The 72,089-nt window shown below is 31.5% G+C and overlaps 4 protein-coding genes across 6 annotated transcripts in view; 1 reads left to right on the top strand and 3 right to left on the bottom strand.

Moving 5' to 3' along the window:
- Positions 1 to 60, bottom strand: part of LOC125854840 (F-box protein At5g03100-like) — a 5,194-nt gene extending 5,134 nt beyond the window's left edge. The window contains exon 1 of the mRNA XM_049534425.1: positions 1 to 60. This exon is cut by the window's left edge and continues 882 nt beyond it. Within this exon, the coding sequence (XP_049390382.1) occupies positions 1 to 60 (60 nt within the window).
- Positions 61 to 1,511: 1,451 nt separating this feature from the next.
- Positions 1,512 to 4,281, bottom strand: LOC125854885 (F-box/LRR-repeat protein At3g26922-like). The gene is given in 4 exon segments (XM_049534484.1): positions 1,512 to 2,102; positions 2,514 to 2,675; positions 3,296 to 3,549; positions 3,552 to 4,281. Coding segments are annotated over 4 exon segments (1,494 nt in total). The 5' UTR covers positions 4,267 to 4,281; the 3' UTR covers positions 1,512 to 1,739.
- Positions 4,282 to 47,801: 43,520 nt separating this feature from the next.
- On the top strand, positions 47,802 to 59,572 carry LOC125856848 (uncharacterized). 2 transcript variants are annotated; one of them, XM_049536492.1, is made up of 12 exons: positions 47,802 to 47,980; positions 48,338 to 48,485; positions 49,310 to 49,452; positions 50,025 to 50,225; positions 50,454 to 50,576; positions 51,343 to 51,380; positions 51,454 to 51,577; positions 52,108 to 57,342; positions 57,642 to 57,791; positions 57,885 to 57,983; positions 58,068 to 58,207; positions 58,925 to 59,572. In XM_049536492.1, the coding sequence occupies exons 3-12, from the start codon at positions 49,375 to 49,377 to the stop codon at positions 59,205 to 59,207; spliced, it is 6,471 nt and encodes a 2,156-aa protein (XP_049392449.1). In that variant the 5' UTR covers positions 47,802 to 47,980; positions 48,338 to 48,485; positions 49,310 to 49,374; the 3' UTR covers positions 59,208 to 59,572. The 2 variants fall into 2 exon arrangements, with proteins under 2 accessions (XP_049392449.1, XP_049392450.1); XM_049536493.1 differs by lacking the exon at positions 48,338 to 48,485 and having other exon boundaries at positions 47,812 to 47,980.
- Positions 59,573 to 59,828: 256 nt separating this feature from the next.
- LOC125856849 (membrane-anchored ubiquitin-fold protein 3-like) lies at positions 59,829 to 64,612 on the bottom strand. 2 transcript variants are annotated; one of them, XM_049536494.1, is made up of 3 exons: positions 63,940 to 64,612; positions 61,144 to 61,314; positions 59,829 to 60,364 (listed from the first exon to the last, which is right to left on the bottom strand). In XM_049536494.1, exons 1-3 carry the CDS (start codon positions 64,067 to 64,069, stop codon positions 60,309 to 60,311), a joined length of 357 nt encoding a protein of 118 aa, XP_049392451.1. In that variant the 5' UTR covers positions 64,070 to 64,612; the 3' UTR covers positions 59,829 to 60,308. The 2 variants fall into 2 exon arrangements, with proteins under 2 accessions (XP_049392451.1, XP_049392452.1); XM_049536495.1 differs by having other exon boundaries at positions 60,330 to 60,401.
- Positions 64,613 to 72,089: the final 7,477 nt, after the last annotated feature.

Genomic DNA, 72,089 nt, shown 5'->3' with positions numbered 1-72,089 from the left:
CGGCAACTTACTGATACGATCTAGGGTTTTTTCAACTTCACGGGCTCCGTTCGTCGACATTGGATCTCTCACAGTAGAGCCGACATTTTTGCTGGAATGGCGCGAATCCGTGATTTTAAGAGGTGAAGGGTTTTTGGGAATTCCCAAAAAATTGGTGTTTTTTATTTTGGTTTATCTGATCCGACTTTAGTTTTTAGGTGTAAATTTTTATTTTAAAAATGACTACGTTTTAATACATGTTTGTAAATAAAATGGCATTGTTACTATTATAACTTTTCAAAAATAGGAAAGTAATCAGTGAACACTATTTTTGTCATTTTTGCTCATTTTTTATGTCGGTCTTCAATTTATTCCTTTTTAATTAAAAAAAATTACCTCAGAGTATAAGTTCATATTTGTATATCCTAATATCTATAAGTTACGATGCTCCAACATAATTTCAGTCTCTAAGGAACTTCTATTATCACTGGGCAAAAATTAAAGACCAACGACATAAGAGATGAAAACACAAACGGTATAAATATGAGGGTAATGCAACACTAGGAAAATAAGGATCGTATGCCCATTGTCCAACACAAAAATTGTTCTGCAAGACACAAGTTACTATCATTAGGATCACATCATCCACCATCAAACCAAGAGAGTAGCGAGAAAATCTCAATGTGCATGTACAATTCGAAGGTATAATAACATTTGGTGTTGGTTTAATATACCACAAATATAATAAATTATAGTTCAAATAAAATGACAAAAAATGAACAAATAATTATTTAGGTTGAGGCATAGATATCTCATTTTCTTTAAGAAGATTCATGTTGACTGCGGCATAATCCACACCGATCTAATAGTATCACTCTTGATTTGTCTTCTCCAGGATACAACAGCCCAACAATGTGTACAACTCAAGCAACTCCTGAACATATTAGATATCGATAATCCTTTCTTCACCTCATATCACATCTAAATAAACTTTGTTATGTACCACGAGATGTGTTGTAAGCCCTCCACAATCTTTGTTATCCATCAAGAGACTAAAACATCAACAAGCTCGGAGTTTGTTGACTTCCAAGAGCTATTAAGGAAAACAACAAAGAGACACTAGCAGTAACTTCACACAAATGTCATCATCCTAAAGTTTCTCTCACAAGAAAATGAATGACAGCATAAACATGGTACAGTCAATCTCTCAGACAATGTTGCTCGGATTATCTAGGTGGCCATTATTTTGGGGGTTATCTCCTCCAAGTATGCTAGATTTATGGACTTTTGACATCTTTAACCTCCCTAATGATTTACCTGCAATGGCTTACATATCATATCCCCGGGAATTGATGTTATCGAACAATCATATTATGAGCATAACCTCAAGCAATTATATGCAATTGAACAGTCTAATTATGAGCATAACCTCAAGTAAAAGCATTAAACAACACTGTAAGCCTCATATACAACAGCTACAGATTATTTGCTTAAATAAAGTAGTGGGAACCATTTTCTTCCAAGTAAAAAAAACAGAGAGAGAGAGAACCATGTCAGTATCATAGAATCTTGCGACATTCAAAACACATATGCAATGTCTAGAGTGCAACAATCAAAGGATTCTAACAAACCAAACAGCTGCACATCATAACATTTGGAATACCACAAGTTCAAAATTGTATTTGCATTAAATAAAAAGCTAAAATATGAGGTAAACATTTCTAGTATGCCGAAACAACACAACTTCCAGTATGGTCATGCTAAGCTAACTCTTGGTACATAATCACAAAATTTGTTGATAATCTTGGACTGTCTAACAATTTCTTAGCCAACTGTGATAAATGCCGGGACACACAGTTCTCTGAACAAGTGGAGCATTTTCTTCTCTTTGCTACGATAACAAGTTTCTGCAAAGCCACTGCATTCTTTAGTAGAAAGTAAGAAAGTTCAAAAAGCTTACAAAAGCCTTCTTCAGACCACCTTTTCAAACATCTTGTTCCACAGCCGACAATCTTAACATTCTTGAGATTGGGAAACACAATGTTTGGAATCCAACTCGGCAAATTGATGTTATCTACTTCGGCGAAATAGCTTTGCTCAAGCTGGCAGGGGGGATCGCAATACTGGAACAAACAATAAAATCAGGATCCAAGGCAGGTAGGTCTACAGTCATATGGAAATAGTCCATAGAAGACTTAAATGATCTCAAAGTAGAACAATTCTCAAAACACATAAATGCTGAGTAGTTCTCAGCAAATGATCATAATAGCAAATACCTATCAGAAACACATGTATAGTACATAAACCGTGCAAAAAGAGGTTTAATTGTCAATGATCGTTTTCTTTCTTGAGCCCGTTTACTGAATAGAAAGCAACAACCTTGACCATTTTTGTTCTAAAATGACAAAATATTTTTAATGATATTATATTACCATTCTCCTTAAGAAACTCCTTTGGAGGGAACTAAGGGGGTTTAGAACTTCAAAAAGTGAATGAATGTAAAAAGAAGAGCATAAATAGAAAAAAATTGTGACCTCATATGTGATGTTTATGTTGAGTGACTCCAAAAGAGGCGAGGTTTGCAAAAGACTGGCTATTCCATACAGATTATACTTTGATACACGCAACTCTAGAGTTAGACATTTGCATCGCAATTCTGGAAGCATCACTCCTTCAAGTTTCATCATGAACACGACCTGGTGAAATAATCTCAAAGAAATTAGTGAAGCGTAGAAAAAGAACCAACTAGAAAGAAAGAGTAGTCCACAACAAAAAGATAGTGCTATGACAAATCTAACCATCCAAACACTCAAGGGCAAAAACTTAGTTTCTAAAATAATCTATTGCCAGTACAGAAATATTTCCTCCGTTTCAATTTGTTTGTCCGTTTTGACTTGGCACAGAGTTAAAGAAAGTAAATAAGACTTGAATTTTGTGGTCCTAAACGAAAGATACGTAGAATGTACCAAAATATTCTATAATCTTATGGTCTTAAACATGTCACGTGGAAAATTAGAATTAAAAAGTTGTCAAAAACGAAAGAGACATTCTTTTTTATCGGACTAAAAAGAGAAGTAAGATAAACAAATTGAGAAAATAAACATGATGATGATAAAAGTAACAAAAGGTGAGAACAAGATAATTCTATATACATTATAAATTTCCTTCCAATTATTCAGCCAAAAGAAAACACTGAAATTTTCATGTTTGCAAAAATCTATAATTGTATGATATTCTAAAGACTCCACTTTCTTAGGCTTACATCCAGCAATTCTTTGCTAAAAATCAAATAGAGAAGACGCGAATAGAAACAAACCTCTGCAAACCAACATCCAATTATTAGCTCAGTTGCGTAACTCAACTTTTGAAGATAGTCTAGAATAAGGTTTCTGATAACTTGGTGATAATCACGACAACTGTCTTCCTTAATATCCTCTTTGTTCCAGTAGTCAGTGATACAACAAATGCTAAAAGCGAGTCTGGCAATAACCAAAGAGGAGATATTTACTAGCATACACTTGAAATCTCCAAGTTCTCCTGAAATATCCAAATGCTTAAGATGTGGGGCAAAAATTCCAAAGAATCATATTCTCCATTCAGAGGCTCTGAAGGGTATGTCAACGTTAGTCTCTTTAAATTAGAAGAAGTAATTTCTATACGACGACAAACCTTGCAAAACGACAGCTCCAAAGTTTCCAAAGCAGGACAACTTGACAGTAATATCACAATATCATCAGCTTCTAACTCTATTGAGTCCAAAGTTAGGCTCTTTAGAGAGTTCCAATCTATGTTCAATCCTTTATCAAACACCCAATGGCTCAAATACAATGTAATCAATGACGAACAAGTGTACATAGTTAAAGGCAATTCATAAGCGAGATCATCAGCACTTGGATAAAAACATAAACCCGCATCTAACACAACATCTTCTACTTTGTTTTCCACAGCAAAATTGAGCCATTGGCTGATTTCCGAATGAAATTTCCAGTCTCTATGATGAAAATCGAGTTTGAATTTTTTGATTTTGGAACAAGTTGAATGAGTTAAAACGTTGTCCACAAAGGATATGAAGTTTTCGAGTTTGTTGTAATTTCTATTACTAAAAAGGAAAGTATGAATTGAAGTCCAGAGATAACACCACCTCTTTGAGAGAACACATGATGTGACGGCATCTTCGGTCGGCAAAAGAGAGAGAATTTGTATCAGGAGAACGTCCGGCAACTCACTGATACGATCTAGGGTTTCGACTCCATCTCCGGGGACTCTGTTCTTTTGTTTCTTCGACATTGAATCTCTCAAATTGCTGAAGCTACCATTCAAGGGAGAAAGGGTTTTGGGAATTTCGAATGAGTAAAGTAAGAATTAGAAGTTTCAAAATTTAATCCATTGGGGCAAATATGTGGTTGAAGCTACAAAATAAAAGTAATACTTATAAAAAATTATTGAGGTATTTCAAAAAATGACTACAGTTTGAATTTTTTATTATTACTAGTTTCACGGCATACGATGTTATAAAATAAAATTAATAATACTAAATTAAAGTTTTTTAGTAAATAACTATAACTGAAAGAATATTGGACAAGTGCTTTTAAATGATTAATATAGATTTTCATAGAGTTAATTGTTTTTTGAGATAAAAATGGCCAAATATCATTGAAACATTTCAAAATGCATTCAAAAATTTTAATATGGGGCGAAAGTGATATTTCTTGAATAGTATTATTCTTTACTTTACTCAATCTAGTAAAAAAACTTAACCAACAAAAACAGAAAAATAATATGAAGATAAAAAAATTGTCAGCAATATTTTTTCCTCGTGAGGTTATGACTCTAAATGATGGACACCATTTAAGTACAATTATTCTCTTAGATATTAATACTTGAAATTTAATATGTGCATGACACTAAGAATGATTGTCATAAATATTTTAATATTTTATCTTTAAACATGATATATTCTTTACAAAATATTATTATTCAATTAATATTTGAGTAAGGCTATGATATAGATGTAATTTTACAAAAACAAAAATTGTACTTATATAGTGAATGTCAATACTTTTATAAGTAGAATGTTATAGAGAAAAATATATTACGTCAATAATTAGTTCTAATGAAAATTATCCTTTATTTTGCCGCATAGATATCATATAGATGTTATCTTATGAGAGTATCTAGTATATTATAGATGTTCTATCGTGATATCAAACATTAAACATTTTCAATTAAAAAATTAAAAGAAGAATAAAATTTAAAGTATTATTTATTGAATCTTTAATTTGATTTAAGATCATTTTATGATTAATCACTATTTTCTTATCATTTTTATATAGTTAGAAAAAAGTGTATCTTGTGGCATAGCATTTTCTTAGATCAAAATGAACACAAAATAACAGAAAATTCATACTTAAAAAATCATACTCAACATAAATATAAAAAAAGTAAAAATATGTGGATCAATTCATAGCCAATGAAGAAGGAATGCGAAAATATACGTTCATGATAAATTCACCCTAGTGTTCATTTGATTGAAATCTCTTGTCATCAATACTTTACTTTTTTCGTTCATTTTTACTTACATATATATTAAAAATTAATTATTATCATGGTTAGATTATCATATTATAAGTAAAAGTGAAAATCTATTTTTGAAATAGTAGACTTAACATCAAAACTACTAATTCAATGGACTACGTTGATGCCCGATGTTTTAGCAAAATTTGGAAGAAACTCCTTCATTTGATGTTAAAAGAATAAGAAATGGAAATACAAAGAAGAAATATCTTACATCAATCATGTGTCTCTTTTGTATTTGTTTATTATTATTGTCTCTTCCACATCTATATCTATTTATTTTATTAGAAAGAATAATCAACAATGTGTGTATTTAAATTCTCTCTCGAATGAAAACACAAAAGAAATTATTCAAGAAACAAAATAAGAAAAATAAATGAAAATTCCCGCGCAGTATATATAGAAGATTTTTGTGTGAAGCAAAATTCATAGATAATTGCATATTTCCTTGTTCTCTTCTTTTCTTCTTTAATACAAAATCAATACCTAAATTCCAATGTTAAGAACTTCGGCAAAACATATCAATGGATTGGGGATGAATCATTTATGAAAATTTTAAATGATCTCAAATTGTCACAGAAAAGAGATCCCCAAGGATTTATAAGAAGTGAATGGTTGTGATTTATGACCGAAGAAACATGAAGGTAGAAATTGATGTGACTATTTGTAGGAAATTACTCTTTTTTTTAATGAATAAAACATGTAGGTTAATTAAAGAGTATTAATGTTCAAAATGATATAAATAATATTGATGTATGTATGTGATGAGGAAAATATTAGTGTGAATTGATGAATGATTTGCTACAATTTGTTCCCATCTCTTTCTTATGTAGTACCTCAAATTTCGTTGGGTTCCGAACTTAATCAACAATTGCAAATAACAGTTGAGATTTTTCAAGAAGAAGAAGAGTATAAAACCTTTAAAAAATGTAGTTTAAAAGTGAGAGGAAACCCCTATATTTATAGATAACAAATAGTAGTATGAATATGTTATGATTGTGCCTTATTAGATAAGTCACATCCCTTCAAAAAAGTCTCTGATCATCGAAAAAGACATAACCCTTTGACTTAGTAACAATTCATAGGATAAGGCACAATGATATGAGGCTAAAAATACATATTTTTAATCATTATTTTCTCACATTTATTATTTATATTTGTCCTTTTGTGAGCATTAATTTGATGAATTGTTCTAAATTGTGTATTTTATTTGTAGGATTAAATTGATGGAAATTGAAAAGTTTGAAGCTAAAACGAATTAAAGATTGAAGGTTCAAGAAGAAAATCAAGCAGACAGCTTAATGGATTAAAGTGAATAAAATATTATATTTATATAAAAAGGGACATATTGCGAATTGCAAAAGATTTAAGTTGAATGAATAAGCTGCCACGTGGCAGTCTCTCAATGCACTGGTCAATTGATGAATGGCGGTGCAAAATCAACAAATTCATTGAGGCGGCACTACTGTTCACGCGGCGAAAAAGGAAAAGGAATCCAATTCCTTTTGGTTTTGGATTCTTACTTTAATTTGGATTCAATTATTTTATTTAGGATTTCCTATATTTATAAATAGTGCATAGAAATAATTAGAAGAAGCCAAGAACCAAGATACAAGACATAATAAAAAATTTCTTCTAGCTTAGAAATTTTAGAAGAGCCGCCGTGAAGGCCGGAGAATTGTGATTTATTCTTTCTTCTCCTTTATTATTTATTTGTATTCGTGATTAATAAAAGATAGTTTAGCTATTGTTCTTAACTTTTTATTATTAACACAAGCATATTTATTTTAATGAATTTTGATTGTGTTTTTGAGATAATGAGTAGCTAACTTTCATAACTAGGATTGTGGAAACCCTAAGCGATTAACAAAGTATGAATAAAAACTAAGTAATTCATGAATAGTGTTGAAGCATGCATTGATAATTCTTTCGTCTAGAAGTCTTTTTAACGGTGGCCAACGTTAGACCTCGCCTTGTTGCTACTTGCCGGACCAAGGAGGTAATCAACAAGAAAAGAATTATCAACATAGATTTAGTGTGATACTATCTAATAGTCTAGTGTCGATTGGTGCGAAGTAATAACTAAGTCAAACATCGATTATGATGTCTAATATGAGGTAAATGTAAGGGTTAGTAAATTATACACACGTAGCCGGACCAAGGTGCGGGGTGAAATTCTCTAGATGCCGGACCAAGGATTTAGAGATACCTATCACTTTTGCATGTAATACACTATGAGCTTATGGGGAACACATTCCTAGTTACTTTTAATAATTTGAATATAAATAAATACTTAGTTCAAATCTATCTTTTTATTGTTTTTATTTTATTTCAATTTAAATCCCCCCATTTTTATATAACGACTATTGAGTTAAATATTTGCTATTGACAATATTCTTCCACATTCTCTGTGGGATCGACCCCGACTCATAGTTGGGTAAATATATTGCATACGATCGTTTATATTTCTTTTCAAGAAGTATATTTGAACGTTATCACACAACCCTTTGGTAAAGTCACAACCCTTTGAAAAAGTCACAACCCTTTGAAAAAATCACAATCCTTTGAAAAAGTCACAACCCGTCAAAAAAGTCACAACTCATCGCAAAAGTCACAATCCATTAATGCGAAAAGGTATCAACTTTTACTATAACATAATTAACTAAATTGAGTATTTTTAATTGGGGTATTATAGTAATTCAACATTCATATTTGAGAGTTCATGCTTTTAAGGTACTATAGATAGATAGATTAATTAACAATTCATGGTTATAGACTTATAGTTTAGGTATTTATCATTTATAGCAAGATGTTAGGCAAAAAAAAAAAAAAGGTGGCATGTGAGTATAGTCATTGTATTCATATACACATTTAGGATGTGAATATAGATTGTATCGATGAATATTATTCGGTGTATACAAATATAAGCAACAAAAAATACATGATCTTTATTTATTCATGCTATAATTTGTATTCATTTGCTCTAATTTCACTTATATTTCTTGTATTCCTATGTGCATTTAGACTATATTAACTAATACAATTTGGGTGTATATAAAGTACAAAAGATACCATGTACTCATTTGCTCTAAATTCACTTGTACTCATTCGTTTTAATATAAAAATACAATTACAGAGAAAAAGGGGCTAAAATATAGAAATACGGGAGAGGGGGGGGGAGGGCGATAGGGGCAAAAGAGATAAGAGACGGGAGAATAACGATCGAAATAGGGAGAGTAACGATCGAGATAGGGAGAGAGGGGAGAGTAGCGATGGCTTTGTTATGGGCAGCCTATGTACTGTCATTGTCCAATATTATCTACTGATTGGATGTTTGGCTCAAATTCAATTGAAGAAGAGTTCCAAGAAAATATGGACAAATAATTCCTATTCATGTTGGCTACAAATTCAATTTACTTAGGCTCCAAGATTATCAAACTGACATATAATTCCTTTGTTCTATATTAGTTGATCACCTTATTTAAAATAGTTATCTCATATTAGTTGTTCACCTTATTAAATCAAGAAAATATTAATTAATTTTTAAAATAGTTGTCTCATATTAATTGTTCACCTTGTAATTAATTCTTTTTGAAAGTGCTCACGTTTGTTTGTATAATTCCCAAGAAGTTTTTTAAGAGGTGAATTAGTAAAATTATTCTTATATATTTATGATTTCTTAAGCACCCTATATAAAATAGAAAGTGATCAAAACATTCAACAAAAGCAGAATGAGCTTTCGAAATCGGTAATGTAAAGTTGATAAGTACTAAATATTGAATTTTTACCGCAAATTAAATTCTTGTACGATAATTTAAAAATTATGTATTTAATAAAAAGAAATTTTTATAAGATTTCATAATATGTCCAGTATTGCTTTTAGAAAAATCACATATAAAGGTTGTAGATTCTCTCTCTCAAATCCTAACATTATAAATTCATGAGTTTAGATCAATTAAAATGTGTAGTGTTGTAGTCTGTGGGTACATAATAGCTAGTGGTTTACAGTAAATAAAAAGTTGGTGGTGATGACTGATAGTGATAGTTAATGACGATGATAATTGTTGACAGTGATGGACGATATAGAGTACTACTAGTGACTATATATGGTGATAATTGTCAATAGTGATTAATAATGCATTATTATAAATATAATTGATAGTAATGATTGTAAATGATGGCGAGTGATAACTATCAACAAAGATGGTAATGTTAATTACTCGGTTGATAATCGTGGGTGGCAACGAAAACAACAACATTCATTCACCTGTTGCTTTCATAAAAATTGATTCACTTTTTACGTATTCCCCAAGCCTATGAAATTAAAAAAAAAATCCATCTATCTATAGACTATAAATACCCTTTATTATTATTATTATTATTATCATTCGATCCATATATTTCCCATTAACAATACTCTTAAATTCCTCAACGATTTTTTCCCCAAAATTTCAGCATTGTTGAATATAATGTCGAGTGCTAGTGCTTATCTTGCGGAAGGTTATGTCACAAGGAAACAATTCAAGGAAAAGATAATCGAGAAGAAAATGGACAGTGAAGCTGCGAATATTAAGAGGCTGAAAAATACATCGTCTTCTTCGGGTTGTGGTTGCTTTTCTCCCATGAAAATAATATTCAAGAAAGTGCATCTAAACAGTACTACTACCACTACCCCTCATCGGGTTCCGCCGTGATCATGAAACTGGACAGTGGCCAGTTTCCACGTGATCAAAGGCGAAACCCGAGAATGAAGATGACGGGAGCACTACTAGAGACTGATGTTTAGTCAAAGCATTGACACTTCATCGGAAAGGTTTCTATATATCAAACAAGTATAAAATTGAAGGTATTGAAATAAATATAAATTAAACAAAAATACAACATGGTTCTTTGTATATATGATTTATGATCTTGACCCGTGTACAATTTGAGGTTGCTAATTCGAATTTTGCTTCAGTTTTTTATATGCCTTTTTTATATATAATAAAAAAGAAGAAGATGACAATAAGAAAACGCAATAATCAAGAATTGCTTCACGATCAGTGTTGGACCAATGCACCAATTCAGCTTACGTATATATACATAACTTTTTTCTAAGCTAATTAACAAGTGTATGGACACCCCCTACCTCAAACATGGATCCGCCTTTGCACGTGACGTGGTTAAAATAACAAGATTAAATGATATTTGATATATTTACACATTTTTAATTTAAAATTATAATTCAAAAATTTTATTTAAAATTATAATTCAAAAATTTTCTTTTACTTTCTTAAATTTCATTTCAAATTGAAATGGAACAAATAAATTAAAACGAAAAGGGTATATTTCTTCATCTTTTCATCGATTTTATTTTATTATCTAAACATATGAAAGAGAAAATAAACAAGTCTATTTGTTCAAAATAATGTTACGGGAAATACTGAAATTCTTACGTAGTATCGCATTTTAGTTAGTCGATCATTTCACATGAAAAGGTTACAACCACCAAAGTTATTTAGTAGGGTGGCTAAATAATTCAATACTTATCATCGTTATGTAAAGGCTTCGGATTCAAAATTGCACAATAAAATTGTCTTTTGACAAAAAAACTTTTACCATAAATTAAAATTTCCGTACTATAAATATTCAAGGAATTAATTGGTACCCACACAAATTGTATGCAGGGGTTCGAAAATAAAAATATGGTGCCTAAAATTTGAAGTATATTTTACATAAATCACATATGGGTCTGTTTGGAAAGTCACTTGGTAATTGGAATTGGTGTAATTAATAGGGTAGTAATTACTAGCCTAGTAATTACACTGACATGTTTGATTGCCACAGTGTAATTACACATGTCTTATTTGGATGTCACAGTGTAGTTACACATGTTCTGTTTGATGCACAATTGCAATCATAAAATTATAATAAATTTTTAAAATAAAAATTAATTATTTAAAATTTATACTAGACAAATAAGAAACTTTATAAATGACATTAAATTAAATATTTAAGATATATATTCTTTTTTGAAAATATATTAATTAATAAACATATTTTCTGTAACTAATAGTATGAAAAATTAATTGATTTATATTTTTTCAAATTAATATATTTCAATTGAATTGATCGTAACAACTAAAAGTATGAAGTTTCTACGAACATCGTGAAATGCATGTTTGATAAAAAGAATAATATATAAATAAAATGTCATAATTATTAAATGTTTGACAAAAAAATAATCTATCAAGTCTAATTAAAAAAATGACGCGCAATGTAAATTCAATATTACTAAAACAAATGAAACTAAAAATATAACATAGGTTATAAATTCAAAACAAAAAATTTAACATAATACTCTTATAACAAATTTCAACATAGCAATAAATATGATTTATTTTTATTTTTTCTTAATAAAGAAAACGTAAGTCTATAACCTTACTTAACAATAAATTCTATTTTAATTTAAAAATTAGAATATTAATAAAATTATGCTAATGAGAAAATAAACATGGCATAAAGAAATAGATAATACGAGAAAATTACATAGAATCATGTAAAGTAAGGTTGAGAACAAGAAGAAAATGAAATATATAAAATAAAAAATAAAATTTTACAAATTTTAGAATAATAAAAAAAAGAACTTAAAATAATAGAAGTAAAAAAAAATTAAAAAAGAAATTAAAAAGTAATCAAGTGGTAATTACACCATGTAATTACCAGCAATTCACAACCTCTGCCTGTGAATTGTAGAGTGTAATTACACATGCCAATTACACCAATTACCTGCTGACCAAGTAATTACATGTCCTTCCAAACAGGACAAGACAATGTAATTACACCAAATCCAATTACCAGGGTGTCCTTCCAAACAGGCCCATAGTGTTAAGAGCTTATTACATTATTTCCCTACTCTTTTTCAAACTACAAATTAAATCCCTTAAAATTTATGGATTTCGAATTCATCACTGGACATCTGGATATATAGGTGAGGGATGTATCCGAGAGGGGAGGGATGTATCTGAGAGGGGATAGGACATCCGGATACATCACTGGACTTTCAGATACATCACTGAACATCCGGATACATAGGTGAGGATGTATCAGAGAGGAGAGAGATGTATCCGAGAGGAGGATAAGGATGTATCAACGAGAGGAGAGTAATGTATCCGAGAGAGGATTTTTGAACTTTTTTAAAATAATAGGAAATCTTAGAGATTATGGTAAAATAAGATGTGTATTTAGGTAATTTTTCCAAATTGAAACATAGAACATGAATTTTGAAGTCTTCAAATCACTGAATTAACCTATAGTCTTGCAAGCATGAAATCCTTAGTCCACATGCTAACACACGGGTCAACGTACATTTATAACTAACCCCATATAGGTTATACTAGCTCTAATATAGCCAACATTGCCACAAATATTTAGATTGAATCAGTAAAAAGATAATTAGAAAGTTTTCACTATGCATGTGAATTTGTTTTCCCTCATGCATTTTTTTCAATGAGTTATTTTTTTATGAAAAATAATGGAGAAAAAAAATCTTATTCAATATAAATTTATCACTGATTCGTAATTGGAAAAATACTTTTGTTTCTAAATGATGACTAGGAAAGAAAATGGAAATGAGCCTTAATTATAGGTATGTCACAATGGTAGGGCCTAAAGCACAGTCCAATATTGTTCTACTGATACGATGTATGGCTCAAATTAAATAGAAGAGTTCCACGAAAATATGGACAAATAATAATAATTCCTATTCATTGTGTTGGCTACATGAAAGCTAATTAGTCAATTTACTGTGGCTCCAAGGTCGTCAAACATAACATATCAAAAAATTCAACAAAAACAGCCAAACCAAATGAATAATGCATGCAATGCCACGAAATTTCTAAGCTCATTCCCATTTGTGCCTATAAAAATACCATAATAATATTGATGATCCAAATATCAATATCTCTATTTAAATTCCTTATATTTTGCTAAAATCTGAAATATTAATTGTTGCTTCACATAATTTTCTTAGAAATTACATATATATCAAGTATGTCGGGTAGTACTTATCTTGTTGAGACTTATGCCATGAAAATGCTTTACAAGGATGAAGACATTGGAGAAGGAAGAAGCTACAACACATGAAATTATTTGTAAGGATCAGTCGAAAGAATCGTCTTCTTCTTCTTCTGGTGGTTGGTTCACTAAAATGTTCAAGAAAGTGCATCCCGTTACAACTCCCTCCTCGGATTCTGCTACAAAATCAAGAACGTTCTAGCGTCTAGAGAGTCTCACATTGATGGAGAAAACAAATTGTTATCTCGCGTACATCATGGACAATATTCACTTAATTAGTTGTTTGATTTTTTTATAAAAAAAAAAAAAAAAGTCGAATTAGACTCCAAATTAATTCTCCGTGATTTCACTTAATTATTTGTTTTGTTTGTCCTCTCATTTATGTGGAATTTGATTTATTAAATGATCACGTACTTGAATTTGGTTTTGTAATCTTTCGTCCATTTATCGGAAATTTCAGCAGTGATAAGCCTGTTCATGAAAACATTATTTCAAATAATTAGCAGAATACAAAATTTATTGATTTCTACCACTAAATAAAGCACCTACATCAACCTCATTTTTTTAAAAAAAATCGAAAGGCCGAGAGATAATCGAGACTTTGAATTATCCAAACACATACGAATGTAAAACGAATCCTAAGTTCAATATCATGACAAAAAGTGACTGACAGCCTAAAAGTTCTTTCCCTTAAAAGAATGGAAAAGTATTTTTACCTACGTTTGCACCTTCTTTTTTTTTTAAGTCAAACATTAGATCACAATTTCGAATAGTAAATTTTAAAAGGCCAAAAATATAAACATACCCTCAAATTTGATTTTCATTTGTTTTTATTTTGGTACTTTAAGTTTGTTCCGGTGCTACACCATTTAACTAGTATCAAAATGTATTATTTGAGTCATTCTTGAGTAACTAGTAACAGAATAAACTGTTTGGACTTCACTTTGATAAAAGAATTCATTAAAAAAATGACATGTAATTACTACGAATTGATCTAAGATTTTTTTATAAAAAAATAAAATAAAATAAAATAGACTCTTCCATCACTTTCCACCGCCTTGTAATCAAAGGTGAAACAACTAAAGAAAATAAAAAATTCTCCCCATCATTTCAATTTTCATTTATCTGATTTGATCAATTGATTCTCGATTAATAAATTAGAGCAGAAAAAAGGAACTAAAATCACACGAAGATAATACAAGTCAAAGTTTAGGAGTCATTTGACCATAGATAATACAAGTAGTTTTTTGGGTGAGATTTGGTTATAAAATTTGTCAAAGTATTGGCCATTATATTTAGCCAGAATCACAAGATCCCAAAATCTAGGTTCTTTTATAATTTTAAAATCTACTCCAATTTTTTATATTTTATAAAATAAAAGGGCTCATTAATTATGAATCCAACTATAATTCTATATATCCAATTCCTCATTAAATGCATTTTTATTAAAGAGAATGTTAGTAGAATATAGGGAGATTATATTAAAAGATATTTAGTTACTAATGTTATTATTATTTATTATTTGCATTGATGAATTTTTGTAACTAACTGTAATTTGACAATTTGCAATAGCTAGTAAATTATATTATTAGTAGTTTAATTAAAATATTATATTATAATTTTTGAATAATATATTATCTAATGCATTACTAAAATAATAATTTTGTGTCGAACTTATAAATATTTTTAATAGTTCTTCAAACTCACCTCAATAATTGAACACTACCAAACCATTAGACCCCACAAAACATTTCATTAATAGAGTGGGAACTCTTTACGTATTGCCCAAGCCTATGATATGAACCTCTCCTAGTCCTCTATCTATAAAAATATCCCTAGTATTATTTTCTTCATATTCTTAACTCCATTAATTAATTCTCTCCTTAAATTCCTCCAATAAATGTGTATTGCTTTGAATATATGTTAATTGGAATTATGGATTCAACGAGCTACGTACACTGATATGATGATAAAATTATATGCTTAAATAATTTAGTATTTACTTTATACTTCATGTGTTCTATATTAGTTGATCATCTTACTAAAAATAATTATCAAATATTAGTTGTCCACCTAACTAAATTAAGAAAGCATTTAATTAATTTTCTTTAAAGTGTTCACACATTTGTTTGTGAAATTCCGAAGAAGTGTTTTAAGGGGTGTATTAGTAAAATTATCTTTTTATTTATGATTTCTTAATATACATATAAAAAAAAGAAAAAATGATCAACTAATATGGAACGGAGGAAGTATTGTACCTTACAAACATGTATTAAAATATCTCTAAAGGTCACATGAAATTCTTTAGCAAAATTACTGAACTTATATTTGATTTTTCCTACTCAAATAATGAATAAAAACTTTAAAAAAGAAAAAGAAAAGAAAAGATTACATTTCAGAAAAAGAAGGAACCAAAAAAGAAAGAACTTGTTTAATTAGGTCATGGTATTGGATATATTCTGTGCTGTCCCATGTGTTTATTTTGTGTATTTCAAAACTTAAAACAGACATTCCTTAATTAAAGCCAACTTCATCAGTATAAGATAAACTTCAATAATATCGTTATATTAATTAATCCACAATGATGAAAAAGTCATCGCTAGTATTTTTGGCCAAAATAATAATTCGAAGTTTTCACAATTATATATTCTACGTACTCATAGTTTACTGTAGTTCATATACACCTCATTTTAACATAAGTTTTCGTTGGAACTGAATTCAATGTTTTATCATATTATTTGTTTTTACAATAATTATTTTATTATAATAATTTAAAAAAATACTAAAACTAAACGACGTTATTATTGGGTAATTTGATGTAAATTGATTTCTTAAGATAGCATCGATCCTTAGCTTGCTGTCGAGAGGTCAAGTTAAAAGAATAATCCTAATTCCTATTAGACAATTTATAAGGCACGAGAGATTCATTCGATTTTTTTTGACGAAAAATTACATTATTTATATATAATTTATAAATATGATACCTATTGAACCTTTGGACTTTCTATCTATTTTCTATATTTTAAACTCATCAATAAAAATTTTGATTCCATCATTACGCCATCTACCTTCCCAAAAAAAAAAAAAAAAACTTGGTGCCTAAGGTAACAAGCTGGTCCCAGCAGCAAAATTTATCTCCAAATACTGCCACTCAAGTTATACGGAGAGAAAATAAAAGGTATACATCACTACATGTTTGGTGAAAAGGAAAATACTTTCTTTAGAAAAATAAATTCCTTAATATGCTAAACTTTGACAATCAATACCACGAAATTTCTTAGCTCATTCCCTTTTGTGTGTTTAAATACCATAATAATTTTCATGAACCAATATTATCATCTACATTTTAAGTTTCTTGGCGTAAAATCTGAAATATTACTTGTTGCTTCAAAAATTCTTTGAAAAAATGTCGATAGCTAGTGGTCTTGTTGAGGCTTATGTCATGAAAAAGCTTCACAAGGAAAAGATGAAGAATCTGGAGAAGAAAGAAGCTACAACACATGAAAATTGTGATCAATCGAAAAAGTCATCGTCCTCTTCTTCTTCGTTTACTAAGATGTTCAAGAAAGTACATCCCGTTACTACTCCCTCCTCGGATTCTGCTACAAAAATCAAGAACGTTCTAGCTTCTAGCTAGACACATTCTAGAGTCTTACGTTGATGGAGAAAACAAATTGTTATCTCGTCATGAACAATATTTACTTAAATAATTAGTGATTTAACTTATTTTTGTTGAATTAGACTCCAGGTTCATTTACATGACACAAAATTTACTAAGTATTTTCTTTTACTTTTCTCTCTCGTGTATATGGGATTTGATTAATTAATAACATGTACTATCAGAAATTTCAATAGTATATATTAATGAGCTTATCAGTTACACTATGTTTAAATTTTATATTTCTCTGTCAATTCGAAAATTATATTCATCGTCAACCGTCAACATAATATATAAATAATACCTTTAACCTATCCTGACCATGAAAGGAAATTAATCTAAGGAAACTCGTTACTAGAGGAAGTAAATCCATTAAACTTAACCTATTAAAAGTTAATAATTTCTCGTGCAATGAACTCTCTAGATGCCTAAAAATAGAAGGATCATATAGGCTAAAATAATAGAGTGAGTGTTACCTAAAAACTCTTTAATTAAAAAATTGTTTTACCAACTGGTCAATTATGAGATCAGAATCAAATTAACTCAAGAAATTTCAGTAAAGTTTAATTTGTTCACTATTATGGTTGATGGCATTTTTATCCCTTAATTATTGTAATCTTTTTGAAGTTTAGTCATTATAATATATGACTTAAGTATAAATATGCACTTTTGATTCTTTTGCTTTGAATTATCATAAATTTTGTGACATATTAACTCTTTCATTATTTATGTGATATTTGTTAAACGTGTATTGTTACTTTATATTTGGGTAATCAGAATTTACTAATAGAAGGATAAAAAATGTTAGTGCATGTCCCTAGTCTTCTATTATTAATCAATAAGTTTTTCCTTCATCCCATCCGTTATGAGAAGTGAATGTAAATGAACGAAGCTGAATTAACACAAAATCTTCATTAACAAGGAGCTAACATTGAAGGAGAGAAACTCTCATTGTTTGAGCTCAAAGACTAACTGTTACAATGCTGAAAAATACTATTTATAGATTCTATCTTCTAACTAACTAACGAACTTGAAATGAATTAGTTATAACAAACAATACAAAATGTCTATACTACCCTTGATCATCTAGTGAATTAACCAACTACTCACTACATCAAACTCATATCTCATCACTCCCCTCCAAGTTAGGTGGGGCAAAAATGTTAAAGACACCTAACTTGGATAAGAGATATTCATGTTGATATTTTGATAGCCCTTTTGTCAATACATCTATAGGCTGCTCTTGTGTAGGAAGGTAGTTAACCTTGATCAAACTTTGTTGTAGTCTTTCTCGTATAAAATGACAATCGATCTCAATATGCTTTGTCCTCTCATGATATATCGGATTTGCAGCAATCTGTATGGCAGCTTTACTGTCACTATACACTTGCACTGGTAGTTGCACTTCAACTTCTATTTCTTTAAGTAATCCAAGTAACCAAATTAACGCTGAAACAATGGATGCAAGGGTCCTGTATTCAGCTTCAACTAAGGTTGACAATTGGACATGATTTTTTCCGATACGGTCCGATTCTCGTACCGGTAAGTCCGGTACCGATTAAACCGGTAAGGAACCGGTCTTATAGGTACCGGAACTAGTATCGAAACGGAACCCCATTTTTTATCCGGTTGATCCGGTTCGGTAAGAACCGGTTCCGGTCCGGTTCCTGTCCGGTTGATCCGGTTCAACGGTCAAGTAATTTATTTTTTTTATTTTTTTATTTTTTTAAGTTGAACGTTATATAGTCGTTGGGCCCTTTTAGCCGTTGGGTTGGGGCCCAAAACGGCTCAAAATAGCCCCCATCCCTCTCTAACCCCTTAACACTATAAATATACACATATTTTTTTCATTTACATCACAAATTCACAAACTATTTCATTAACATCTTATAAAATCTCTTAATTTTCAATCTCTCATAAATTCATAATTATTATTTTGTGATATTGACTTGGAGTTCGAATTTCGGAGATTTATTTGAAGTAAATCGGAAGCTTCAATTGGCATCTCTCAATTCCGGCTTTGGTTATACGTCTACTTTTACGTAGACGTTCGGTACATTCGTTCCAACTTTAATTTTTTATTTATTTATTAATTAAGTTATTTTATTTTATTTGTTATATTATCTTGCTTGTTTTTCATAATATTTAATTAGTTTAAACTTGAACATGAATTTGGAAAGAAATAGTGGTAAAAGACCAATGTCGGAAAGAAAAAATAATAGGGGAGGAGGAGGAAGTAGTTCTAGTTCTAAAAATTTGGCACCTAGATTTAGAATTAATACTAATGATTATACTCATGTTGATGAAACTTCTTTTACACGAGACTCACGACCTATTGAATTTAATTTCGAAAATATAGTAGATCATGAGACTTTAAATAGATGTTTTACTAATTTTGAGGAAGAATTAGATGAGGAAATAGAAATAAATGACGAAGATGATGAGACCCCTACTCCTACTAGTCCGGCTACCGAATTACCGGAACAAGATAAAGTTCCCTCGTTACCTACTTTTTCAAAGGTCGCTGTACGTGTTAAAAGATCTTTAGTATGGAAATTTTTGGTACAAAATGAGGAAAAAACTACTATTACTTGCACGAAATGTAAATTGACCATGAAACACATGTGACTACGGGTGCACAAGGGGGAACGGGACGACTAAGAACGCATTTGAGAAAGTGTAATAAAGAATTTGCTCGCCTAGATGATATAGAAAGGGCTAATAGAAGTGGAATACCCATACTTGAAAATTCTATGGGAGTTGGAGGTTCTAATATGGTTCAAAGTGTATTAAATATGACTAACCCGGCTAGCCGAAGCACACACCGCACATATAGTAAAGAAAAAGATCGTAGAGAATTAGCTAAAATGGTTGTTGTTTATGGTTTGCCTTTTTTATTTCCTTCACATCCTGATTTTATTCAGTATATTCGGGAATTGTATAACCCAGATTATGAAGGTATTCCAAGAAGTACAATTAAAAGTGATCTTTTTAAATATCAAAAAGAAGATTGTCATTTTTTCGTTGTTTATTTGTTTATTATGATGGTAGATTATCTATTACTTCTGATATGGGACATAGTCCTAATGGTAATGATTATTTTACAATTACTGTCCATTGGATTGACCATGAATGGAACATGCAAAAACGAATATTTGGATATAAATATGTTGAAGAAACTAAAATCGATTCTTATATAGCAACAAAAATAAGCTCTATTTTACAATTTTATGGAATATGTGATAAAATAATGAGTGTCACTTTAGATAATGCTTCTAATAATTTAAAAGCAATTGATTGTTTAAAATGTAGACTTTATCCAATTGATAATGATTCTTTTCATATTAAGTTTGCCACACATGTGTATAATTTGATAGTAAAAGATGGTATTTCTCAATTTGGAATTTCTTGTGAAAAAATTAGACTTGCTTGTAATTGGATTTTTAAAGCTAAAATAAAAGCTAAAATTACAGAATTTAAAAATCGTTGTAAAGAATATGGATTTGAATATAGAAAAGTTCCAAAAGAAGTATGCACTAGATGAAATTCTTTATTTGAAATGCTTCAAGTTGCTTATATTTATCAAGAGCCGGTACAATTAGTTTTTAATGCTCATAATGCGGACCCGAATTTGAGAATTGATTATGAAGATTGGGAAAATACAAAAGAACTTACTGAATTTTTAAGTGTTTTTTATAAAGTAACAAATGCTGCTTCTGGTCAATATTATCCAACTATTTCTTCTGTTTTAGTAAATATTTGTACTATTTCATCTGAATTTGCAAAATATAAAGGAAAAGATCGATTTGAAGATTCCCTTGCTTTTATGATTGAAAAATTCAAAAAATATTTTTTCCATATTCCTCAAATCTATTTGATTGCTACTACTTTCAACCCAAATTACAAATTAAAAGGTGTTGAAAGAATGGTTGAAAAGATTTATGCAAATTTAGAAATTAAAGATGATGAAACTCCTAGTGTTAAATATTGTAAAATTAGCATATATATAAAAGCTAGAGAGTTATATAATACATATAAATCTATGGAAAAAATATTCCAATAGTTGAACCTCCATCTTGTAGGCCTAGAAGTGATACGGATGATTGGATGGATGATTTTCTTGAGCTTGAATCATATACTAATAATGATTTTGATTTATATTTCAATCAGACACAGGAAAAGATTAGACATGAAGAAGGACAACTTCAAGCTCTAATATTAGTATGGTGGAAGAATCGTGAAAATCAATTTCCGACCCTTGTTAGGATTGTTCGAGATGTGCTAGCGATTCAAGCATCATCAGTCGCTTCGGAGCAAGCCTTTAGTGCGGCGAGATTTATGATTGGAGATCATTGATATTCATTAGCAAAGGGTAGTTTGGAAATATCGGTGTTGTTTCGAGATTAGGTCAATGCCGAAAGAAGAAATACTGAACTACCACAATTAAATAGCCAAATAGAAGACGAAATAGATGAAATATTTGGTGATAATAGTGATGATGGCATGGAAGCAATGGAAGAAGAACGACAAATACAAGTTCCAAAAAATGTTTCTTTTGAAATGATACAAAAGTTACGAAAAGATTTTTTAAAAAAAATTCAATTGTTAGTAGTTAGTACTTAGTACAATAATTAATATTCAATACCTAGATTATGTACTCTTTGTCTCTTTCTAATATTTGTATTGTACAATTTATTTATTTGAATAAATATACGGCTATTCGCCTTGATTTTCTTTTAAAATAGTCTTTTATATTTAATCCAACTATCCAAGGCATTTTACAAATTTAATTTTCAATTATTTTAATATTAGTTTAAACTTTAAACTTTAATATAAAATTGAATTTTAAGGTTTAAACTTTAAATTCAATATAAACTTTAAACTTTAAAGTCAATTTTAAACTTTAAATTCAATTGAAACTTTAAAGATTAAAGTTTTAAATTGAAGTTTTTTAATATAATATTATATAATAATTAAAGTTAATAAAAAAAATATCGGTACACAGATCCGGTAAGAGCCGGTTCCGGCCGGTCCAAACCGGTTCCTATCTGGTAAGTAAGGAACCGGGTGGAACTGTTGGGAATTTCCGGTAAAACCGGTTCCGGTAAGATCCTATTCCGGTAAATAAATTCGGTAACGTGTCTCGATTCCGGTAAAACCGATCCTGTTGATCCGGTCATGTCCAATTGCCAGTCTTAGCTTCAGCTGAGCTCTTGGACACTATAGTTTGCTTCTTTGCCTTCCATGACACCAAGGAGTTACCTATCTTAACCACATAACATGTTACTGATCTTCTGGTAAGTGGACAACATTCCCAATCTGCATCACAAAATGCAGTGACAACTTCATCAGAAGATCTAGAAAACAGTAACCCCTGTCCAAGCTATTTTTTCAGATATCTCACTACTTTTAAGGTTGCATCCATGTGTGATTTCTTTGGTTGTTGTAAGAATTGGCTTAGGTTCTGTGTGTTTAAAGAGAAGTCTGGTCTTGTCATGTTCAAATACAACAGTTTTCCAATTAACCTTTGGTACATTTTCTAATCTACTAAAGGATCTTCAGGAGCTTCATGTCTTTTCTCATGTTCATCATACTGTTTTGAGGTTAGCTTATCATTAACATCAATAGGGGTACCTGCAGGCTTAGCTACTGACATCTCAACCTCAGCTATACGTTCCAAAGCATACTTTCTTTGATGCATCAATATACCCTCTGTTGACCTAGTGAACTCAATGCCCAGAAAATATTTTAGTTCACCTAAGTCCTTCATTTTAAAAGCATGTTGCAACTCTAACTTTGTCTTTTCTATTAACTTCAAACTGCTGCCTGTAATCATCATATCATCCACATATATTAACACCACCATAATACTTGCTTCTGACTTATTGACAAATAGAGAATGATCATATTGATTTTGTTTGGAATTGAGTATAGTAAGAGCCTCAGTCAGCTTGTGGTTCCACTGCCTTGGAGCCTGTTTTAGCCCATATAATGACTTTGTTAGTCTGCATATTTTCTCCCCTTGACTAACAAAGCCTTGAGGGAGCTGCATATAAATCTCATCTTCAAGATCACCCTACAAAAAGGCATTGAAAACATCTATTTCATGAATGTGCCAATGTCTTGAAGCAGCTAAAGACACCACTGTCCTCACGGTCACTATCTTCATAACAGGTGAAAAGGTTTCTTGATAGTCTATACCTTCCAACTGACTATACCCTTTAGCAACTAACCTAGCTTTAAACCTTTCTATCTCTCATGTGGACTTGTATTTAATTTTGTAAACCCACCTGCAACCAATAGGTTTCTTTCCTGTTAGCAGATCAGTTATCTTACAAGTCTTATTATCTTCAAGAGCCTGAATCTCAACCTTCATAGCATCTACCCACCTAGTGTTCTTCACAGCCTCTGAATAGGTGGTAGGTTCTCTAACTGAAGATGTAGCAACAATATATGACTGATAAGTAGGAGATAGATGATTGTAACTGATATAATTGCACACAAGATATTTCACTTCTGAATGCATTTTTTAGGAGACAAAATCTTTGAACCATGAAGGGGTATGTTTGGTTCTTGTAGATCTTCTAGGATCAGCTAGCATACCAGTTTCTGTGACTGCTGGAACTGGTTCCTCAACTGGAGCAGAAATATCTGAAGAGATAACCTCAACATCTGGTAACACAGATGAACCTTCAAGACATGATAGTTCATCATTGATAGAACTAGGTGTTTGAAAGGACTGAGTAGTAGAGGTATCAAATAGAACAACTGAGTTTGACAGTAGATTTTGAAACAAGGAATGACTTTCAAGCATCTTGATCTGTGAGAAAGGAAACAAATCCTCTCTAAATATAACATCTCTGCTCACAAAGAATGTCTTAGCAGTGAGATCAAATAAAGCATAACCTTTATGTGTCTCTAAATAACCCATATGTACTGCAGACTTAAATCTTGGCATCATCTTGTCATGTTTAACTAGATTTTTGGCAAGACACAAACACCCAATAGTTCTTAAGTGTGTCAATCTAGGCTTACTTCTATATAATCTTTCATAGAGACTTTGATAGTTAAGAACACTACTAGGAACTTTATTGATGAGATAGGCTGCAGCTAGAACACAATGTCCTCAATACTTCAATGGAATCTTACCCTGAAATCCCAATGCCCTTGTCACTTTTAGTAATTGTCTATGTTTCCTCTTAGCTACCCCATTTTATTGAGAGGTATAAGGACAAGACCTTTGATGAATAATACCCAAATCCTGAAACATTGTAGTACAAACTGAGTTTACAAACTCTGTACCATTGTCAAATCTTATCACCTTGACTTATTTAGCAAATTGATTCTTAACATATTGCAGAAAAATCTTTAATGCCACACACACATCAAACTTGTATTTATGTAAGAAGAGCCAAGTCATTCTGGAAAAATCATCAACAATTGTAAGGAAATATTTGTTGCCATCAAAAGTAGACGTATTGTATGGACCCCAAAGATCAACATGAATCAAGTCAAAGTTGTTACAACTTTTGATACTACTAGATGGAAAAGTAAGTCTAGTATGTTTTGCATAAGGACATACTAAACAGTTGGAAACTTTACACATACTATTGATATTCAAATCAAACATTTTAGCTAGTACTATAGATGACACATGTCCTAGCTTTTGATGCCACAATTCCATATCAGATGATATTTGAGCTACTGTTAGTGGTATTCTTTTCATCACTTCCAAGACCTTGAGTATACATACACCCTGCTTATTTACCAACCACTCTCACCTTCCCACTGTAAAGCTCCTGGAGAATACAAAAGTTAGGGAAGAATGTAACTGAACAATCAAGTTCTTTTGTCAACTGACTTACATACATCAAGTTATACTTGAATTCGGGTAAGTAAAATACATTGGATATAACACTCATATATGTTAATGCATAAGAACCAACATGAGTGACCTGAGTGGTACCCCTATTAGGCAGTTATACAACTTTAGGAATCTGCAATTCTGACACAGAACCCTTTATAAACATGTTCATCTAAGAAACCATGTGATTTGTTGCACCAGAATCTACAATCCACACTTCATTGTTCTTAGAAACAAACAAGGATTTACCTGTAGTGTGAGCAACAAAAGTGGTATTTCTCTCAAGCGTTGCAGTGCCTTGGTTTTGTGAAACCTCTAAGAATATGATCATACTGTTCTTTTGTGAATGTGCAACCCTTCAGTAATTGTTTCACATTCATCTCTGCTTGACTTGTTGCTTTTCTATGATCACTTTGTGCAGTAGCAAATTTTAGATCCCATCATGCTTCATGCACATTAGTATTGAAGCCATAAGAAAAATGAGCTTGACCAGGATTATTGTAGCCTGAAGAAACACCACCTGGAGCAGGATTATTGTAACCTGAATGAACACCACCTGGAGCAGGATTGTTGTAGCCTGAAGGAACACCTAGAACTTTATTTTTGGACTTGAAATCAGGAGGATACCCCAAAATTTTGTAGTAAAATTCTTTACTATGACCCTTACATTTACAGAAATCACAAATGAGAAGGAGGTTTCTTTTAAACCTTTGATTTACTCCTGAAGTAGAACCAACAATAGATTTAGAGTACACTGCCATAGAATCCATACTCTCAGCACTCAACCCCATGTTGCTAATGTGTGAAACCACAGCCTTTTGACTCTCATCTCCTACTACCATATCATACGCATGATTAACAGTTGGTAAGGGATTCATCATTAAAATTTGACTTCTAGCCTGATTATAGGACTCATTAAGCCCCATTAAAAACTGACACAATTTTTGTCTGCTCAGGTGATTTACAAAATCTTTCGACTTAGCACAATTGCATCCAGGAGAATGAACTACAACCTCAAACTCATCCCACAAGGTCTTGAGTTTGGTGTAATACGCAGAAACGGAAACAGTCCCCTGTTGCAGTGACACAATGTCTTTATGAAAACTATAGGTTCTCGACCCATCTACTCTATCAAATCTCTCCTTTAAATCACTCCAAACATGAGAAGCACTTGTAGCAAATGCAATTCCACTTAGTAAACTTTTTGGCACTGAATTCATCAACCAGGATAGTACTATAACATTCACTCTCTCCCATTGTCCCCACAAATCTTCACTGAACATCTCTTTACTACAGGTTCCATCAATTAACCCAGTTTATTGCGTCCTAACAATGCTAGTGTAATCAATCTATTCCATAGAGAGTAGTTTTCAATTCCAAGTAATTGAAACGAAATAAGATTCACTCCACTTAAATCTGTAGGATTAATAAAAAGAGGATGATTGTAGTCAATACATTGCCCAATTACAGAATTAGGTATCGACATTGATGCATTTGTATTTTCACTATTGTTGCCTTGAATCGAATCTGCAGTTGTTCTCTCATTCGTCATCCTGATTCACTGTTGATCAACAATTGTTTGCGAAAGCTAATTACTCATCAATCACCTATAGATTTCACCCAAAAACTTGTGTAAAAGTTGTTGATCAACTGACGAACTGATGAATCTGTAACTCGATTCTATGATCCTCAATTGAAATCGCCTATCACAGTAATTACTGTGTGTGGCTCTGATATCATGAACGTAAATGAACGAAGTTGAATTAACACAAAATCTCCATTAACAAGGAGCTAACATTGAAGGAGAGAAACTCTCATTGTTTAAGCTCAAAGACTAACTGTTACAATGCTGAAAAATACTATTTATAGATTCTATCTTCTAACTAACTAACTTGAAAGGAATTAGTTATAACAAACAATACAAAATGTCTACACTGCCCTTGATCATCTAGTGAATTAACCAACTACTCACTACATCACAGTCATATCTCATCAAGAAGCAATAGTGTTATTCCCATTTACTTTTCCGCATCACTCGACTCCTTAACCTCCCAATTAATAACGGAGATGCTCAACCACTAAAGCAGAATATTTTTCTTGTGATCTTTCTTTTCTATCGTTATTTTTATTAAATAGAGGAATTTCTAAGTAACACTTGCAAACAAACGAAAATGAGATCACTTCCTTAGCAAATACAACTAAAACTGAAATCACTATTTTAATTTCATATTAAAATCGCCTTCGGCCTTAAGATTTAACTTTGATTTTATTGAACCAGAACTTGTTAAATAAAACATTCCAAATTTGCTGATCTTTCGGTTTGCTAGTGGGAACTTTGTTTTTAATGCAATATCCAATTTACACTCAGGGAATTAAATAAATTATATCTTGTATTATGTGTATATATAATAGTAGTAAATAATATAGAATTAAAAAAAAAAAACTCCCTGTTTTGGAAATACGTTGAGACGTCATTGTTGACGGCATAATTCCGAACAAAAAGTAAAAGAAAATGAGCGGAAGGCCAAGTCAAATTTTACTTACTCCCTCTATTCCATATTATCTAGATTTTCGAGGGTTTTTTTAGTTGTTAAAAATAGTTTAAAGTTTAAAATGTTTGATTTATTTATTTTTTTCATATTTTTCCTTTCATTTATTGAAGTTTTATATTTTCTAGAAGACAAAATTATTACACTATTTACAAAAGGCAATACTGAAAATTTTGATTTAAATTATGTCGTTGAATACTTTTCTTAATATGTATGTATTGCCTCATATGGAATAGATGAGTATCATTCATTCACCTGTTGCTTTCATAGACTCTTTACGTATTCCCCAAGCCTATGAAATAAATGAACAATATATATCTATAAATACACCTTCATTACTATATTCCCCATTAACAATACTCAATTTTCTCCAAATTTTCAGCCTTATTAACAATCTTTTCTAAGCAAACTTGTTGAATATAATGTCGAGTGCTAGTGCTTATCTTGCAGAAGCTTATGTGACAAGGAAACAATTCAAGGAAAAGGTGATGAAGAAAATGGACAATAATTATAATGAAGTTGCGGATATTAAGAAGCTGAAAAATTCATCTTCTTCTTCGTCTTCTTCAGGTGGTGGTAATTGTTTTTCTCCCATGAAACTAATATTCAAGACAGTCCATCCTAACACTACGGTGGCGATGAGTTGCGGCCGGTAGAGTTCTCTTCTAGCTAGGGATATTTCTGAAGCCAAAACTGTATTTATTTATTTGTTTCTGTTTTATTTATCATGTTTCTGGAATTATATATATGGATTCAAATTCAACCAGACTGATATGATGAAATATGTTTAAGGAATGTAATTGTACATTTCATAATTTGATACTTTGTCCAACCATAGTTGTTCACTGTTGACTAGGCATACCCCTTAAGAAACAATAAATAATAGGAATAATATTACTCTCCTCTGTCTAACAATAAGACAATACTTGTCCACTATACTAAAAATAGATTTCCAACAATACTTGTTCACTTTATGAAATGCATGGATGATTTTATTTTTAGTCCCTATTTTACCCTTATCATTAATTATAGTCATTTTCATAATACATTTTTCAAGACATTGTGTTTATTATATTCAAAGGGTGATATAGTACCCTTCTTGTCACGACTCAGACCATCGTGATTGACACTCACATTAACAATCCAGTGGGAGAACCACTACTACAACACAAACCAAACAATCAATCTAAAAACTAAGGTATATAAGTCAAATACTAAGAAAAGAAAATAGAGTTTTCATAAACTCTAACAAAAGTTCAACAATAACTAACAAATGCGGAAGAATTAACGTAGAACCTGAAAGTCAATGTATCAAAACTCTACTAACGACAAGTCTAAGAACAAGGGATACAACCCCGAAACTAAACAATACCTTAAATAAAAGTCTGAGTCTGAAAAGAGTGAACTTAAACAAGAGAGATCCATGGCAGTCTGAAAGAACTGATTCACCCTTGAATCCGATCACGATCATTAGTCACCTAGCTGAAGTTTATCAATAGCCACCTGAAGATGCTCTGTACTCAACAAATAAAGAGCAAGTACAGTAACAGTACACAACAAGCAACAGTGTATTAGTAGGATCACGCGGCTATCCCACTAAGTGTAACATACATTAGTCAATACACTTTGATGTGTTGTAGCTTTTTTCTTTTCGAGACTTGACAGTAATATCACAATATCATCAGCTTCTAACTCTATTGAGTCCAAAGTTAGGCTCTTTAGAGAGTTCCAAGCTATGTTCAATCCTTTATCAAACACCCAATGGCTCAAACACAATTTAATCAATGACGAACAAGTGTACACAGTTAAAGGCAATTCATAAGCGAGTTCATCAGCACTTGGATAAAAATATAAGTGCGCATCTAACGCAACATCTTCTACTTTGTTTTCCACAGCAAAATTGAGCCATTGGCTGATTTTCGAATGAAATTTCCAGTCTGTATGATGAAAATCGAGTTTGAATTTTTTAATTTTGGAACAAGTTGAATGAGTTAAAACGTTGTCCACAAAGGATATGAAGTTTTCGAGTTTGTTGACACTGTCTCTTGCTTCTTAGATTTCCATGAGATTAACCCATCTCCCAGTTTTACCAAATACCATGTAACTGACCTTCTAGTCTCCAAACATGCTCCCCAGTCAGAATCACAAAAAGCAGTAAGTTGTGTAGTGTCACATGTTGGCATCAACAGTTCTAAGCCAGGAGCTTCTTTGATGTATCTAACCACTCTCAGTGCTGCGAGATTACTTAGGACAGTGCATGAACTAACTTAGAACTTGAGTAGAGAAAGCTAAGTCTGGTCTTGTCATGGTGAGATAGATAAGTCTTCCTACAAGCCTCTGATACTCTGTAGGATTTGTAAGCAACCTGTCATCTTTAGTGCATTCATTCGGAATTTGTTCATCATATTGAAGAGATGTGAGTTTTTTGTTGACTTCTAGTGGTGTGCAAGTAGGCTTAGCTCCCCCTAGTCCAGAGTCAGAGATTAATTCAAGTGCATATTTCCTTTGTGTCATCAAGATACCTTTACTAGACCTGGAGAACTCAATTCCCAGAAAGAATTTTAGTTCCCCTAAATCCTTCATTTTAAACTTCATTTGAATGTCCTGTCTAGTGTTGCTCAGAAGTTGAGGATTACTTCCAGTGATCAATAAGTCATCCACATATATTAATACAACTACAATTTCACTCTCAACATGCTTTGTGAATAATGAGTAATCACAATGACTTTGTTTGAACCCCGTCTGCATTAATGCCTCAGTTAATTTCACATTCCACTGCCTTGGTGCTTGCTTTAGATCATATAAAGACTTATTTAGTTTGCAGACCTTCTTACACTCCCCCTGTCTAGCAAAGTCCATGTACACCTCCTCTAGTAAGTCCCCAATCAGAAAGGCATTATGGACATCCATTTGATAGATGTACCATCCTTTAGAAGCTGCAAGAGCTACAACAGCCCTGACTGTCACCATTTTTGCAACAGGGCTGAAGGTTTCTCCATAATCAACCCCTTCCTTCTGACTATAACCTTTGGCAACCGGGCGAGCCTTGAATCTTTCCAGCTCACCTGAAGTTAAGAACTTGATTTTATACACCCACCTACAACCAATGGGCTTCTTACCAGGTGGTAAGTCGACAATACTTCAAGTCTTACTACTCTCCAGTGCAGCTATTTCCAGTTCCATGGCTTTCACCCAGGCATGATCAGCAGCAGCTTCCTTAAAAGAAGCAGGTTCACTCACAACGGAGTAAGCTTGTAACACGTGTTGATAGCCAGAAGACAAGTAAGAATAGGTGATCTGATTGGACAAGGGATAGGAACAACCGTTACTCTCGGAGTGTGTCACAAAATCCTGTAACCATAAGAGAGGTCTACTTACCCTGCCTGATCTCCTAGGTGGTTCAACTGTAGGAAAAGAAGTAGGAGGAGAGCCTAGTGATGATAATTCAGGAGTCTCAGTTATAGGGGACACATAGGTTGTAGATTGTAAGGGAGTATCTTTAGGTGGTAACATATCAAGAACCGGAAACATTGGGTTGGAAGAAACTTGTAGATGTTTGAAGGGAAACAAATGCTCCTGAAAGACTACATTCCTATTGACCAAGAAAGAATGACTAGGAAAGAAAATGGTAATGAGCCTTAATTATAGTATGTCACAATATGGTAGGGCCTAAAGTACAGTCAATGTCCAATATTATCTATTGATACGATGTATGGCTCAAATTAAATAGAAGTATGGACCAATAATAATAATTCCTATTCATTGTGTTGGCTACAAGAAAGCTAATTTGTTATGCCGTAATTTTCCTAACCTTTAGAAAAATCACTTTGAAAATGTTCCAAGTATAAAACAATTTGAGAAAATACTTAGAAAAAGAGTCGCCACTTAATTTTTTAAAGAAATTAAGAAAACTTATAATTTTCAAAGATTTAAACAGAAAAAAATCATTTGAAAATACCAAAGGGGGTTCGGGGTTCAATTTACACTTCGAGAAGGGTTTAAGCATTCGAAGTGCCCGCTAACATGCGGTTGACCTGCGACTTGACTAAAATATATTTGACTATTTTTAGGAAAATAACAATTTAATATAAAAAATAATAACTTACAAATTTGATTAGCTTTGAGAAAATAATTAAATAAATTACGCATTTTATATTATTCTATTTTTTAGAGAAAGGGATCCAAAATGGAACATTTGACTCGAAAAATCAAGTGATTAGAATATTAATAGAATTAGATTAATTAGAATTTATGATTCATTTTGAAATAATAATTTAAACCAATTTAATAAATTAAAGCATGAATATCATTTTGAATTAATTGACTAAACCTTTTGAGAAAATGATTAAGTAAGTATTACTATTTTTAATTAATTGAAAAGGTTTTGGCTAACATTTTTAAAATTTATTTGATGAAAAATACTTTAACTTAAAACAACTTTAACATGAGTAAAATATGATTAAGCAAAAAGCATTAAAGAACATCTCTTTTTAAGTACAAAAGTTTAACTTTAATTGAAGATATAAAATTTTGACCAATATACTTAACTACTAAAATAAATGAACACAAAACATGAAATGTATTAAAATTTAAACCAACACAAAGAATATAACTCATCTTTTGGGGAATTTAATTAAGTTAATTAACAATTCTAAAGTTAGAGTTAATGATAAAAAAAAAACAATAATTAAAATCAATTAAATAAATTAAAGGTAAAGGAGAAATGAATTTGGGCCCCCTTTTTGGGCCAATTTTGCTGAAAATTTTGGCCTTTAAACCAATCCCGTTTTTGTATACACAGGCTGTATATTAGTGTATATCGAATGTATACAGCCCAGTTTTCTGCTTTCCGAGACCTGTAGGTCAACTCTAAAGACTTGTTCTTCGATTCCTCAAAGTTAGATGACTCGATAAAAGAATTTTGGGCCGTTATGACCCTCTCAAAATGCGAAGGGAGGAAAGACGGAAGCCCGTGAGGCTCATCCGAGGGAGTTCATGCAAGAAAAGAAGGATAAAGATTAGTACCCAATAATAACATCTCACAGTCGTAGCATTAAACGACAATGAAGGTTAATCAATTACAAAATAAGAAATGCCTATCTAGTATCACTTAATAACCTTCAAGCTAAATAAAACACGTTAATTAAGTGGGACAATATAGTAAAACAAACAGCAGTGGCTATGAATGCAAGATCAAGCTATAATGCTAGAAATTAATTATAGGACAAATCTAATAACTCTATTATGATGCACGCTAACAGTTAACGAGAGAGTCGCTAATTCAATAATATCGAACAAATATAAATAGAAGAAATGATATCATGTCAAGACAAATAGATTTTCATACTTAAATTATCAATCATGTAATATTGAAGGCAAGCAGTTTTAACTAAATATAAAAAAATAAAGTATCTATATAGAGTAGGTAATTTGTCTCTCTTGCTAGAATAAAATATGACTAAAGCCATTAAAGAGCTCTTAATTTTAAGTCAATGTGTAGACTCATTTATCCATTTCTAAGCTGACAAAAGAAAATGAGCCACCGGAAGTTCTCCTGGGGGTCAAAGGATCAGCATATAATACATTGAAAGATCAATACTCAAAAGAAATACGCTTCAAATAATTTTAAGAATGAAACTCTAACAAACTAGAATTTGGAAGAAGAAAATAAGAAATTTCATTCTACATCAACTACAAATAGCAATTCACTTGTACAAAAATTATTGAGTAAAAAGGCAGAGATTTGGGCAAGGTTCACTCCAAACAATGAAGTAACGAAACCCGAACAATAGTGGAGAAAGGAGGAAAAGGGCAGCCGATCATTACTAGGTAGAAATAACTTGGATATACGCATTAAATTTATTCTTAGTATGCTTGAAGGGTATAGATAATAAGGACGTATAAGTGAAAAATAATTAGCATAGTAGAACACTTTTACATGGAAGATTTAACACAAGGAACTACGTTCCAACAACTTTGAAACAACCTGTTTATTGATTCTTTTTTTTTTCGGTTTTAGTTAGTAAGAAACTCGAAATACATTAACTCGCAAATGCAAAACAGCAACAAATCTTTCTTAGAATGCAGATTCTATAAATACCACGGCTAATATCGATCCCTAAAGGACGGAAAGTAGACAACTCAGTTCATGTCATTTATATTAATGGAAGTAATAAATAAGTGAAGGATATCATACATCAAAATAAAGATGAAACTATCTATGGAAGATGATTCCAAACTAAAAAAAAATGAATTGCTACTCACGGCTAATAAGACAAGGTAACAATGACAATAAGATTTTAACAAGGAAAAAATGAATTAGGGACTAAAAGGAATTCCTAGATTTCGAGCAAGTCAAACCAAACAATCAATATTCAAAATAGGCAAGCTTTGTCACTAGTTTGCAGTCGAAATAAGGTAAAAAAAAATGATCTGGATATTTTAACATTCAAACGCTTCACACAGTCGAAGATCCAACATATCAACACATCAAGAAATAAAAGACATGAACCGAAATAAGTCTTACCTTTCGAAATGCAGCTAAATCAGGACAACAACGAGCCTGAAAGGGCGATTCTTTTACCACAAACTTCGAATACGAACGACAAACTAAGAAAATCCGAGAGTCGTTCTTTTGTAAGCTATTTTTCGTATATGACCACCAAATTCAATCATTTTCCACCACTCTCTAATCACTAAGGGAGAGAACTATTTATAGGGAAAGATGGACAATTTATGGGGTAAAATTCGTTTGAATTTTGAATCTGCCCGTTTCTTTTCGAGGCAACAGTAAAGGGATTCAGAAAATCCCAAAAAAAGGGAAAAAGGGATATGAGGGTGGTTGGACGAGATTTTCGTGTTTGCAACGCGATTTTGGCTGCTGTCTGCGATTTCTGGGTTTGCAGCGTCTTGACTTTTGGTTCTCACGTTGAGGAAGAAGGAGAAAAGGGTCGGGTCGGATTGGCTGCTGGATTGTATGCTGATTGTGAGAATGAGGAATTGGATAGAGCTTATTTGAAAGCTGGAAAGGGAATTGGGCTGGGATTTATTTGTGATTGAAATTGGAATTGGGCCTGCTGGAGTGAAACAAAAGGGCCCAAAATTGTTCTTGAATTGAGTTTGAAGTAAGTGTTTGGAGAAATTTACAAATTAACCAATTCATTTAGGATTTGACCACTTGAATTGTGGTCTAAATCGGCTTAGAAATATAGCCAAATTGAATAATTGGTAAGTTCGGCTAAAATCTAAATAAGTCGAATTAATATTTAATTAATTAATGAGCTTCTTAATCTTTAACAAAATAAAATAATCAACTTAATCACGAACTAATTAACTAAAAAAAAATACACTATTGAATAATTAGACTAATTAACCAAGTATTTAATTAAAACAAAAATCCCTTTTTTTTTTCTTTTTTTTTTTGAGATAATTTTTGAATATTTATAAAATGTACTAATTATATATAAAACTATGTAAAACATATATATTATCTAAAAATTATAAAAAGTGACAAAACTAGTTAGAATAACTTGCAAACTATATTATTATTATTATTATTATTATTTATTTTTATTTTTTGAAATTTTATAAAACTAATTATTTTAAATTGTTTGAAATTGAAGAAGCTCTATAATGTGGAGGTCCAAAATTGGGTGTCAACATAATTAATTAGTCAATTTACTTTGGCTTCAAGGTCGTCAAACATAACTGTCATACCAAAAAATTCAACAAAAACAGCCAAACCAAATGAATAATGCATGCAAATTGCAATGCCACGAAATTTCTAAGCTCATTCCCATTTGTGCCTATAAATACCATAATAATAATATTGATGAACCCAATATCAATATCTCCATTTTAAGTTTCTTCCTTATATTTTGCTAAAATCTGAAATATTAATTCTTGCTTCACATAGAATATCAAGCATGTCGGGTAGTACTTATCTTGTTGAGACTTATGCCATGAAAATGCTTTACAAGGAGAGGATGAAGACATTGGAGAAGGAAGAAGCTACAACACATGAAATTATCTGTAAGGATCGGTCGGAAAAATCGTCTTCTTCTTCTGGTGGTTGGTTCACTAAAATATTCAAGAAAGTACATCCCGTTACAACTCCCTCCTAGGATTCTGCTACAAAATCAAGAACATTCTAGCGTCTAGCTAGACATCATCTAGAGAGTCTAGCTCACATTAATGGAGAAAACTAATTGTTATCTCGCGTTAGACATTTTAGAGAGTCTCGCATTTGATTTTTTTTTTTTAAAGTCGAATTAGACTCCAAATGAATTCTCCGTGATTGCTACAAAATTAGGAAACACGTAGATCCAAGGTTTATTTATATGAAAAAAGAATATCATTATTAGTTTTTTTTTAGTACGTGGAATTTGATTTATTAAATGATCACATACTTGAATTTGGTTTTGTACTCTTTCGTTCATTTATCAGAAATTTCAGCAGTAATAAGCTAATTAAGCTAGTTTATGAATACATTATTTCATGTTAAGAATATAAAATTTATTGAGTTCGATCGATTCCTACTACAAAATAAAGCACCTACAGTAGTACGCCTTCAACAACCTCATTTTTTATTCAAAAGACTGTGAGATAACTAACTATCGAAATTTTGAATTATTCAAACGGAATATTGAAAAAAGTAGTTTTACCTACTTTTGTACTTTAAAAAAAAAAAAGTCAAATCTTAGATCACAATTTAGAATAGTCAATTTTAAAAGGCCAAAAATATAAATATACCCTCAAATTTGATTTGCATCTTTTATTTTGGCACTTTAATGACTTTGTTCAAGTAATTCGACCTCTTAACTCTTATCAAAACGTATTATATGAGTTATTCTTGACTAACTAGTAACAAAATAAAGTGTTTGGACTTCACTCTCATTAATTTGATCAACATATTTTATGAAAGAATGACACATAGCTACTACGAATTAATCTAAGATATTTTTAAAAAAAAATTAGCCTCTTCCATCACTTTCTGCTCCCCCGTATTCAAAGATGGCACACAACTAAAATAAATTAAAAAAAATTCTCTCCTGACATTTCAATTTTCATTTATCCAATTTGGTCAACTGATTTTCGATTAGTAAATTAGAGAATAAAAAACAAACTAAATTCACGCCAAGGCCAAGTCAAAGTTTAGGAGTCATTTGGCCATAGATAATACAAGTAGTTTTTTTGGGTGAAATTTAGTTATAAAATTTGTCAAAGTTTTGGCCATAATATGTTGTTTATGATATTATTTTAGTATAATAATTAAAAAATATATTCGAACATGCCAAGTTTATTATTGAGAAATTTGATGTATATTGATTTCTTAAGATAGAATCACAAATAGGACCTTAGATTGTTGTCGAGAGGTCAAGTTGAAACAATCATCCTAATTCCTACATATACTTAAGCTACACATATACCCTCACACTGTCCACAACATCCATCACGAGTAGAGCTAGGTAGGGTTCATTCAAATTATTTTCGATGAAATCTTATATTTATTTTTTATGTTTACTTCTTCATATATAAAATCTCTACCTCAGTAAAAATTTTGATTCCGCTATTATTCTACCCTACCTTCAAAAAGTTATAATTAATCATTCGTGTTTTTGCTTTAAATAATATATGACCCAAGGCAACATGCTGGTCCCAGGAGCGAAATTTATCTCCGAATTCTGCCACTCAAGTTGCGCGCAGACAAAATTAAGGACTACATGTTCCACGAAAAAGGAAAATATTTTCTTTAGAAAAATAAATTTCAACAAGAAACACGATCCCTAAATATCCAATCCTAACCCCCACTAGTGGATGGAATGGGGCCTTAATTATGTAATTGTCCAAGATATTATGGAAAAATTATCTAACTATACATCCTTTTTTACCCTATTTTTTTATTACTTTCTACCATTCTAAAAAAATTACAAAAATTTATCTTTTTCACAATTTCTCACACTTTTCCAAATACATCATTGTAAACTATCCCCAAAGATTTTTTTTCTTTTTGCACGCCTAATTAAAATCACTTCATGGTATCACCAATTATCTCCATCACTCTATTTTTGAATTTCAAATATTTACTCCTTCCGATTTATGATTACAAAGTTATTGAAGAGGTAGTTCTTCTTCATCCATTTTTTTCTTTCCACTTAATCAAGTATTGATTTTTTTAAATCTTTTTCATCTACAAATTTAGTCGAAGAAGGATGCATCTTCAATTTCAAAATCGATTGTGGAAAAAACACCCAAAAAGGGGGGAAAAGGTCATATTATTTGTTTTTACAAATATTATTTTATAATAATAATTTTAAAAAAATATTAAAACTAAACGACGTTATTATTGGGTAATTTGATGTATATTGATTTCTTAAGATACCATCGATCACAAATAGGACCTTAGCTTGTTGTCAAGATTAAAGGTCTACATGTTTGGGGAAAAGGAAAATACTAGTAGTACTTTCTTTACAAAAATAAATTCCTTAATTCGCTAAACTTTGACAAGAAACACGATCTCAAAATACAATCGAAGAATTTCCAAGAAAATATGGAGAAATAATTCCTATTAGCGTTGGCCACAAGAAATCTAATTAGTCAATTAGTTTCATAACTTTGGCTCGAAGTTTGTCAAACAAAGCATATAAGTTGTATCTAACAAATACTCATTCAACAAAAATAGCCAAATCTAATGAACAATTCAATACCACGAAATTTCTTAGCTCATTCCCTTTTGTGTGTTTAAATACTATAATAATTTTCATGAACCAAGATTATCATCTACATTTTAAGTTTCTTGGAGTAAAATCTGAAATATTAATTGTTGCTTCAAATTTCTTTGGAAAAATGTCGATAGCTAGTGGTTATCTTGTTGAGGCTTATGCCATGAAAATGATTCACAAGGACAAGATGAAGAATCTGGAGAAGAAAGAAGCTACAACACATGAAAATTGTAATCAATCGAAAAAGTCATCGTCCTCTTCTTCTTTGGTTTACTAAGATGTTCAAGAAAGTACATCCCGTTACTACTCCCTCCTCGGATTCTTCTACAAAAATAAAAAACGTTCTAGCTTCTAGCTAGACACATTCTAGAGAGTCTTACGTTGATGGAGAAAACAAATTGTTATCTCGTCATGAACAATATTTACTTAAACAATTAGTGATTTAATTTATTTTTGTTGAATTAGACTTCAGATTCATTTACAGGACACAAAATTTGTTAAGTATTTTCTTTTACTTTTCTCTCTCATGTATATGGGATTTGATTAATTAAATAACATATACTATCAAAAATTTCAGCAGTATATATTGATGAGCTTATCAGTTACACTATGTTTAAATTTTATATCTCTCTGTCAATTCGAAAATTATAATGACAAATAATATCTTTAACCTATCCTGACCAAGAAAGGAAATTAATCTAAGGAAACTCATTACTCTTGACCTATTAAAAGTTAATAAGTAATTTCTTGTGCAATGAACTCTCTAGATACCTAAAAATAGAAGGATCATATAGGCCAAAATAATAGAGTGAGTGTTACCTAAAAACTCTTTAATTAAAAGTAGTTTTACCAACTGGTCAATTATGAGATCAGAATCGAATTAACTCAAGAAAATTCAGTAAAGTTTGTTCACTGTTATGGTTGATAGCATTTTTATCCCTTAATTATTGTAATCTTTTTGAAGCTTAGTCATTATGATATATGACTAAGTATAATTATGCACTTTTGATTCTTTTGCTTTGAATGATCATAAATTTTGTGACTTATTAACTATTTCATTATTTAATTATTTATGTGATATATGTTAAACGTGTATTGTTACTTCATATTTGAGGGACTAGAATTTACTAATAAAAGGATCAAAAGTGTTAGTGTCCCTAGTCCCTTATTATTAATCATAGTTTTTTCCTTCACCCCATTTTGAGAAGCAATAGTGTTTCCACTTATTTTTCCGCATCACTCGAATCCTTAACCTCCCAATTAATAATGGAAATGTTCAACCACTAAAGTAGAATGTTTTTGTTGTGATCTTCATTTTCTATCGTTATTTTTTATTAAATAGAAGAATTTCTAAGTAACACTCGCAAACAAACGAAAATGAGATCACTTCCTTATAAATACAACAAAAAATGAAATCACTACTTTAATTTCCTATTAAAATAGCTTTCGGCCTTAAGATTTAACTTTGATTTTATTGAACCATTACTTGTTAAATAATACATTCCAAATTTGTTGATCTTTCTGTTTGCTAGAGGGAACTTTGTTTTTAGTGCAATATCCAATTTACACTCAGGGAATTAAATAAATTATATCTTGTATTATGTGTATATATAATAGTAGTAAATAATATAGAATTAAAAAAAAAAAACTTCTTGTTTTGGAAATACGTTGAGACGTCATTGTTGACGGCAGAATTCTGAACAAAACGTAAAAGAAAATGAGCGGAAGGCCAAGTCAAAATTTACTCCCTCCATTCCCTATTATTTCGATTATTTAGGGGTTTTTTTTTTATCAAAATAATTAAATTGTTTAAAGTTAAAGTAGAATGTTTGATTTTTTTTCTATATTTTCCTTTCATTTATTGAAATTTTATATTTTTTAGAAGATAAATTACATTTTTTTATAAAATTATATTTATGATTTTACAAAGAACAATAGTGAAAAGTATGATTTAAATTATGTTCTTAAATGTTTTTCTTAATATATATGCATTGCTTTACAAAATTCATTTAATATACATTAGATGAGTACTCCTTATGTCCCTAATTACTTATCCAATTTTCCTTTTTCACTTGTCTATTTTGACAAATCAAGAAATGACAAAAAAAAAATTATTTATTATACCCTCAATTAATTACTTTGAAAAAAGTAGAACTTCTTGAAACTCTTAAATTCTTAATTCAGCCACTTCATAATTAATAGGGGTAAAAATGATAAATTCACTATATCAATAATTATTTTCTTAATAATATATGTCAATTCAAAAATGAACAAGTAATTAGGAACAGGGAATATCATTCATTCACCTGTTGCTTTCATAGACTCAAAAAATTGGGTCACTCTTTACGTATTCCCCAAGCCTATGAAATAAATGAACAATATCTATCTATAAATACACCTTCATTACTAAATATATTCCCCATTAATTAACAATACTCCTCCTCTTCAATTTTCTCCAAATTTTCAGCCTTGTTAACAATATTCTTTTCTAAGCAAACTTGTTGAATATAATGGCGAGTGCTAGTGCTTATCTTGCAGAAGCTTATGTTACAAGGAAACAATTCAAGGAAAAGGTGATGAAGAAAATGGATAATAATAATGAAATTGCGGATATTAAGAAGCTGAAAATTTCATCTTCTTCTTCTTCTTCGTCTTCTTCAGGTGGTGGTTGTTTTTCTCCGATGAAACTAATATTCAAGAGAGTCCATCCTAACACTACGGCGGCTGCGCCGTCATCCGATGAGCCCTAACAGCTGCGGCCGGTAGAGTTCTCTTCTCGCTAGGGATATTTCTAAATCCAATACTGTATTTATTTATTTCTGTTTTATTTTATTTTATCACGTCTTTGGAATTATATATATATGGATTCAAATTCAACCAGACTGATATGATGAAATATGTTTAAAGAAGTTAATTGTAGATTTCATATTTTAAAACTCTATCCAATAATAGTTGTTCACCATTGACTAGGCACACCTCTTAAGAAATAATAAATAATAGTGGTAATATTACTATTTTATAATTTGACTTTATTAAATTTAATGATCTGAGAAATGTATTAGATGATAAATAATATTTAATAGTAAGGAGAAAATAGACACAAAAGATAAATTATCTCTTGATTTTTTAAACTGAACAAGTATTGTTGGACAAATATTTTTAATATAGTAAACAACTATTATTGAACGGAGGGAGTTTATTTCTTTTGTTCTTGTTTTGGTATCTAAACAGATAATGAGAAAAAAAAGAAAAAGAAACAAGTCTTTTATTCGAAGTAACTAATGTCCTCGAAAAAACTTATCCGCACCGGGTGTTTACATCAAATTAATGCAATTTTCATTATTATGTGATTTAATGAAGTAAAACACATGTTAATTAATTAATGTTATGTAAAATGAACAATAAATTTAAACACATGGCATGCATGTATTGGATTGGCCCCTCAAATTCTTTATGTAATATGGCATTTTAGTTATTAGTCGATTAAAAGGTTACAATTATCAAATCTTAAGAATAAACTTATCTTTGTCATCTACTCTAGAGGTCTCTATTTCAAGTCTTGAATAGAAAAAAAAAATTTGTTTGAGAATTTCTTCTAAATAAATCACCTATCTATGCCGTGTGAATTCAAAAAAGAGAGTAGAAGAATAAAAGAGCATTCAAGAAATGGGTATCCACACGCTCTACGTCGTTAGCTTGCGCCGTCATTAAAATCCAAAGCTTTTTTTCACGTCACGTATTATATATTGTCATTTTAAGAATTTGAGGTGAGATTAAATTTATTTTGGTCATATCACAATGTGCATGTGAGACTCGTGTACTTATGTTGTTGTGAGGGAATGTCAATTAGGTTAGTACAATGAATTAAGCACATTTTCAATTTATATTAAATACTACTCAATATGTAAAATATAATCTTAATTTATATGTTTAAATGAAAATTACGATAAATTTAAGGATTGTCAATATATTCGACTAAACTTTAAAGTTCTCCATAACAACACTCTTTTGACCCATCATTATTTCCTCATGGGCCTTATCAACTAAGCCTTTAGAAAACTGGATCCATAATTGTCAGTTTAATTAGGCCCAAATGAAGAACCTGGCTAGTTGACAAATACTTCACTTTTGGCCACTTATCAAAAACTACTTGATCTCCAAGTCCTTGTTTAAAATCAAGCAGACTTTATAGATTCTAAATCTTAAAAAAGATATTTTACCAGAATTTTTAAAACAAATTATTCATACACAATTAAGTGTATTGATAAATACACATTAGATCATTTAAACTAAAACTAAACATTTCTGAACCCGTAAGCAGAACTGTAATTCCGTAGGCCCAAAATAAAAGAAAAGTGATGTGGTCCTAATAATTTAGAGGGATCTCTCCTTGAAGTAAAGGGCATGCACTTGAAATAGGTGTTGTAATGAATCCTCACACCAAAAGGCTAGTTGGGGTTCACGTGATTGTTGAGTCACATGAGAAAGAAACATGTAAAGTTATAATTGAAGCATGACTCACTCATTATATGAATAAAATCTGGAGCTAGAATAGTCTTATCACTTCTTTATATCATCTTCTCCATGTGCAAAGTTATACATATTGTATTCCACTCAACTATGGAATAGAGGTGACCACAACTCTAGTCTGTAATGTTCCACTCATCCATCCTTTTTTTAAGGTACCATTCCATAATATAATATAAATAATGGAAATGGGACCAAGCAGTGACATGTAGTTATATTGAATCGATGGTGGTCACTCGAACATCTTTCGTTGAAAAATTATATTGTGTATATCGAAAATAGTACTATTAATATAAGTTTAAAACAAATATATATACTAAAATTTTGAACGCCTTCTATAAAAATTCTAGTTTCACCACTAGGACCAAGGTTATATATATCTAATTAGCTACCAAGTATTAACCACATGAATCTACTACTCCCTTTGTTTCATGTTAGTTGTTATGTCATGATTCTCATGCATTAAACTATTTGAACTTTGATTAATATATTAAAATTTAAATATCAAATTTTTTTATTGTAAAAAATTAAGTTGATCTAATCCAATTTAGTTACGAAGATTAATTGAGTTAACTTTCAAAAAGCAAAAATGTGACTAACTAAAACAAGAGAATATAATTGATTTCACTGCATTGACTGATATTCTTTACATTTATGACTATATAACATTTTAAAACTCCAATCACATAGAGCAATGGAATTTAAATTGGTAGGCTCCACATTAATGGTTGTAGCCTTGTAGGTTTAAGACTTTCTCACTTCCAAAATTTGTCTCATTTATTCGTCCTCAACTCCTCTATTTACTCAACAACAAAATGAAAATATTGCGTGAAACCCTAAAATCACATAAATAAATCATTGTACTAACTAATTTGGTACACATCGTTAAAAAAAATAATAATAATAGGATAATATTGCTGTAGTACCTTTTAAATATATTAAATTTAATGTTTGAAAAAATGTATTAGATACTGAATAATATTATTTAATAGTAAGAGTAAAATAAATAAAAATAGGTAAATTATTTTTTAATTTTTCAAACTGGACAAATATTGTTATTATTAGATAACCATTTTTAATATAGTAGACAAGTAAAAATAAAAGAGAGAGTAACTAATACTCACAAATCTCTATGGATATAGGGTTTTTTTTTAATTATCCTCTTCTCAGTACGTAAATTGCAAATCAAATGTGTGAATCATGTATTATGATATTCCAATATTAGGTAACGCAAATGAGTTTGACACTAACATTGAACTCAGAAAATTAACTTTAATTGAGTCGAACTAAAACTCCAAAGCTAATTCACGAAATTAAAATTATCTAAAATCATATAGTAAAAAGAAACTAGAAATCATGCCTTCAACCAACGTGGGCCACTAACAAAAAGTGTAGTACACTTAAGCTAAAACTTTCAAAACTGTATAATAATGATTAATCGGCATTAGTTTGCTTGGAATAATAATTATTGCACTCGTGTTTGGTGGAGTGGGTGTGGTTTAATTAATTAAATACGTTACATACATCGATATTATATTTTAATATATTTAGGTCTCTTTCTCGTACAATCGATTTTATTTAAAGTACTAATTATGCTCTTGTGACTTTTTTCTATTATGTCAAATTCCAATTGTATGCTACACACCAGAAAAACTAAAACTGACAAATATTATTTATAGTATCATAAATAATCTACGTAGACTTCTAATAGTGCCAAGTAGTAGTTTAAAATTAAAGGACCAAATAACCAACAATAAAGAAAAAAAAAACACAAATGGACTAAAAAAAGTTAATGGGTGAAATTTATAATTTCTTAAAGGACGAGTAAATAGAAAAGCGAACAATTACTATGGGGTAGGAGGATGTAAGTACTTTATAAGCTCCTATAATTCCTAATTAATCAAACTCCTATGTACATCCTTCACTAATTTAGAGAATCAAGTGATAAGTTATCATTTAATTTTTAATTTATTTTTATTATTAATTATTACAGTCTTTTTTTTTATGTATTTCTTAATAAATTTATTATATTTAAAAGAATGAGATAACAAAATTATTATTTATTTATTGTAAAAAATATTTCAAATCAATACTGGAAAAGTAAAAATAGATGAAAAAAGTATATTCCAACAGTCCAATTGTCGTTGGGTTCTCCTTTTTCTTTTTAAAATTTTAAAGATTAATAAAAGGGATCATATCTTAGTTGTGTCTGCTGAAAGTGTAAAAATACAAAACAACCTTTATATATATATATATAATTTGATCACGCGCCAATTTTCAATAGTAATTGTCCAAAGCTCCTCATTTTACTTGAAATTATAGAACTTTTTTCTCTCTTCCATTTTTGGTGTTTCTTGAAGCAAATGAATTGGTATCCAAATGAATTAACTACAACCTTTTTTTACATAGAGATAGAATTATAATTTTTTAACTTATGGTTTTTGAATCATAATTTATTTTGTTTATTGGGTTCTGACAAATCACTAATTCTAATAACCTGTAACAATCACTGTGACTTTATTTAATTTATTGTATTTTCACATGTATATTATAAAAATAGCAAGCTTTGGAGTTTGTTGCAACATATATGAGGTGGAATAGTTGAAGAAATTTTTGTACATTCACTTTTGGAAACAAAATGAGAAGAAAAAAAAATCAAACAATTTGTCACCATCAAAATTGAAATTAAAGTGTACTTACTTGGAAAAAAAGAAAATAATTCCAACACTTGGTAGTTAGAAAAATGATTATTGATAGTTCGTTACTTTGTCTTCTTCATCGAGTATTCAATTAAAGGGATTAATTTATGATTATACTACCAAATTATCAACAAATGATTGCCATTTACCAAGGTACTACTAACAAGCTAAGTATTGCAATAATTTATTATTCTTATTTTTGAGTCAATTATAGTACCAACAACAATATCCTTATTATATGACTCAATTATAGTTACATTACTAGTTAGTATAAAATGGATCATTTATACACCTAAATATTTTATACTATGAAAATTCTGCACAAATACAATGATGTTACCCTTATTATTTTCCTAAATTAACACACTAAGTTCCTTCTGGAGAGGCATAAATCAACATTTTTCATCAACTAGAAATTGTGAAAAAAATCATAGTGTTAAAAATGTTTTTGTACAAAATTCAAATTAAAAATAATTAAATAAGTTAGATCCATCCTTTGGAGCGCCACCCCAAATGAGCCTGCAATGCGTGATTCGAATTTAGTCGGAGCTCCAATGTGAGCTTCGGGCACCGGCTGGAAAATCAAAAAATAAAGTTGAACAATTAATATAATTATTTCCTAGTGTCTACATTTTCTTTAGAAGATTAATTAATTTTCTTTTCATCCTGTTGGAAGATTAATTAAGGAAGGGATTATGCAGTAATCTGTCTGTATCTGAAACTAAATATTACAAGCAACCTCTCAGAGAGCACTAATTTAGCAACAAAGACATATCAACTTATTGTTTGACCCTATGTGTTTAATTTGTCACATAATATCACACCTACTTTTTGTAGGACAATATATTAGAATATCATGTGTTTTTTTAATTTACTCGAGTCTAAAAAAATGATACCATATAATAAAATTGGATTTTTTTACTAAGAAGTGTTAAAATATAAAAATATAAACTTATGAAAAAATTAAGAAAAATTGAGATATAGTATACATACAATTGACGATATAAAATGTAAATAATACCCTTTAAATATAAAAAGTGTAAATTGTTGTTAATTTGCTAGAATTAAATGAATATGATCCATAATAAATAATAGTGGCAGAATAAAAAATTTCACTTTAAAATATAAAGAGGTAAATATACGAAGAAATTAAGGAAATTCAATATTTACTATATATAACTAAAAAATAATTTTCATTTCATTGTATATATCTATATTAATGTATATATAATATAATTTTTTGACAAATAAAACAAAAGAAGTGATGAACCCCTTACGATACCTTGGCTCCGCTCCTGATAGCAACTTTTAAAGATCATGAAATTAAATTTTTTCCTTTATGAGGGAATGTAGATGAAACTAACAAATACATCGATCAAAACATTCGGTAATTTCTATAAATGACAACTAGAATAAACAAATCACATTAATTATGTTTGAATTTGGAAATAAATACACGACTTGTAAAACCTTTACAAATTACACGTTTGTACATTTACTAAAACTTTGAAAGTTATTCTTAATATCTTATCCTCAATTTTAATGAGTATTTACGGAAAAAATTCATCATAAATTATCTAAACTAGGTTAAGAAAATTTAACAATATAAATTTCCACTTATTTCGAGTTGATACCATTCTAGTCAATCTTAGATGTTTTTTTAAGAAAAAATTACATATTTGACTATTCATTGAGAAATAATTACATTCACTAATTAAATATATAAAATGCATATTATTATGTATCAGTATCACAATATATTTTCTTTATATTAAATATTAATATAAACAAAATATATATTATTATTTTATCGGGCGATCATTTGTTTCCCATTTATTAAGTCATATATAATGGAAAGTGAATAAAATACTGAAAAAAACTATGTGTTGTCAAAGACTCGAAGTCCCTTTTTATTTCTTTTTGTTTTTTTTTCTGTCTACAAAAAATAAAAATAAAAGAAAAAAAAGTGCCAGAGTGACGGTGTTGACTAAGGGTAATTTAGTACTTTCGATACACTTTAATTTTTTAGAACAAGATAAAAAGAGCACCCTATAATCCTATATACTTAATTAGTAAACTAAATACAAAATTAATTACTGAAAATTACATACTTTGGCGGGATATCTCTTTCTTTAATCTTAAACCCCCTCATTTTCATTATATTTCAAATTTCAACCCCTCCATTTCTCTCTCTCTGCTCATTTCAATGGTGAAAACTCAGAAACTTTAAATCCCCATATTTTACTGCTATTTTACGCTAAAGCCATTGTCTTTTCTGTCTCCCCTTTCTCTTCTTTCTAAAGATTCTCAAGGTTTTTCCTTGTTTTCTAAGTTCCCCCAGATCTTACAATTAGGTAATAGAAAATTCTATAAACACTGTTTTTTCAAGATTCCATTTTTATGAAATGGGTGTTTTTTTATTTTTCTTGAATGTGATGTTTGAGCTTTTGAATAATGAAATCTACTGTTCTATGAAGCTGACGTGTGATTTCTCTGCTGTAACTGTGAAGTGTTTGTTTCTGTAGTGAAAAAAACAGTTGTGTACTAGTACTTCACTGTTTTCATTTTATCTATTCTTAGCTTTGTTTTCTTGGACTTTTGAGATGGTAGATTCCCATTTCTCATTCTTGCTGTCTTGTTGAAAAAGATCTCATCTTTTTTCACTTTGGGAAATATTTAAGGTTTTCTTTGTTCTTCTTGGGTCCAGGCAGGAATATTTTGTTTGCATTTTGTGGGGTTTAAAGTTGGGTATTTAAAAGTTTGCACTGTTTGAAGTTTTGAGATACTTGGTGGAGAATTTAGGGGTCTGGATCAGAAGAAGTTTCCGGATCCTTAAGTCATTCTGCAAAACTGGAAGAGGTATTTCTGGGTTTTAGCTCAATCTTGAGATTGTTGTACTTAGGTTCAGCTGCAAATTTCAAGATCTGATCTTTTTTGGAATTGTTCTGAGCTTAAGACTTGTTTAGTTTTTAATTGACTGCCTGCTTGGATCAATGTTAGTGTCTCATTGAGGTTCAGTATCTTGTGGACCTGTTATAATTAAGATGATCACAATGGGTTCTCAAACTGCTTTGTTTAAGATGATGGTCTATCGAAAACAACCTCTCTATCTCGTACTGTGTACACTCTACCCTCCTCACACCTCACTTGTGGAGATTACATTGGGTTGTTGTTACAATAAGTTCTCTAACAGCTTAATCAGCTTACAGGTTTCAGTGTAGCTTCTTCCCGGCCTAAATTCTTCCTCTTGCTTCTTCCCAGCCTAATTTTACCTCTAGGTTCTTCCATGCTAAATCTTATCTCCCTGTATGTCATGCCTGCACTATGCAATAACTGGAAATGTTTACATGCTTTTGACTTAGTTTAACTTTGCCTTACCTTACGTAACATGAATGTCATTGTGGCTTTAAGTAGGTAGCTTGGTTTTAAAATGAGTTCTTATGTGGAGTCCTTCAAATGCTATGGCTTCTCTATTCCAGTAGAAATATGCTTAAAAATAATGGGAGTAGAAGCTAGACGGTAATATTTTGTTTTATAATCTGGAGGATCATGTATATCATATGTTCAGAAGCCATTTCAAGGTTTAATTGGTTTATGAATAACTCATTCATCTTCTTTCTGTGAATGAGTATTGGTTATGCTTTCTTTTCTGATATTTCTACCTTCTGTGGCAAATTGTTCAGGTGAACTGAGATCTGAATTTGGGGAAATGATGGTTTGTAGCTGATGCTAGACTGGATATGCAACAATGTCAAGGATCACTAAGTGGAAGCTTGAGAAGAATAAAGTGAAAGTGGTCTTTCGGCTTCAATTTAATGCTACTCACGTATGATTGAACTCTTTTTATTTCAAGTTAGTAATACCTGATGGACAGATGTACCTTAGTATAGAATGTGATGACTGTTTCAGTAGATGGGAAGCAATTTGCTTTTACACTTGGCTGCTAAATGCTTGCTGAAGACGAGATAAAATCAAATTTCAATAATGCCTAAAGATTCTTTTATCAAGATAGAGGCACATACTGCAACTCCTTGAGTTTACCAATTTCTTAGGATTATAGCAATAATAACCTGATTGCTCTTGTATGCTACTCTATGTATAACTTTGAACTTATCTAGTGCTGATGCAGAACCTTCAAAATCCTTCCTATCATTATCTTTTTAGTAACTAGTATTAGTTACCTAGTCGATGGACAAAAACATTTGCTAGAAGAAAGTGTTTAATATTTAATACGTATATTTTTCTAATATATCCATCGGGAAAACCATATAATTGATGCGAAGTTCACTGTGCTGTCTTGTACTTTTGGTGATGGATTAAATTAAAACCAGAAGCCAGCGTCCAGTATACATTGCCATAGAACAAGCATTGACTGAAAGTTGCCTTTTGGTGTTACAGATACCACAAACTGGATGGGACAAGTTATTCATATCTTTTAGCCCTGCTGACTCTGGAAAAACAATTGCCAAGACAACCAAAGCCAATGTAAGAAATGGAACATGCAAATGGGCTGATCCAATTTATGAAACGACAAGGCTTCTTCAAGATGTCAAAACCAAACAATTTGATGAGAAGCTATACAAACTTGTGGTTTCCATGGTATATTTTCTTTCTGTTTAGCTTCTATATGGCTTTACCTTATCACCAAAAGTGGAAGAAAAAGTTTCTAGATAGCTTATACTTGAATTCCTGGTTGACTCTCCTGACAGCTGAATTCTGATGAATGCAGATTTTAAAAACTTAAACCCGTCTCTTGGTACTGAGTGAATTAATTTTCCTCTTCGATGCTGTTAATAGTTTTCTCTTTGAATCTGATACTACTCTCAGGGTTCTTCACGGTCTAGTATCCTGGGTGAGGCAACAATTGATCTTGCTGATTATGCTGAAGCATCGAAGCCTTCTGCTGTTGCTTTACCTCTTCAAGGATGCAATGCGGGAACCATATTACATGTGAGGCAAATATTGCTCCTTCTAGCACTTCTACTTGATCACCTTCAGCATATGTCTAGATTTGTGTTTTAAGTCATAATGATGTGCTATAACAAATTGTTTTTGGTTGATACAAGAAAAGTATTCTCAATTGGCATGTTTACTACCTGAAATTAATAATCACCCTTAATTGTGTTAGTTGCAGTGACATCCTTTTTGTTTTCACCATTTCCAATCTTCTAGAATTCAAGAACTGCTCTTAGGCAAAACCAATGCCTCTCAAGCAGCTGCAGTTATATTACGTTTTGTAGCTTACTCACCTAAACACCTGCTTGGAACTATATATTGAGCTTCTGCTATAAGTACATTTCTGCTTTTGGATTGCTGTATACCTTTTTACATGAGCAGTTTGGATGCTCATGGAACTTGATAGGGATCTATGGATCAGTAACCTTTACTTCTTCTTTCTTGCTGAACCAGTAACATACCTAAGAGAACTCCTATCATCTGCTATGTCAACCTAGTCAAACTTAATCTTCATCAGTTTGACACTCACTACTCATTAAGCTGCAACATAAACATCATTATATTAGGATAATATTATATCAGCATGAGTGTAGGGTATCTGATCTACCAGTCAATCTTTTCCCCTCACAAATCTATTTGATGATTACTTTTCTTTGTACATATTAGTTCTGAATTTATAGTTACTCATTTATATGTATTCTGTTATTTATTTTTCTCACTTTTGTTTAATTTGTTGTTTAATTGCATGTTATTGCTCCAGGTCACAGTTCAGTTGCTAACATCTAAAACAGGATTCAGGTAGCACATCTTAACATCTAAAGCCACATGATTTTTCTTATGAGCAAGTGACAGAAGATGCATTTGCTTGCAGAGAATTTGAGCAGCAAAGGGAACATAGGGAGAGAGGTTTGCAGTCAGGAGAGAACAAAAATGATGACCCTGTTACTGGGAAAGTCCTATTTTCAGGAGAGACTGGCCATGATCACATCGATAAGGTCTGATTATTGTTAGCACCAGTAAAGTCTTCTTGATACACAGTTGATGATGGATGATCCCTTTGTATTTCATTTGGTGATCTAGAGTCTCAATTCTAGTTTTAGAGTAGGTAACTATCAGCAGCCAAGCATGAAGATGTGATTGAGTTTTTTGATCTTTCAAACGAAAATATAAATGTTGTGATGGCTTGTGAACCACCTAACTGTTAGTTCCTAACACATTGCTGTTGGTCAAATAAGCTTCTGTGACTTCCTATATGATCTTATTGTTTCCTTACCTTTGATCATTATCATGAATTTCTGTACAGTTGCCAAACTCCTGAATCGCAAGTACCAGCTTTATTTAGCCTGTTACTTGACCATGCCAATTTGGCGATTTGAACAAATGTTCTAGAAAAATAGAATAAATTTACTGGTCATTCATGACAATGAGAAATTAGATCTTTTTTTTTTGTCTTTGTTTGATTTGCAAATTTCTTGATTTGCTTCTATCTCATTTGCTGATTCTGGTTCCATTTGTTCTGATGTAGGTTAGTTCAAGGGTCAGATTCAGACCAGAGGCTAAAGAACTCTCTTCTGTTGAGGAGGAAGTGGAACTAAACGAATATGCTGACTTGACAGCTGGATTTGATGGCTCTTCCAATACTTCAGAGAGTCTATACGCCGAAAAGCATGATTCATCAAGTGCACATGAAACTGATAGTCAAGGCATGCAGTCGGAGAAAGGTAATAAATCTGACAGTCAAGCAATGGCCCAGAGTAGTAGTTCAGTTCATGGATGGGCGTCAGACTGCTCAATGGATAATGAATTGGCAATTGCTTATGAGGAGAATAATAGACTTAGAGCAAGCCTGGAATTGGCGGAATCATCAATTCTTGAGCTTAAGCTGGAGGTAAGCACTCTGCAAAGTCAAGCTAATGAATTGGGCTCTGAAACAGAAAAGTTTTCTCAGCTACTTACTGCTGAGATATCCTCTAGTGAAGAGTTGGCAAAAGAGGTTTCTGTCCTTAAATCAGAATGTTCAAATTTCAAAGATTGTAGTGAAAGACTAAGAACTTTGAAATCAAGCTGTCAAAATCATGGTGGTGAAAGTTGTGGTGCTGATTCTGGCCGCTTAGTTCAAGATCTACAGCTTAGATGGATGAAAGGAATTTCAGTGGTTGAAGATAGAATCAAAGAACTTCAAAATAAAGTTTGTCTTGGATTCTATGAAAGAGACTACAGGTTTCTTCATTCGGAATTGGAGGCATTGCTTCAAATTGTACAGGAGGTCAAACTAGGAGCAAGAGATGAGATGTCATTGCTAAATAAAGTAACATCAGTGGATGTAAAGGAGACTAGAGCAACAGATTTACCCAATATCGAACTGCCGTTGCCAGGGCTTGGGTTGGAATTGGATCTTTGTACACCAGAAAACTTGCTTCATCATATTGGCATACCTCCTCTGGTTTCTCAAGGAACTGATTCCACTGTTGCTATTGATGCAATGAAAGCCAAAATTTTTGATCTGGTAAGAGAAGTGGATGAGGCGAAGGTTGAAAGGGAAAATCTGTTGAGAAAAATGGATCAGATGGAGTGTTACTATGAAGCTCTTGTCCAAGAGCTCGAGGAAAATCAGAAGCAAATGCTGGCAGAGTTGCAGAATCTAAGGAATGAACATTCAACTTGCCTTTATACCATATCGAGTAGCAAAGCTGAAATGGAATTAATGCAACAAGATATGAGTCAACGTGTGTTACAGCTTGCTGATGAGAGACGTGATTTGGATGCACTTAATAAGGAGCTTGAGAGAAGAGCCGCTACTTCAGAAGCAGCTCTGAAAAGAGCCCGCTTGAATTATTCTATTGCAGTAGATAAGCTGCAAAAGGATTTGGAGCTTCTTTCCTCACAGGTTGTGTCCATGTTTGAGACTAATGAGAACCTCATCAAGCAAGCGATCCCAGAACCTTCACAATCACAATTCCTTGGGTATGCAGATGTTGTTCAGAATTTAGAAGAATATGATAATACCGAGCAATTGCGGTCTAAGGATCAACATGTGATTGCAAGGAAACTAACACTCAATGGAGATGTCCTTACTGATGACTTGAAAAGATCACTATGCTTGCAGGAGGAGCTTTACAGGAAGGTTGAAGAAGAACTTGGTGAAATGCATTCAGTTAACTTGCACTTGGATATATTCTCCAGAGTTTTACTTGAAACTGTGTTTGAAGCTAATGCTAATGCTGGAATGATGAAAAGAGATATGTATGAACTTGCTCAGCACTTGGAGGCTTCAAATTTCAACAAGGAGCAGATGGCTATAAGATTGCAGGCTGCTTTGGAAGATGTTCACATTTTGCATGAGGAGAAAGCAAGTTGCATCCTCAGATGCAGCGATCTTGTTCTGCAGAATCAATCTTTGGAAGCTGAACTCGTGAGTCTTTCAAAGGCAAACTGTCTCCTCACTGAGAAGGTCATGGAATTGGAAGCAATCATGGTGCAACATACGGAAGCTCAGAATAGATATGAAGCTTGTGTGGAAGAAAATATAGCACTCTCCACTTCATTGAAGCAGGAATTGTTGAACAACAGTAGGCTTCAAGATGAGATTTCACTTCTGAAGGATGATTTGCTAACTGTCAGAGCCAACTCAGAGGGCTTGGCTTCCTCAAATGAAAATCTTCATGAAGATATTAGCTTTGTGCAGGGTAAGTTGGCTGGTATGCTGGTTTCTTATGAGAAGGAACTATCTCTTCTATGCAATTCCTCTTCCCATGAGTTGGAGCTCAGGGATATAAGAGGTCTCACCATGCAACTGGAAGAGGTGCAGTATAGTGTGTCTAGCAAGATTCTTCATCTTATGCAGGAGAAGCAAAATCTAGAAAGTGAAAAATCAGTTGCTGAGGTGTCTTTGAATGCTAGTAGATCAGAAATAATTTGCGTGAAGCAAAAGTATAAAAAAGATATACAGAGTATGGTAGCTAAATTTGATGTGTCAACTGCCCTCGTAGAGAAACTTCAGGTTGAACTTGAATCTGTGACCAACAAACTTCACCTTAACTCTGAAGTTGAAGAAAAGTATGCACAACAGAACAGGGAGCTTCTGGATGATCTTGCTGCCTTTGAAGTCGAGCTACAAAATTTAGTCTCGAAGAATGGGGATATTTCTCGAGAGATCTTTGGTTTAGACTCTATAGCTACTGAGCTTGAGCAGAATGACTTAACCATTTCTGAACTAGTACAAGAGAAGGAGGATCTCATGACCTCTCTACATGACAAGTCTGAGGAATTTGCCAAGCTTACGTCAGAAGTTAGTCATCTGAGAGACAAGTTGCAAGATGAATTGCAACTTGAGAGAGGTCTTAAAGATAAACTAGAGGGTTCAGTGCAAAATCTTACTTTGCAGTTGAATGAGAAGGATGACAGGTTACTGGATTTGGAAAAGCAAATAGCTGAACTGGTGCATTTCAGGCAGCTGGCATCAGAGTTAGAGATTGAGAAATCTAGACTTAGTCATCTTTTGCAGAAGCATGATGAGCATGCAGCAAAGCTGCAGCAGGAGTTATCCTGTGTGTCTGGTCTAGAGGGTTCTGTAAGAGATCTCACTTCTCAATTGAATGAGAAGCATGACAGGTTACTGGATTTGGAAAAGCAAAATGCTGAAATGGTGCATTTCAGGCAACTGGCATCAGATTTAGAAGTGGAAAAATCTAGACATGATCAGCTTTTGCAGCAGCGCAGTGAACATATCATTAAGCTTCAGGAAGAGATGTCCTGTATTTCTGGTTTAGAGGACTCAGTGCTAGGACTTACTTCTCAACTGAACGAGAAGAATGACAGGTTACTGGATTTGGAAAAGCAAAATGCTGAGCTGTCTGAGCTGGTGCATTTCAGGCAGCTGGCATCAGAGTTAGGAGTGGAGAAATCTAGAGTTGATCAGCTCTTGCAGCAGCGTGATGAGCATGTGGCAAAGCTTCAGGAAGAGTTGTCCTGTGTTTCTGGTTTAGAGTGCTCGGTCAGAGATCTTACTTCTCAATTGAATGAGAAGCATGACAGGTTACTGGACTTGGAAAAGCAACATGCTGAACTGGTAAGTTTTAGGCAGCTGGCAGCAGATTTTGAAGTGGAGAAATGTAGACTTGACCAACTTGTGCTGCAGCGTGATGAGCATGTGGCTAAGCTTCAGAATGATTTGTCCTGTGTTTCTGGTTTAGAGAGCTCAGTGCGAGATCTTACTTCTCAATTGAACGAGAAGAATGAGAAGTTGCTGGATTTGGAAAAGCAAAATGGTGATCTGGTGCATTTCAGGCAGTTGGCATCAGAGTTAGGAACGGAGAAATCTAGACTTGACCATCTTTTGCAGCAGCGTAGTAAGCAAATGGAAAAACTTCAGCTAGAGGTTTCCTATATTTCTGATCTTAAAAGGCACATGCTAGAAATACAAGAGTATGCCATAGCTTCTGATGTTAAGTTCACAGTTGCCATGAGCCACTGTGAAACACTTAATCTGGAATTGGTGCGGCAGCTTAAATCATCGGATGGGTCCACTGCCGAGCTTCAGAAGAGATGTCATGATTTACAGGCCAACTTGAATCAATGCCTTGCAAGTGAGGCTTGTTCAATTAAAGAAAACAAGGAGTTGCTAAGATCTCTTTCTTCTGTTAGATCTGACTTAGAAGCTTCTATTGCTCAAAATAATGTTCTTTCAGATGCCAAGTATGTTAACACAGTGAAACTTGAGGAATACAAAAAGGAGATGACAATATTGGAGGATTCTCTCCTCGAAACTAATAATCATCATGCTCTTGAAGTGGAGAAGTTGAAGAGCGAGCTGGCAAATGCTGAAGAAGAACTTAATTACTTGTCACTTTGCAAGGAGGAACTGGAGATCATGGTGATTGTGCTCCGAGGCAAATTAGATGGCCTGCACCCCTACAGGATCTTACAGGAGAACAACAAAGATGAAATGGTCACCTTGCAGTTGCAATGTAATAAGCTCACCCACAAGTGTTATGAGCTAACTCACAAGCTCTCTGAGCAGGCCTTGAAAACCGAAGAGTTCAGAAACTTATCCATCCATTTGAAGGAGCTTAAGGATAAGGCTGAAGCAGAATGTCTCCAGGTTCGCGAGAAAAGAGAATCTGAAGGACCACCTGTTGCTATGCAAGAATCCTTACGGATAGTCTTTATAAAAGAGCAATATGAATCAAAATTCCAAGAGTTGAAGCAACAAGTTTCTATCTCCAAAAAGCACGGAGAAGATATGCTTTTGAAGTTACAGGATGTATTAGATGAAATTGAAAGCAGGAAGAGATCTGAAGCTTTGCACTTGAGGAAAAATGAAGACCTAGCTCTCAAAATCTTGTCTTTGGAATCTGAGTTACAGTCTCTGCTTTCTGATAAGCGTGAAATAATGAAAGATCATGACAGAATAAAGGCAGAATTGGAGTGTGCTCTGCTAAGTCTAGAGTGTTGCAAGGAAGAAAAGGAAAAACTCGAAATAACTTTGCAAGAACGAGCGAGAGAATACTCCAGAATTGCAGCTGAACTTACTTCGACTAGAGAAGAGCTGATGAACGTCACATCTTCTGTTGTATCTAAGAGAGAAAATGGCCAGATGAGCAAAGTTGAACTTGCGCCTAATGAGACAAATGTAAATCCTTCTCCTGATGCCACACCTCGAGAGGATTCATCTGATGCTTGGAATGTGAAGGAAACAACCTTATTTATGGATGATAGAAGTGAAGAATCAAGCTCACCAGTGAAACTTCTACTCAGTCCGGTAAGCTCTCTGACAAGAACTACTAATGTGGTAGTGATGTAGAATGTTTTCTTGAAGACCTTATTTAAATATTCATTTTTTGAGCTACACAGTAAAAGGCTACAGAACTCGCATGATGAAATGTAGTAACATAAAATAAATAGTAAATATACCCCTACACTATCCTAATTAACTGACGTGATGAAGTAAATATAGTTAATCAATGTCTCTGATTGCGCAGATTGCTTTTGTTTTTTACTTCATGGAGTCCTTTGGTTTTTGAAGTACTTAGTTTTTTCTTCCTTTTCAATCATTTACAGGATGCTGCATCAGTAGGTGTGCATGCAACAACTGGAGATGCACCTCTTGAAGGGTACTCACCACCCAGCAATGGAAGGCATATAGATTTCAGCAGTGAACAGTTTGGAAGCAGGAATTTGAGGTCTAGCATGGAACATCTACATGAAGAGGTATTTGTTGATCCAACTTTGAGTCTACAATCAGATTACAAGTGAGATATATGGTGGTGTCATATCAATTTTTTTCTTTTACTTGACTTGCAGTTGGAAAGGATGAAACGTGAAAACTCTCTCATTCCTGAGGACCATTATTCCGATCAAGGCTTTGAAATTTTTCAGAGCGAACTCGCGCAATTACACAAGGTATACTGAGATAACTTGTATATATTGTAGTTGAATATGTCATTGTGCGCTGATCACTATTTATCATGGTTCTTAATCTGCAAGGCAAATGAAGAGCTCCGAAGCATGTTCCCAACATTCAAGGATATAGCTATCACTGGTAATGCATTGGAGAGGGTACTTGCCCTGGAAATTGAGCTTGCTGAAGCATTGAAGGCAAAAAATAAACAGAGTATGTTCCAGAGGTAAGTGCCTTCTGCTTAATTGGCCCTGGCAGATGCTTCATTCTTCCATTTCTTTTAGTTAATTATAGTAAAACTTTTCATTTATGATTTCATGCTGCTTAATCAACATTCTCAAGAACATTGGCCAGCCCTGCTTAATTTCTCATGTTGCTAAATTGAGTCTTCTACTGCTAACAATTGATATTACTGTCTATGTTTGATCTGTTGCTGTAAATCTATGCTAACATCGATTATGTTTTCCTCGGACATATTGCTTAATTCTGGAATTTTTTTATGGAAATAATAGTATTTTACATGTAGCTGATTGACAGGTGATGCATCAAAATGGCTTTCTGAACACTTCCTGCCTAGCTTCTCAATTATACTAAGAATTACAAATGAAGTTCACATAATTCATATACTGAACTGCATATATAGAATCTGTAAATCATGTTCTAGAAGGAATTCCTTGAAGCATTTCCTATGTCTATCTATGAAGACATTAAAAGACGAATATTTTCTTTTAATCTGCTATTGTGGCAATAAGCAGTATCCAAGGCTATTGCCATATCAGTAGTTTCTGTCTTTCGCTAGGAAGCTTACTGGAGAAGTAACTATCTAGAAGTGTTTTGCTGTTTTCACAGTGAAAATGTGTTGTTTTCTTGGGGTTCAATGTGATGATATTTATTGCGAGGATAAAATACTATAGAAGTGACAAGTAATTTATTTATGCTTCAGTTCGTTTCTGAAACAACATAGTGATGACGAAGCAATCTTCAAAAGCTTCAGAGACATCAATGAGTTGATCAAGGAAATGTTGGAAATCAAAGAAAAGCAAGTAGCTAAGGAGAATGAACTGAGGGAAATGCACGATCGGTACTCTCAGTTAAGCCTCCAGTTTGCTGAGGTTGAAGGCGAAAGGCAAAAACTGAAGATGACACTCAAGAATGTCAGAGCATCTAGGACAAAGCTCACACAACTAAATCGTTCCTCATCCTCCATTGTAGACAGTCCTTCGTAGGCACTCTTTCAATCCATTTCTTGATTTGCTAGTTTCGCGAAGAGTGTCAACGTGCAAGACTTCCACACCTTGTCTTGATGTCAGCTCTAAAAGTTGGTTCACTTTTATGGACAAGCATGCCAAGATAAGTCCCAAATATGGAGGAACCAACCCTGCAAGCTGACTTGCTCCTTGTAAATGTTAAACTGGCTGTCAGATTTTGTAACCCATTTAAGTTATGTGTAGATCTAGATATCCCATATGTTATAGCCTCATTTTTCCATTTTATACCTGTATTTGGCTGTAATATTATGTATAGAAATTAGATTATCATGTAATTAGCTCAGCTTCTCCCACTTTAAGCCACGCAAGAGGCATAAAAATTTGTTATAACTCAATTGCTCTGTCCTTTTTAAGTTTTCAATTTGGGTGCCTCCCTGTGGCACAGCTTTAAGATGTAATGTAAGCTGGAATTTGACATGCATCATATTGCTGGAGATGGAAGTAGGACCATATCCTACTTTGGAAATAACATACATCAACAACATACCCCGTGTAATTCCACAAATGGAGTATGGGGAGGGTACTGTGTATGCAGACCTTACCCTTACATGGTAGAGAGGTTTTTGATAGACTCTCAGCTCAAGTAACTTGGGAAATAACATAAACAATATAAATTGTTATGGTGAATTTAATTCCATAGACATTGGTTCATCAATGACAAAAGAAATGGTGTAACAACAACAAAGTACACATGCCTGAATTTGTAAGTTCTTCATAGTAGTTATATGATTGCAAATTTAAAGAAATCAAACCAACTATAATTTTGAACAATTCTTTTGTTCTTCTTGTTCCCTTGTTTACCCACCTGAACAAAGGAAGAAAATTTTTCGTACTTCCCACAAAAGTTCCTACACAGCAGTGCACCAAATCCCTTTTAGCCTTCTAAGCAAGTTTGTCAAGCTGAACTCTAAAGGTAAAAGCAAAGAGCTTGAATGATAATTGAACTTCAAATTTTGTCATTTGATACTTCTTGGATGCATCCAAAGATCCGCTACTGAAAAATCCATGAGCTACGGAATATTACTGAACTGGAATAATTCTGTTGTATGGTTAGACGGATTACAAGATTGTGCATGCACACCCGCCTTTGTTCAGGGAATCATCCTGTAGTTTATCTGTAACAAATGCATTGAATCTTCATTCAGTAGAAGGCTTCAGTAAAGATAGAACTAAAAAGAAGACTCAAATAAATAGATTATGGATGGAAATGCAGAAGCTCATAAAATTTCCCAAAGACACAGCTTCATGTACATTGCACATGGGAGTGATCCCTATAACAAGGAATCACTATAGAACAAAATAATTTAAAGAGTCTCCAGAGAAATCATAAAATATCTGTAACATACATCAACATATAAATTTCTCAGGCTTCACTTAAGTTTGAACTCTTATTGAACAGCACAATTAACAATCATAAACAGAAATGAAGACCCTTGGAGAAAGTGCATCATAGCTGCGAAGTTGAATTGGAGCTATCATCCGACACTTCACAAACTAATTTTTTCTTTACAACCTAAAAATTCCTTCCTCCACCCCAATTCTTTAGGGCTCAGAGGTTAACAAGGTGATGATGAGTTTTGACACAAGCAAAATATGCATAGAGTACCAAAAGTACCAGTTGTACCAAACAATTTGTTTTTTTATATCAACAAGAATCTACAACAAGATACATCAAGGAAAATTGAAAACAGGAAAAGGTAATCTCATCACTTCTACTGATTGACACTTTGGTTACGTAAAAATATCCAATACGAGCTACCGGTGATTTGTGATGGAAGGCTGTCCTATTATTGTCATGTACTACAAAAACAACAACATGATACATTGAAGCATCTATCTAATACACATTTATCATGATCTGGGTTTCTATGATTACAACAAATTGTGAACTTACCACGGGCTTTTTCATTCATAGGTGGGCGTACAACAACATGCATAGTGATGACACCTCCTGGAACTTCAGCAACTGGAAGTCTTGATTCACCAAGTGTTTTATTGTTCTCAAGTATCCTTCCAGCATTAATAAGCTTCACATCATTTATTGTCTTTGGCCCAGAATCTTTATCTGCCATGAAAAAGATCCACCGTCAGCCAGACGATTATAGGTGACTAAAAGAATAGATAAACTAAGAGCAGCACATTTGTGATTTCTGATTCAAATTTCCTCTAAAACCAAACATGTGGAGAAGGAGAATACACGTAGAACTATATTACGTGCTCCTGTTGTAGCTTTCTGAGATGGTCTTCAAAATTAAGCGTATGACAGTCAGATGAACAAATGATAACATCCTAGTTTACTTTACCATTATCAGAGCCTTGTCATTAGTCTAACAAATAAAACACTTTTTAATTGGCTTCAAAGCAATATGAGGAATGATGGGAGGATATCCCTTTTCATCAATTCGCAATTACTGGCCAACAGTAATGTAAAATAAAAAAGATCCGGAAAAGACCAAAGAGATTCAAATTCCAGAGCTCATGTTATCACAAGAAATATTTAGACCTTAAAGTTTTTTAAGTTCATTTTCTTAGCAAGTGCATTCACATATCCGTTGTTAAAAGGGGATCTGCCTCAGCTGAATCTGGTGTATATATGCTCAAAGGTTCACCAGTGAGACACAGAAATTCGTATTTTAGAGTTCTATACTATCTTTTAGATGTTTCAATATTATGCAGTATTTGTATTTTAAATGCTTCAATAGTCTAAACTTGGGCAGCAAGTCTATGGAATCATGAGGAAGCAAGTCTACAAACAGCTTTCATCCTTACTTGGTGCCCAAGTAACTGTCCTTATAAAATGCATCTTTACCATCAGATTGCAGCAAAACATTGGACCAAAGATGTTTCAGAAATATATGTAATCTCTTTCTCTTCTTCTCCTCGTACATCTCTTCATTTTTTCTTAATTCGTATTTGAGGGGTCATCAGTATCATGTCAAATCACGTGGAAAAGCCTAGTTGTGGGAAGCTAACCGATATTCAAAGGGATGAGTTGCTACTGAAGTTAACTGAAGAGGTTCAGAATATAAAAACTCGTGTGAGAGCCCTTGAGTTGCAGAACTCATAGTTGCCAACTAATTTACCAGCGAAAGGAAAAAAAGAATCTGTCCGAGTTGTTTTGCATGAAGGACTAGAGACCGGAGAAGATGTTCAACAGTTTGACCAACCAACTAATCCAACTGAAAAAAGAGGACTTGTGGCAAAAAGGCCTCTGCAGATGCCTCAACCAACACTGAGTAGAACTCTCCTAAACAGAACCCTCTATGAAAATCAAGGTACAACAGGGAACATCAGAAAGAAAGTCAAGATGGAGTTACCAGTTTTTAATGGAAAGCTCAATCCAACAATATTTGCTGATTGGCTATCAGCTATGGAGGAATATTTTGACTTGTATGACTTGTCAGATGATCGAAGGGTTAGATTTGCTAAAACGAAGCTAACTACTCTTGCAAAAGAGGTGGTGAAGTCCACAAGTAAGAGTTCTAATGTATTGTAAAACAATCTAAGCTTAATTTACCAATATTGCGAATAAACTTAAGTTTTCCTTTCAATTATTCAATTGTACTTGCCAGTGACTAAACCTAACGCAGTTTTACAAATAAACAGAAGTTACAAATATCAAGCAATTAGGCACACGCCATAATCTTGTAGCATTAACTACAAGTGAATTTAACAGGTTAAGACAAATATTCACAAAACATGGCACAACAAACACAGGGATATCTAAAACCAATCAGGAGATGTATCCAACTCTAATAATAGTCGCATAGATTATGTAACTAAGGGCCAGAAGTACATAAGAGTATCAAATAAACTCAACAAATTGATGACCAATATAACAAATCCTTGTGGATATGAGACAATTGCCTCTGCAATAATTATTCAAGATCAGTATAAAGATAGAGGCCTTATATGTGTGTTAATTAGGTCACCTTTTGTTAATCAACATGCAGCAGGTTTGCACTGTGCAGTGTTTGTGCACAAAACATTGACCTTTTAACCTATATATAGTAAAGGATATGCTGGCCAAAGGAGGAAAAGAGGAACTATAAAGAGTAATCAAATGCAAAGCTTTATTCATTCACATAGCAAAATGCATCAAAATTATTGTAATGGTAAGCCAAATGGAAATCTATGATGCCATACCATGTATATATGCCTTGTTTACAATCTTGCATCATGACAGAAAAAAGATAAAAAGAAATCTATCCTTATAATTGAAAAGACAAGCTTTATGTATATTTTCATGAGGCAGAAACTACAGTCAACACAACAACGTCAACAACAACCTACCCAGTGTAACCCCACAAGTAGAATCTGGGGAGGGTAGTGTGTACACTGTACACAAACCTTACCCCTGCCTTAAAAAGATAGAGAGGCCTGTTTCGATAGACCCTCAGGTCAAAACAGATGAAAAAGACGACGACAAGAACAACAAGCAGGACAACAACAAGAAAATACAATAATCAAGGTTAGATAATCAACCAATAGAAATACAAGACTAATACAAGAACGATTGTCATCAGAACAAAATATGTTCATTCTGAAAACAGAAGCACTAAATTTTAAATCCAAACACCAAAATATCCAACAAGCAAACAAATTATGCACCCAAACAAGAGCTGGATATTAAGATGAACCAAACTGCCCTGAATTCACATATACAGTAAAAGCTAGAGAAAATAAAAACCTTTGGGCCACTGTGCAATTATCTTTTCTTTAAGAGAACCCACGGTGGTGGCAGGTGTATACTTGTTGGGTCCAATATCACTGCCATCAGCAAGCCTGAACTTGATCTCAATCAACTCTTTTAAAGCCATTCAAACAATCTCTCACAATCACCAATCCACTTCAAACTCTCATCAATCCACCAAACAACAACCACAAACTTCCAAGAATACGCCAACAGATCAAAAACTTAAATGAACAAAAGACTCAATTTTAACCAATACCCACAACACCCAAATCCAAGAAAATCTCAAAAACCAATTTTTTGATTCACCCCCTTTTTTCCAACCGAAATCAAGAAAAACCCCAAATAGCAATACACTGAAAAGATTACAACTTTGGAAAGAAAGTGGAAAATTCGAATCCCTCAATACCCAAATAACCAAGAAAACAAAGTGATTGATTTCAGAAATGAATCATATTTTGTGGGAATTTCTTAGAAAAGTTTCAAGAAATGGAAATATGAGAAAAATTAAAGAATCAGAGAAGATGAATCAATCAAAAACTATGAGTCAGCTGAAAGAGTGAGGAACTTGTTTGTTTCTTGGGTGCTATAAATTGCTTGATGTTGAAAGAAAAGTAGGAAAAAAGAAGAAGAAGAGATCAAATTGGAAAGTTTAACGTGAATCTTTACAGGAAGAAAAATCTAATGATTTGAAAACGATGCTTCTTACTTCTTCCATTTTTCGTAATTCAGTAAAATTCACTACAAACCGACGCGTTCAGGAAATAGGTTAATTACATTCACGTCCTTTATGTTTTAGATTTGGCAATATCACCCCTGGATAGGTGTCGTTACACAAACTGAAACTTTTCATTGTTATCTAATTGAAACTTTTCGTTGTTATCTAATGATGAAATGATACAGTAAAATTTAAGTAAGTAACAATCATAACAATTAAAATAAGTATTATATTTAAACTAACAATCCAATATAATACAATGAGTAACAACCATCTAAACAAGGTGTAACGAAAAAGAAAAAATTGAGTAGGAGAATTGATAAACTTTAGTACATAACATAGAAATTCATCCATTTTTAATTAAAGGTCTTAAATTTAAAATATTAGGCATAAAAAATTAATATCGAGAGCGTTGTCCCTAGAAATGAACCCATATAATATGTAGAAAATCACCAATAATTTTTTGTAGAAACAATTCACCATTTCATAGATGGCCTAAAATTAAGAAGTCAATTCGTAGCTATGAGTGTGATTTAGTCGTTAATTAAGCTAGTCGAAAGTTATGAAGTTTTAAGTTTAAATTTTAATAGAGATAAACAAATATTGAATGATTTATTTTAACTCTGTTGAACGGGATTATTCATTATCTATTACTGATGAAAAATGATGATTATCATATAAAATTAATTTAGGTACACACAACCTAACGCAAACACTGTAATTATTTAAAAAAGGAAAAAGTCAATCGAAACATGGAATATGAGACAGTATTATTCTAACTCTTAAAAAGTTAATAAAATTCGTTGATCTGGATCCAGCTTAATTTTTTGAAAATATGGGAAAATGATTAAACTTTATCTTCGTAATAAGCCAATAGAATCTAAAGATCAATTTCGCAATATTATAAGAAAGTACTAAAAAGTTCAATTTTTTCATATTCAATCAATTGATCAAAACTTTTAACAATATTTTATTTAGAAAAACAAGTTTTTTTAAAAATGATAAAAATAATTTTCCTACTTAAAATAAAAAAAAAAAGTAAAATCCTACAAATGACATCCTACATTGATGGTATCATATTCCCACTTTAATACACTTTATGACTTTATTTCAATCCCTCGTCCCCCCACACACACCCCACTTTCTTTAATATTTATCTAAATTATAAATAAATACATTTTTAATTTAAATATCAAACACAAAGAATAAATAAAAAAATATTTATTTTTATTAAGAAAACATTTCTCGATGAAATATTTTTTCATAAATATATTTTTTTTCTTAGTACGAACACAACCTACAAGTAAAACAAACTAACCAAGAATATTCAAATGAAAATGATGTTGACATAAGGTAGGTGATAGAAAATTTATTTTAGCCGCATTTGACAGCTTCCAAATTAATTCAATGAAAAGTTTAGTAATTATAAATAGCAGTATTCTCTCCGTTTTTATTTATTTATTTAATTTATATTTAATACAAGATTTAAGAATTTTTTTTTATAATTTTAAATTAAAATATATTAAATATTAAAAAATCTTAAAATCTTAAACATATCATATAAAAAAATTTAAATCCAAAAAAAGTATATCACTAGTTGGTAGCTAGTATCTTCAAGCTCCAACTTTGTCCCACTTTTGCCAGCAGCCTTTGAATTATGTAGCCGTAAATATTTGAATTCTATGGTTAATTTCTGCCCAATGACGCAAAGAGTAAAATTTAATTATATATATATATATATATATATACTACCTTAAAAACATGAATTCTCAAACTTGAATATTGAATTATTATAATACCCCCAATTAGAAATATTCAATTTATTTTATTTATTAGTTAAAGTAATTTTATTATATTAAAAATAGATACCTTTTTAAATTAAAGGAATTGTGTCTTTTTCAATGAGTTGTGATTTTTTCTAAGGGTTGTGACTTTTCTAAAGGATTGTGTCTTTTCTGATGAGTTGTACCTTTTTCAAAGGGTTGTGACTTTTTCGAGAAGCAGTGATTTTTTCGAAAGGTTGTGACTTTTCGGATAAGGCACAACTCACACTTATTCGTACTACTATTTGGAAGCTATAAATAGAGGGGTTTCCTCACACTTTTAAACTACAATTTCTTTAAGTTCTCTACTCTTCTTCTTCCTAAAAAATCTCAAGTGTTATTTGCAAAAAATGATTAAGTTCGAAATTCAACGAAATTTGAGGTACCTCATAAGAAATAGTTGGTGAAAAAATTGTAGCAAATCATTCATCAATTCACACACTTGTATTTTTTTTCTTACCATTTTCAAGAGTTAACAGCGACGAAAAGTTTTGGGAGAGACTAATAATAAACATATATGAAAAAAGACATATGATTTGGGTAAGATATTTCTTCTTTATTTTTTTATTTTTTTATTCTTTTCCCTCAAATGAAGGAGTTTCTTCCTAATTTGCTAAAACAATGGGTATCAACGTAGTCCATTGAATTATTAGTTTTGATGGTAAATTCACTATTTCAAAAATTAATTTTCACTTTTACTTATAATATATGATAACATAGCCATGATAATAAATATTTTTAAATAGATATGTATGTAAAAATGAACGGAGAAAGTAAAGTGTTGGTGACAAGATATTTAAATCAAATGAAACACTAGAGTGAATATAGCATGAGTATATATTTTCGTCTTCCTTCTTCATTGGCTATGTATTGTTCCATATATTTTTTCTTTATGTCACAAGATACACTCCTTACTAGCTATATAAAGATAGATAAGAAAATAGTCATTGATCATAAAATGATCTTAAATCAAATTAATGAATCTATAAATAATACTTTAAATTTTATTCATCTATTAATTTTTATTATTGAAAAATTTAAATATTTTATATCATGATACAACTTCTATAAGATACAAGATACTTTCATTAGACAACAACTATATGATATGTAAAAAGGAGAAGACTACAATTCCACAAAGATAAGGTAGAAACTTAATGAAATGGAATATTTTTCACCATATGTGATGTTATTCATATATTAAAATTAAATTATTCTACTGAAGTATATATAACCATACCATCATTCATGATAACAACCAAGTACACTTTTTTGGTAAAATTACCTCTCTATAATAGCTTTACTCAAATATTAATTGAGTAATAATATTTTGTAAAAGATATGTTACATATAAAGATAAAATATTGAAATACTTGTGGTAATCCTTATTAGTGTCATGCACATACTAAATTTCAAGTATGAATATTTAAGACAAAATTTGTACTTAAATGGTGTACATTATTTATGTTCATAACCTCAAGAGGAAAGGCTATTGGTGACATTTTTTGAATGAATATTTTGTTTTCTAATTGTTGTTGGTTAGATTTGTTTACAAAATTGAGTGAAGCAAGAGATAATGTTATTAAAGATATGTCACTTTCTCCCATATTTAAACTTTGAATGTATTTTGAAATGTTTTAATGATACCTGGTCATTTTGATCTCAAAATACAAGTAAGTCTATGACAATATGTATTAATAATTTTAAAACACTTGTACTATGTTTTTTCAATTATAATTATTTACTAAAAAGCTTTAATTTAGTAATATTAATTCTATTTTACAACATCATATACTATATATACGATACACACATGTGACGTACATACCGTGAAATTAGTGTATATATATATATATATATATATATATATGGACTATATTATAAAGAATGTGTGTATTATATTGTTCAATAATTTAATTTATCATAACAGGTTACTTTAAGTTCAACTTGTATCAGATGACCCCTCAAATCTTGTACATCGTGCGATAATACATCTTGATTTTTTTTTTTTTTTGATTGATTAACACACCATGTTCCTGTGTGATGGTGACATTAGACCAATTCACTATAGTGAACAAATATTGTATTATTATTATTATGCATGTTGCACTGATTCCCTACCATGCACTAATCAATACATTCACTTGTTATTTATTTTTTAATATATGGTTTGATAAGTTCCCAACTTTTTTAATTTTATTTTATTTATATGACTTTCACTTCAAGGATATGATTGGTCAGTTTTTTGATATAAAATATTGGGGAAGGCATTGATTCTGCAGCTATTTGCTCTTTATTTAATGAAGTTTATAAATGTAAATAAAGAACGGAAACCAAGCCTCGTCAAAACATTGAATATTTGAATTGCAAGTTTAGTGACCAACTCACATGATAAATAACGTGGAAGTGAAAATTTTTACAGGTTCAATCAATAATCGTTGTGTGAGGCTTCATTCTTTTTTGAGAAAATTGTACGAAATAGCAAATAATTAATTCAAATTAAATGTTATATTCATAGTTTATTTTATTTGTAATTCGCAGCAAGCATCTCATTTTTTTGCCATCTGATTCGGTATACAATTAACCATTTTCGGTTTACAATTAGCCATTTTATACATTTCGATATAAAATGTATAAATTTTGTTTGTGTTTGTATAAAGCGAGAGAAAAATGTATATACTAATATAAATACATATATTTTCATTCTATACACTTATAACTATACAAATACATATCTTATTGTACAAATTACAATGTGTAAATGAATTTATACAACTAAATAATTTGTATAAAATTGAATGTATCTAGCGATTTATACAAATCAAAAACTTCATAGCAAACATAAAATTTGCTATGAAGCGCAATTATGCAAACTATAGTTATAACATACAAATATGATTTTTATGTTTGTTATATGTGAAAGTTGCTCTTCTTCTTTTAACACTTGGATAGTGGGACCTTTTCTTACTTTTTACATGTTATCCACCACTTCTCTTCCACTCACTCATCTCTTCTTTTATTTTCTTTTTTTACTCCTAATAAATATCTAATTTTTAAATGCATAATTAAATAATTATTACATCTGATAAAAAAATATAGATGAACATATTTTCTGTTAAATTATTTAAAAACTTTTAGAACTGTTAATTTTAAAAATAAACTTACTGCTCAATATTTTTTAATAAAATAAGCCAATTTCTGATCTTGTTTAAAAATTATAGATAATTTTTTCATCTTAATTATAATTTAAAATAAAGATACTAACGAGATAAACATGACAAATGGAACGGATTTATAAACGATTTAAAAAAATTATGCAGGATAAAACAAATCACATAATAAAATTTAAGTTTTTTGAATTAAAACTTTAAATACTTAATTTATTCTTCAAGAATCAATTGGTTTCGCCAACGTTTAACTACTCATTATTATTATTATTATTATTATTATTATTATTATTATTATTATTATTATTATACGTTTTCTGTATATCAAGAGGTCTTCACATTCACTTACAGTTTTATTTCTATAGCGTTTTTCCATTAAGTATTTTAAAAGATTGTAACTAATTTTTTTAAAAAAAAATTAACTGATAATCTATGTTAAGATAATGACTGCACATATATGAACTAAAGTCTAAGACAAAACAAAAAGAGCTATCAAATAATAAATTTGAATTAATTTAATTTTTGAAAAACACTAATAATTAAGAAACTGAATTTTTTTTAGTTAATTTTATACTGGTAACAATATTGAATAATAAGATTATTTTTAATATTCAGTCATGAGAACGCTTTCATTTGACAAAAAATATTTATTAGTATTTTTATTAATTATATCAATTGTTTACTTATATAGTTGGGAGTTGGATATTTATTAGGACTTAGGAGTAAAAAGAATTTTTTAAAAAATAAATAAAAGAAGAGTGAGTGGAAGAAGAATAGTAAAAAAGTAAAAAAATAGGTCCACCATCCAAGTGTCAAAAGAAGAATGGAGTCTCACACAATTATTGTTGGTTGGGCCTCTACCATTGTAAAAGTTTTCCCTAAATAGAAAAATACGGAGGTTGAGGATTAGGATAGAAAGGTTAACAAGTAGTCAAGTGTTGTATAGTTTTCTAACCTATGGATATTGTTATGATTACTCTCCAGTCTCCTCCTATAAATCTTAGTATACGATTAATTTTAGTTTTACATTATATCCTTGGCTACAATTATTATATTATTTGTAGTTGTTACGGTTCTTTTTTCCAATATTTTCAATATGACTTCATCATTGTTGTATTTATTTTACATACTTGATTTTTGATATATTTTACTTGAGTTAACCGTCTAGCAAGAGTAAAAATTGAATTTGATTGACTATTTGTATGTAATAATCCCTTTTATAAAATGTAGCTTCTTACCTTTTTATAAGAAAATTGAACTTTATGATTTATATTTCTCCACTTGTTGGATTTATTATTTGTGACAAATTACACTAGCCAAACTGTCCAATGATGAGAGGTATCACCAAGAATTATGTACCTTGTGAGTTGTATTAAAGTGATTAAAAGGTATTCTAAACAGCATAATTAAAGAGATTAGCATGTAATGATATAGAATAATTAAGTGGAAATATTCTCCCAATTTTGATAGATAATTCTTCACTCTTTTGTTGTATGTATGTAGACGAATTACAAGTTAGATACTTATATTAAGTGGACTTTTTAAATATAGACGGCATATGAATGATTCTATCATAAACAACTTTCACAAATATACCAAATAAAATAGTATATATATATAAAAGTAAGACAAATCTTTTTTTTATTGTCGTAATTTTTGAAAGGGTTCGTAGCGCTATTATACCTTATGGTGTACGAGTTCGAATTAATCGACTTGGATGAATGATTGAAAGAGAGAAAAAAATGTTTTTTCTTTAACAAATAACACCTTTTTGATCTTGCAACTAAAAAATAGTTATTATCTTGTAATTTTAAGTTCTATGCGTGAAACTTCAGAATATTGTTGTACGGTTATATTTTACTATAGTCACTTACCTCAACAAGAAAACAAAGCCAATATGTGTATATCGATATATATTCTATGTATATTCATTTGTATTTATCTTTCCTGTATATATGTGTATCTCTTGTATATCATGTGTATGGATATATATTCATAAAATATGTGTATCATTTTACATTGATATATACCCCATGATATACATATATATATATTATTGCAATGACATTTTTTAAGTCGATTTCATCTTTGAGTTTTGACTCCAAAGCAGTCCAAATCCAAATCACCTCCAATCTTCCTAAAACTTTCTATATAGCCTCATTTAGTATTATCAATCAATTTCAACCACACCCACACAAAAAAAAAATAGAGAAAAGTATTTTTTTAAAAAGTCGAATCAATTTTGGACAAAAATGTCCTAGAAATAGAAATTTCCGACGACCTGCTATTTTTCGGGGTATAGTGAACTAGCTTGAAAATTTTGTGGTTTATTAGGATGAGAATATTCAAAATAGACACAAGTTAAATGACGATATCAAAAGCAGGTATTTGTGCACTTACCTCTGAAGTCTATTTACTGAAATGTGTGAAGGGTTTGGG

This window comes from Solanum stenotomum, chromosome 2 (genome assembly GCF_019186545.1).
Source record: "Solanum stenotomum isolate F172 chromosome 2, ASM1918654v1, whole genome shotgun sequence".
NCBI lineage: Eukaryota > Viridiplantae > Streptophyta > Magnoliopsida > Solanales > Solanaceae > Solanum > Solanum stenotomum.
Note: the sequence above shows the minus strand (reverse complement) of the source record. Positions and strands in the feature narration are given on the sequence as shown.

Coding starts and splice junctions, on each gene's coding strand:
- LOC125856848 (XM_049536492.1), top strand. CDS start 49,375: ATGTCAAGGATCACTAAGTGGAAGCTTGAGAAGAATAAAGTGAAAGTG. Junction 50,577..51,342: donor ATGCGGGAACCATATTACAT/GTGAGGCAAATA, acceptor TTATTGCTCCAG/GTCACAGTTCAGTTGCTAAC. Junction 57,343..57,641: donor TGAAACTTCTACTCAGTCCG/GTAAGCTCTCTG, acceptor AATCATTTACAG/GATGCTGCATCAGTAGGTGT.
- LOC125856849 (XM_049536494.1), bottom strand. CDS start 64,069: ATGGCTTTAAAAGAGTTGATTGAGATCAAGTTCAGGCTTGCTGATGGC. Junction 61,315..63,939: donor AATTGCACAGTGGCCCAAAG/GTTTTTATTTTC, acceptor TTTTCATGGCAG/ATAAAGATTCTGGGCCAAAG. Junction 60,365..61,143: donor TATGAATGAAAAAGCCCGTG/GTAAGTTCACAA, acceptor CATTTGTTACAG/ATAAACTACAGGATGATTCC.